The sequence below is a fragment of the Urocitellus parryii genome, chromosome 8 (genome assembly GCF_045843805.1).
Source record: "Urocitellus parryii isolate mUroPar1 chromosome 8, mUroPar1.hap1, whole genome shotgun sequence".
NCBI lineage: Eukaryota > Metazoa > Chordata > Mammalia > Rodentia > Sciuridae > Urocitellus > Urocitellus parryii.
The window spans coordinates 139100533-139172621 of NC_135538.1; the positions used below are offsets into that span (position 1 = coordinate 139100533).

At 35.9% G+C, this 72089-nt stretch overlaps 1 protein-coding gene across 1 annotated transcript; it reads right to left on the bottom strand.

Annotated features, from left to right (window-relative positions):
* Positions 1–18983: 18983 nt before the first annotated feature.
* Slc35b3 (solute carrier family 35 member B3) lies at positions 18984–41468 on the bottom strand. The gene is made up of 10 exons (XM_026384641.2): positions 41384–41468; positions 35674–35964; positions 33614–33735; positions 30251–30405; positions 28671–28778; positions 26345–26442; positions 24098–24190; positions 23607–23718; positions 21540–21609; positions 18984–19538 (listed from the first exon to the last, which is right to left on the bottom strand). Exons 1-10 carry the CDS (start codon positions 41456–41458, stop codon positions 19388–19390), a joined length of 1275 nt encoding a protein of 424 aa, XP_026240426.1. The 5' UTR covers positions 41459–41468; the 3' UTR covers positions 18984–19387.
* Between the last annotated feature and the right edge of the window lie 30621 nt (positions 41469–72089).

Below are 72089 nucleotides of genomic sequence, written 5' to 3' on the forward strand. Positions count from 1 at the left end.
AAGAAGGGGGGAAAGGTCAGAGGGGCAGGGTAGGGTGAACTGTCCCAGGCAGAACAGTCTCTGGTGTCTTCCGCAGATTGGGGCAGAGGAGACTCGGGTCTTGCAATGGGGTCTTCTGACTCAGCTCTGCATTCCTTGGAGCCTCGCTGTTCATGGACGTGGCATGTTCTCTGTCTTTGGATCCACTTGATTGCTGACATGGCATGCAGCAGCAGAGGCTTTGGGCACAGGTAGCGGTCCTCCTCCTCACCTGCTTCCAGGCATTTCTGTGGCCATGGCCTGGGCCTGTGGGTGTATCTTGGGAGGAGTGGCTGCTCTCTTTCTGGCCTACCTAGGGAACATCGTCCAGGGATTGGACATGAGGGACCCAGAGTCAGACTGGGAAGCTCCCCTGGGAGTGGGGCCCTGCAGGCAGGAAGCGGAGAGGAATGGCAGGCAGGCGGTGCATCTGATGCCCTTCTGGCCTGGCTCTTGGGCCTCCTCAGGCAGCTGAGTGTCAGCGGGTAAGGGAAAGCTGCACAGGGCAGGCTCACTGGTGCTCCTCTTGGGGAGAACAGGGCCATCGGAGAGATCCTCAGGGCATGGATGAGGCATGACCCTGGGAGGCACAGGCTTCCCCTGGAACATGCACCCTCTCCCCTGGCCTTTCTGGTGCTTGATGATGAGGTAGGTTGCCATGGCGGAATCAAACTTTCTCTTGGCCAGAGACACCCAGGTTTTGTATGGATCATGTCAAACAGGATGGTCATGTTTACGGGGTCTGGGTGTTTGTGTTTGGGGAGTGCCTCGCTACAGTGATGGGGTACACATGGTTCACCCTGCCTCAAACACAAATGTGAAAACTTCACAGCCCCTTAACAAATGGGGAGTGAGAAGAAGGGACCAGCCTGAGATTGAGTACTTACCAAAATGCACTCACCTCCACCCACAAAAGGCCTTCCCATCACAAGAGATCAAAGGAAGGTAGGGACAGCTAAAGGTGCACTTATTTAACCCAATGGGAGGCAGTAAAACCTAGGCAACATTCAGGAAGACTGTATCCCTCACAGTCCTCAGCCAATGAGGAACCGGGGGAGGGGCCTTGCACACTAGGGAATAAAATTCTGATTGCAACTGCTCTGGGTGGGCCTGCTTACCCAGACACCGGATCTCGGATCTTGCAGACTGTAACTGGAAGCCTCACTGTCTCTGAACCTTCTGTGTCTTGGCCCATTCTTTGGGTTTGGACCAAGGTGTGCTTCTCACATGTACAATCTGGAAACCACCACAATCTCAGAAGTAGCGAAGAAGGAAAACAGTATAAAATCCAAGGAAATGGCCTCGTTTGCACAGCGTCATTATGTGGTTAGCTTGCTTATTTGGAAGTAGTTTAGTTTTAATTACTCCAATACTGTTTCTATAGTGCTCACCTTATTCCGAAGGATAAGCTCTATGTGTTCAGGGTAGAATTTTTCTTTAGTTAATCTAACATTTTATTTAGCACATTGCTACTTTAAGCTTATTAGACAATTCAAAATACTTGCACTTACATGGGACACACCCTGTTGGCATTTCAGAATCACAGTATAGAAACACTTCGTGTCACTGCACAACCATCATTCATACTTCAGAGGGGAGATTCCATAAATGGCATCCCTATAAGATGGATATTGACCAAATCACATGCTTTACTCAGACTCTTTCCCCAAGGATCCTTTGCTTTCCCAGAGGACCTTTGCCATAACCCCCATCAGAATTATTAAAGGGCACTCACTTAAGGCAAGTTAGGCCCGTCTCCTAATCTGACAGGAGACCTACTTGTTTGGTTGGAATTTATGTGACTTCTGGTGCCTGTGGACTTTAGAGGTGAGGGTTTCACTGAAGGCTATTCTTGATTGAGAAGGAGTAGAGATAGCTGCTCTGCAGGAAGGCAACGAGGGAAGCAGGAAGTAGTCCTGTGGACAGAAGGAACACAAAAAGCTGTCTGGGATCCTGATGGCTATTTTGCCCATCTTCTGGTCCCCTTGGAGGCCATGTGAAATTCCTGCTCTTGGGTTCTTCTAAAGATACCATAAAGCCCTGGTAATAAATCTACTCTTCCTCTTTCTCAAAACCACTTAAATATGACTTTGACTCAGCAATCACTTTATCACAGTATTTTATCTTGGCATAGCATTCTAAAATTTAATCAAATTTTTATTAGCTTTGTTTTCCAATCAGTGTCACCTTATTTGCCGCTACTCAAAGCAATTTCATATAACTTGTTTACATAGTTAGCAAATTTTGAGCTACTCTGGCCAAGTATGGCCATAGTCTAAAGTTTAATGAACATCTAACCTACTAATTAATCTATCTCAATTTCCAAGAAATATGTACTGTTGTTTAATCATGAATGCCAGATTAGAATTCAGGGCACATATTTCACCATAAATTGATCACCATAAATCCAACTGAAAATGCCCCATGAAGATAGGTTAATAGTAAGGGAAAGGAGTTATTTGCCATAGCTATTGGAGCTCTAGGCTAGAAGGGGGCCTGATTTGGGGGGTTCAACAGATCAGTTCTGGGTACTTGCCCCCAAAATCAAACAGAAAAACGAGTGATGAAGTGGGAAAGGAATTTATTCAGGATAGCTATACTGGGAAGGAGCAGGGGGACGAATTGTCCTCAGCCTTGTGTTGGGGGGCTAACAGGAGTTGTGCAGTTATAAAGGGAAGGAACACAAGAGGGGCAGGAAGCAGGCTGAGTTAATCAGTCTTGTTCAAACTGTGGTCTCCTTGATCATTCTCTCAGGGTTGGCTAGTGATATGAAAGCTGCTATTGCCCAGGGGTAGTCTTTAATTCTTATCAGGAGATGTTTATTGATCAGACCTATTGTTCTTGGAATCAAAGGTGACAGCAGGAGGGAATGACTTAGAGAAAAGAGCTAGTCAGAGAGGAAAGGAGGCATTTGTTCCTTCAGGTTTAGGGCAGTGACTGGAGACTTCTAGGAATCATTCTAGTGGTCTTGAACAGGATGTTGTAAAAGCTGGCAGTTGACAAACTTGGTATTACATCCCTTGCAAATCTCAAAAATATTTTAGTTACTTTGATTTTGGTGTCTTCAGCTTTGAAGGCAAGAGTTACCAGCTTTAGATGAACATTTCTTAAATGATTAACATGTATTAATATGTGCAGAGTTGAACAGGACTCTGACCCAAACTTGAAGGTAGAGAGCAGACAGATACAAAATGAAGGCAGGGATGCCAAGTTTTCAGTCCTGTTTCTAGTTAGTTACCTATTGGACATTTGCAGACTCAAGTGCAGAGCGAGTGCAAAACCAGCCACTAAGTCCCTATTACACTATCTGTCTTATCTATTAAATAATTTATTCCCGCAAATGCTTAACAATGACCCCAAAACCTCACCGAGGACAGAATTGCTCAGGAAAATTTTTTAACATAAATTCTTAGGCCCATCTCGGAACTGTGGAATAAGAAGCTGTAGAAGATGAGGGCTGGGAATCTATATTTGCAATTATTTAATTCTGCAGGGAATTCTGAAAATCAACCAGGTGTGACTACCATTACTTTAGAATGCATATACTATTCAGGGTGAATTTATACTTGAGAATAAGACTCTAGTAAGTGTAGAAAAATTGATTGTATTTCTATATGCCAGCAATGAACATTGGAAATTGAAGTTTTTAAAAAGTACAATTTATAACAGCACCCCAAATATGATCTATTTAGGTATAAATCTAACAACATGTTCAAAGTTATATATGCTGAAAACTACAAATTATTCATAAATCACAGAAGGCCTAAAGAATTAGAGATATATGAAATATTCACGGACTAGAAAATTTAATATTGTTAAGATATCAATTCTCCCAAATTGATTCATAGTTTCAATTCAATCCAATTGAAAATTCTAGCAACATTTTTTTAAAAGTTGAAAAAATGATTCTAAACTATACATGAAAAAGAAACTAAAATAGCCTAAATAATTTTTGAAAAACCAGAAAAGTATAAAGCTACAGTATAGTATTGGCAAAAAGATAGACACAGAGTTGGATGGAACAGAATAGAATCTAGTAGTAGACCTATGGACATATATTTAATTTTTGATAAAAAGTGCAAGGGAAGTTTAGTGGAGGGAATATTGTCTTTCCAAAAAAAATGATATTAGAACAATTGAATATCTATAGGCAAAATAATGAACTTGAGTGAGCAAGATCTCACATTATATGGAATTCTAACTAAGAAGTATAATAGAACTAAATTTAGAAAACCTCAAACATTAAAAAATAAATTCTAGAAGAATGCATAGAAGAATATTTTTGAGATATTGGGTAAGGCAAAGATTTCTTGGAAATCATTCAAAGCATGATCAACAAATGTATACTTGAGAATAACAAATTTATACTTGAGAATAAATTGGACTGACTTAAAACCTTCTTGTCTTTAAAGAACAACTTAAGAAAATGTAAAAGACCAGGTCTAGGGATATAGTGCAGTGGTAGAGCACTTGCTTAGCATGATCCAACACTGCCATCCCCACCCCCAGCCCCCAAAATGCCACATGCTTGGAGAAAATATTTGAAAATATGTATTTGATAAAGAACTTGAATCCAGAATACACATTAAAATATTCCAGAACTCATTAGGAAACAACTTGAAAAATGGGGGCAAAAGATTTAAATAGACATATTGCCAAAGAAGACACACAGATGCAAAATAAGCACATGAAAAGATATTTAACATCATAATTACTAGAGAAATGCATATAGAACTACAATGAGTTACCTTTATGATATTAAGCAAGATTTCAGTTAAGTGTGTCAAGGAATATATATTTTGTTTTCAGTTTGATCACGTCCAGCAACCAAATTATCTTTTTTTCCTCCTTTAAAATGAGTAAGGTAACAGATGGGCATGGAAACTCGGAGGGGACAGTGTGCACCACTCTCTTGGCTGTTGTGATGGGCTTTATGCACCTATTATTATTTATTACAAAGGCTTAGGATATAATGGAGTGGTCACCTTCCAGTTCAATGAGGTATTAAGACCTAGAGGGGATTTAGGGGGAAAGGAAGCCCTTTGTCCTAGTAGTTCCATTCGATATTAGATAATCTGTGGGATGGGATAAACACTCAACAAATTCACAAATGTTTTTTGGAGAAATCTCAATTTTTAAGAAAACCTAGGATCTAATTAAATTGCTAAGTTGCATTGCATTAAAATGGCCATTAGAGGTTCTCAGTCAATTGACCTCTGCATACATTTGCCCCAGGATGTTCACTGAGAAGGGAGGAACTTCTGTGTTCTCAGGGTCACCTGTGTGCTGCCTCTCATCAGACATTATGCTAAAAGTAAATATTAGCTAATGTCTAGCATACCACTGAAAGGAATTGAGGAATACTAATCGAATTATAAAAAATTATATTTAACATGTCTAATTTCCAGAATTAGCTAGGTCACTATTAGACCTCAGAGAAGTTCAATGACTTGCCCCAGCTGGCAAGTGGCAGGAATCATATTTAAACCCAGGTCTCGGGACTCCAAGACTAGTGCACAGTCCATGGCTTTCCTTCTCCTCCCAGTTCATGAATGCATAAGCCATGATGGTGTGGTAAATCACATCAAGAGATGCCGGCAGTATTTCTTCTCCTTAGGCTCTCGTGCTGTGAAGCTGAGCCCAACAGTTTTAAAATTAATTCTTACTTGGCATTCCATTATCATTAGATTGATTTAACTCAGCTACATTTTTAATATTTCAAAGTTAGAAGATATATGGCACACAATTCCATTTTCTTTTATGACTTTTAAAAATACTGTAGAACTGAGGAAGGAAAATACTTGGTGATATTCTTCACCAGAACGTAGCATTTCTTTTCTCTTGCCTTCCAGGGCGCCAGCCTCCCGACTCTCCCTTTTCTCTTCTTTATAGACTCCTCAGAGGAGATCATCTCCCTCTGCTTGCCCTTGAGATGTGGGTGTTTCTTGGAGTCGTGTCCTGGGGTCTCCTTTTTTCTTGGTGGACATAAATGGATCATGTCTGGAGTGGTCTCATTTATTCACTTTCCATGACCACTGGTCTGTTGTGGTCTTCAGCTCTGGGACAAATCACTCTGACCTGTAGAACTGTGGGCTCCATTCTTCCTGTTGGACAGATTGGCCTGGACGACTGACAGAAGCTCAGTCCCAACATGCCCCATACTGAAGGCACCGCCTTCCCTATACCGTGCTCTCTGGACCCTGCAGCTGCTCTTTCCCTCTCCTTAGGGTCCTCAATGGTGCCTGGGAGTCATTCTGAAATCTTTTCCTCCTCTCCTCATATCCAAATATTCATCCATTTCTTTTTAATCTCTCAAAAGTCTTCCCCTCCTCTGGATCCTTTCACTCCAGTCTTCAGCAAGTCTAACCTTTATTTCTGTCTACATTTCCTCATGACTTTCCCATTATGGTTTAGATGTGAGGTGTTCCCCAAAAGCTCATGTGTGAGACAATGTAAGAAAGTGAGAGGTGAAATGATTAGGTTATGGAAGCCTTAACCTAATGAGGGTGTTAATTCCCTGGTACGGATTAACTTAACCACATGCAGGTAGGGTGTGGCTGGAGGAGGTGGATCACTGAGAATATGCCTTTGGAGTACATATTTTGTCTACCGAGAGGCAAGGGGAGTGTCAGTTTCTCTCTTGCTCCAGAGACCTCTGAAACCATGATCCCCAAATAAACTTTTCTTCCTTAAAATTGTTCTTGTCAGGTCTTTTGGTCACAGCAGTGAAAAACTTGACTAAAATATCCAACCTTCAGATCTGTCCTCCTCTCATTCCCAGGACGTGCTGCTAAAATCATGTTATTTCCAGCAGAAAGCCCTACTACGGCTTCTTCCTTCTTCCCCTGATTCCACCTGCAGCCTCACCCTCATTGAAACCCAAGTTCTAGCTGCACTGAAATGCCTGTGGTTACCTGACCCCACTTTGTTCCTGGTCATCTGCCTTTATATGTTGATGCTGCTATCATTCAGTGCTGGCTCATTAGGTCTTTGCCTTAATGTCCTTGTCATTATGGATTTGTATATCTTTTAAAATTTACAATGATTTTCTTTTATTTTCACCTTTTTTCTCCTCAATGTCTTAGTAAGCAAGCGAATCTTTTTAAATGAGAATAGATAATCTCTATTAAAACATTAAATGAATACATTCTGCCCTTTTCCTGCTTTTCTGATATGGCTAGGATGAATATAGAAATTGTAAAACTTCAAAATAAATCATGATTGTTTTAGGTCTTTTCAAATTGGCAAGATTTTCAATTTTATGTGTAACTCACATGATTTGGGGGCAAGCCCATGGGCTCTGGATTTATATCCAGATGTCTACTAAGAGAAAAGGGTGTAACTTGCTTTTAGTGGTAGGTCAGCTTCTTCATCCCCTTATTCTTCTTTCTAAAAATAACGAATACCCTTTTTGAGTATAATTTTAGATTTACAAAATAATTAAACTCTTAGCATACAGAGTCCATATATCACCTGATTCCACCTGGACTTAGTCTCTTTGTTATTAACATCTTTTACTAGTGTGGTATGTTTGTTACAATTGATACACTGATATCAATGCATCATTATTAAATTTAGCCCATACTTTACATTAAGGTTCATTCTTGGCGCTGCCTGTTCTAAGGGCTTTGACAAATATGTTCTGACCCAGCTAGAGTATCACGTGGACCAGCACCAACTGTGCTTTGCCTGTGCATCCTTCCATCTCCACCCTCTCCTCCAAACTTTGGCAACCACCGATTTTTCTACTGTCTTCAGAGTTTTGACTCAATATTATATTTTAAGCCAAAGTTTTGATTATCTTTTTAGGCAGATTTCTTGTTATTTTCTTCAGATGAAGAAAGAATACCTTCATGAAATTTAAGTTACCAATCAGGAAATGTTCATAGATTGATTTTTTTTTTTAAGGTTGAGTTGGCATTTCCTATTCCCATGAACCTGGAGTGCACTCATCTTTGGTCCAGTAAATCCATAGGAGGAAGAAAGACGCTTTAGGGAATAAGGAGGGTTTTATAGATCCAGAAATGCCTACAAGGGAAACTGATTTCTCTTGTCTATTACCAAATTGTGAACAGCAATAGTGTTGGCATCAAGGTGAGGTTACCTGTTTTCTACATAGGACACTGATAAAATGACATGGTATAATCTTGGCAGGTGACATGGTCAGCACCATAATTTTCTGTATTTTGCATCAGAAGAACCCCAGTGCTTCAAATTGCAGACCCCAGCAGGATTCACTTCCAGATGGATAGCTAAACTCATTTCTTGACGCCATTCCCATTTAAATTTGACAGCACTGACACCAAAGAATGGAGAGCATGTGTGTCACTATTTGTTTTGGAGGTAACTAACACACTATCAGTTTAATAACTAGGCTAAAACCACAACTCTATTACTGTGGTGACACCTCACAGGCATGAAGCAGTGGCATGTCATGATCATTTGATGGAAAAAAAAATTTAAGGAGATGTAGAAAGAAGGATTGGAAGTCCATATGAAACATGATCCAAGTTAAAAGAGAAGTTCCATTTAAATAGCACCATATTTTGGTCATGCTTCACTTTGATACAGAAAACACCAAGCATTAGAAGCAGAGTGGATGGTAGGACTGGTGGTAGGGAAGGGGAGGGTCAGAAGAAATTTTCACGAAGATTAATACTTTTCTAGTGCTTGAGGTTTTCTAAGTGCCTTTCTTCACATCTACTTTGATACAAATTGTCCTTATCATATGGCTTATTAATATAGTAATGTTTTAAGATACTGAAAATCTGCTGCTGGAAGTGAGAGACTACAGTGACCAGAAATGATCCCATGGTAAAAGTTCAATGGTTTTCCTCTCCAGCTTTGTTGCAGTGAAATGCTCCAAAGCCTCCTCTTTTTTGCAAACTGAAAGTATGATTTGCAATTCCGAAACTATTTTAGTCTCAGCAGAGAGGGAGTTTGCACATGCATTTTCTATAACTAAGGCTGATTCCCATTAGGGCTGAAAACAAAGTATATGATTCATAATAAGAGATTGCTGCCTTTGAAATCACTTCCTACCATAATACTGGCCACTTCATTACAGTGGTAATTAGAAAGAAAAAAAACCAGAAATGGCCATTTGAGGGGAAATTAGTGCTTAATTTCCAAGACTGTTTTATTTTAATGGATGCAACTCTGGCAAGATTTTATACTTAAATTGCAAACCTAAGAATGATAAGGCTGGTGTTTTAGATTGGTCTTCTAAATGGGAAACACTTAATGCAGCATGTGATGAAAAAATACCTAATGACTAAATATATCCCTTAAAGTCAAATAAACTCTTTGAAGGAGGGTCTCAAAGATACATTCGTAAAGGTAGATAAATACATGTAGGTACAAATTACAGCCATTTAACCAGTTGCTGATTAATCAGTTAATCAGTCATTAACCAAAGAGCAACTGTTGCAGTGCATACCTTGACCCTGGTAAAAGATACTTACTAAGATTAAGAAAAAGCACAGCTAAAAGCAGAAGTGTCTGATGCAATCGAAAAGGAAGAAATGGATCTTGCCTTGGAAGAGGAAAACAAGACCCAAGACAAAGAAATAACCACAGGTTAGTCTAAAATTCCCCATTTTTGAAGACAGTTGGTGAGTTATCTTTTAAAAAGTGTTTTATCGCTTACCCCCTTCCACACTGTTTCCTCTTTTTTTTTTAAAAAAAATCTTTCATTGTGGAATGTAATATACATACAGAAATCTGAATGCAATGAAAGTACACAGCTCAACAATTTACCTCAACAGGCACCCAGGGTAGCTAGCATACAGGGCGACAGAACACTGTTCATACCACACAAGCTCCTGCAGCCTCCCTCCCCATCACTACCCTCTCCCTTGCCCCTAAAATTCAACTTTCTTTTATGTTATCATTTGTTTTTCTTGATTATTTAGTAAAATAATAGTATTGAAATATGCATCCCTAAATATTACAGCTTTTCTGTGCCTGATGATTTTTTTTATTTTTATAGAAACAGAATCATGTAGTTTATATTCTTTTGAATCTCTGCTCTTTCCAGTGATGCATTATTATGTCAAATTTATTTTTTGGTATGAGTAGTGGCAAATCCTCCATATAGATCTAGATGTTTCTATCTATCTAGGTAGGTAGATAGATCTCACATTGTTTTCTTGTTCTTCCACTGAGGGTGGCTACTACATCTAGGTGGCTTTCAGTTTTTGCTTTATGAATGCTGCTGCTATGAATGTTCCTTTTGTGTCTTTTGAATCCATGTGTATACATTTCTGTTGGATTGTGCTGGGTTATTGGGTTTCAATTTGGATTTGATAGATACTGACAAAGTTTTGTTCTTCTATCAGCAGAATGTAAATTTCTTCCTTCTCCAGATGGCTGTTGGCAATTAGTAGCTGCAATCTTAATTTTAACTCTTCTGGTAAGGGTATAGTAGAGTTTCACTTGGGGCTTAATTCGTTTTGTTGGTGACCAGTGAGATTGAGAATATTTTAGTATACTGACAACTATTTGGCTATCTTTTGCTGCAAAATGCCTCAAGTCTCTTCTCAACTTTTGCATCACGTTGTCCTTTTCCTTATTGATTTGTAGAGGTTCTTTATATATTCTAGAAATGAGCTTATTTTGATTATATGCATGGGGCATTTCTTCTTTTAATTGTGGCTTGCTTTTTTTTTTAAAACTGTCTTAGTGATATCTTTTGCTGAATATAGTTTTTTTAAATTTTTTTAGGATTTTTTGCACTAATTTACAGAAGCATAGAAAAGAGTAGAGTGTTCCCATGTACCCTCAATATAGCTTCCTCTGATATTAACATATTATATAACCACTTATCAAACATATCTAACACCAGGACCAGAAATTCACATTGATATGAAATTATTAGATAAACTAGCAGTGTATTCAAATTTTTCACTATTGTCCCCTTTCTACTTCAGCATCCAATCCAGAATACCACAGTACATTTAACTGTCATGTTTCAGTATCCCTCAAACTGTGGCAATTTATTGGTCCATGTTTTTCATGACCTTGATACTGAAAAAACAGATATTTCATAGAAAGAACCTTAATTGAGACTTCTCTGATGTTTTCTCATGATTAAATGGATTGATTGAATGAATAAATATTTTTAATCTAGTTTAGTTTGTTGATCTTTTCCTAGTTAATGCTCTTTATGTTCTCTTAAAAAAAAATCTTTTCCTCTAGTTGGGCATGGTGGCACAAGCTTGCAATCCCAGTGGCTCAGGAGGCTGAGGAAGGAGGATCACAGGTTCAAAGCCATCTTATCCTCAGTAACTTAGCAAGACCCTGTCTCAAAGTAAAAATAAATACATAAATAAGTAGGGCTGGAGACGTGGTGCAGTGGTTAAGCACCCCTGGGTTTGATCACCACTACCAAAACCAAAATAAAACAAAAACAAAGCCTCTGTTTTTCCTTTCCTATCTCCGGAAAGCCACTGTTTAACTTCATGTTTAAGCTTAGGGTGAGGTCCGTAGTTTCCATCTATAATGATCTAGCATCATTTATTGGGGGAAAATAAGTTTGTCACTGGTTGTAGTTCCTTCTTTAAGGTAAATACAACAATGGTGTTTCTGAGTTTTCTAGGCTATTCCAATCGCCTGTCTCTTCTTGCACAATAGCTACATTAATCACCATGACATTATAACCAGTCTTGGTAGTGCGTGGAGCACATCTACAGGCCCTTTGCTATTCACATAGATCATTAGCTAGTTTAGCCCTTTTGCATTTCCTTACACATTTTAATCTGCTTGTTGATTCTCTCTTGCTTGCTCTGTCTCTCTCTCATACACATGAACTGAATTGAATCCATAAATCATTTGGAAAATGACAATTTACAATGTTGCACTTGCGGATACCTGAATGTTAATCCCTTCATTAATGTAGGTATTCTTTTTCAATAATTTATAGTTTTTTGGTAGAGATCTTAGATATCTTTTCTCACGTTTATTCCAAATAATTTTATGGTACTTCATGTTGATTCTGGTATATACAAATATAATTGGTATGTGTGTGTGCCCCTTGTACCCAGAGACTTCACTAAATCCTCTTTTAAAAGTTATGATTTATCTGTAGATTCTCTTAGATTTTGTGTGTACAGAATAGTGTCATTTGTGAATAAAGTTTTTTTTTTTCCCTTGCTGGGTGTGGTGTTACACACCTGTAATCCCAGTGGCTCAGGAGGCTGAGGCAGGAAGATCACAAGTTCAAAGCTAGCCTTACCAACTCAGCAAAGCCCTAAGCAACTTAGTGAGACCCTGTGTTTAAATAAAATATAAAAAATGGCTGGGGATGTGGCTCAGTGGTTAAGCCTCCCTGAGTTCAATCTCCAGCACCATAAAAAAAAAATATATCTTTTTAGTTTTCACTTTCCTTTTTTCATACTGGTGAGGACCTCCAGGACAATGCTGAATAAATGTGCTAATGATAGGAAGCACATACATTCCTGAAATGAAAGAGAATAAATATTTCCAGCAATTTAACCATTAAGTATCATTCTTGAGATGGACTTTTTATAAGCACTTTACCCATTATTAATTTGCTAAGAATGTTGTATCAAGAATCAATATTGAATTTTATCAAGTAGTTTTAATGCATCTATTCAGATTTTTTAATCTATTAATGTAATATATTACATTGGTTTAGAATGTTAAGCCACTTTGGATTCTTGAAAGGATCTCAACGTGATGAAGATATATTATCTTTTTAATGTATCACTAAACTTGCTTAATATTTTGTCAGGAAGCTCATGTTTATATATGTGAGAGCACTGCCCAGTAACTTTCTTTTCTCATCATGTTCTGGTTAGGGTGTTTTCAAGATCATGCTAGCCACACAGAAGAATTCATAAGGTCTGTCCCTGTTGTATTCTCTGGGGAAAAAAAGTTATAAGATTGGTGCTATTTCTTTACTTAAATAAATGTTTGGCAGAGTTTTCTTTGTTGAAGGTTTTTAATTACAAATAAATTTGTCCTCTTTAGACAACAACAACAACAACAAACACAAATGGAACTATGAGGATTTTATATCTTCTATGTCAGTTTTAGTAGACTGCGTTTTTGTAGGAATTTGTTGCTTTTGTCTAAATTTTCAAATTTTTTTGTCATAAAGTATTTCAAAATAATCTCTTAAAATACCCATAGAGCATACAATAGCTTTCTTTTTTATATTAAAGATTTGTATTTTTCATTTTTTGATCAGTTAGAAATTTATTAATTTTAATAGTCTCTTCAGAACCAATTTTTCTGTTATTTTTCTATAATATATTTTCTTTACTACTTAAGTAATTTCTGCTTTTATTATATGATATGCTTATTTTTACTTCCTTTGGGCTTCATTTGAATATTTTCTTAACTTAAAATAGGTGCTTAAGACAATAACCATTTACACAAATGGGCTGTTCTTTTTTTTTGTTTGATCTTCAAAATCACCTATTAAAGAAGGTATGCTAACTCCATTTTTCTTGATAAATAAGAAGGTAAAGAATCTGCTCATGTTTAATTATGATGCTGAAATTCAAATTAGGTCTATTTGTATGGAAATGTAAACTCTTAAGTCCCTTGAATTAAAAATGATTAACATAAAGGCAGTTTTTATACTTTTAAAAAATTATATTTGTAATGGAAAAAATTTAGAATATGGTAAATTTCAATATACAGAATCTGGGATCAATGAAAGAATTTAATTTTTTAAACCCATTTTAATGGTGATCAGCAAATTTTTCAATTGTCTTGAAAACTGTTTTTGGCATTATTTCTCCTTTTGGCTTCCTTAATCTTCCACTCTCTTCCTATGATCACCTGTCTCTGCGGGTTCCTCTTGCCTTGTACACCATTAAATTACAGTGTTTACCAGTTCTTTACAAGCATTCTCTTCACGTATAAAAGTGCACTGGTCCTTTTACTCAGGCTCATTATTTCAACTGTTACCATCAAACTCTCAGGTTCTCTTCTGAAATTGTCCATCTAGAGGTTCCAAAGTTAAGACTTTACTCAACCATGTCCAAAGCTATCCTTTTAATATTCCCATAAACTGTTTATTCAGAATTGCTTATGTCAGCAAAAACCATCCATCCAGTGTTCTGAGACAGGACCACAAGTCATCCTATGATTTCCTTCTAGATATTTATGTTAGTTCCATCCTCTTCATCCCTAATACCCCAGTCCTTACTTAGGTCCTCATAATTTCTTGTCACAATTTGCTTAAATGCTATGTTCTAGAGAAAGCCTTTTTGAGTAATACTATTATATTTCATACATATTCACAGTATAGAAATTATTATACCATAATTTCCTGCCTGTTTCTTTCCCCTCACTAAACTGAGAGATAACTGAGTATAGGAGCAATGGCACTTGTATGTATCTCTTAAGAGCCCTACAAATTATCTAATACATATTTGGCCAATGGATGTCGCTAGGTAAAAGAAAAAAAGCTTACTATTTTTCTCAGTGTTGTCACAGTTGCTGATAATCCATATTTCTGTGGTGGGCCATGTGGTTCCATGCTATTATTCACCTCTCTGAAAAGACAGTTGAGATGGCACTATTAATTTGGGTACATTTGTGTCAATGTCTTTTAGAAAATCAGAGATGAACCACTTATGATAATGCTCTGCTGGCCAGGAAAAGTTCCTGTTCATGTGGCTAAAGCAAAGCCTAGATATTATAACCACTTCATTTCAATAGTCACGCCTATTTGGAAGATAATAGACAAATCATACCATTGAAGTTGTATGCTTGAGTTCTAAATAGAATAATTTCAAATTACGTACCACTTACAACAGAGCTATCCTAAGTAAGAGCATCCAGTAATGGAGAGGTAGTTTTCATCACCTCTTTTTCAATGTGGTGGAAGAAGCATAGGAAAATTAAGCAATTTATGCCAGCTCTCATTACCGACAATCATTCAGAAGTGCTGATTTGTAATGCTAGATTCTCTCCTTACTTGTTGTGGTAACAATGATTCCAGCTAACAGTAGAGTTGTATAAAATTATTAAGCAAAACTCCTTATCTGGTTCCTATATTCCATCTCTTAAAAATTTCCATTGCTAATGACCTTCAATCCCTGCCCCCTTGTTGTTAGGTTTAGTCCCATCTTGATCTCTTACAGGGAGGACAAGAGGTCATTGGAGTTCAAAGCTCTAGGAGTCAGATTCCCTTCGTTTTCCTCATGACTTTGCATCCCACCTTCTCTACCTTTTCTCATGACTAAGCTTCTGCCTGATATTTTGTTTCCAGCTTGTCTTGACTACATTTGTCTGGCTTCTTGCTCAGGACCCACTTCAACTGAAACTTGGATTTGGGTTGGTCCTTTCATTCTATCCCCCTCTCCAAGTTGACCCTAAGCACCTCTCTGTGGTTGAGCCCATCCGTTGCAGGTAGGACTACTTGAGGGGTCTACCTCTAACACAGCCACCTCCCTCATGCACAGGTGCATCTGGCTGATCAAGAATAACAGGCAGAGAATATTTTTTCACTATACTACTGTATGTCCATCCTCCCAAAGCCTGGTTGGAGAAGAGTCCCCTTTGGTGGGTTGTTAGGTACACCAGCAGGATGGTCTACAAAAGTCCTTGGAAAGTCTTGTCCAGTTTAAGTGTGACAGAGACGGCAAGTAATCAATGTTATGTCCTTTCAGAGGGCAAACAGTTGCAGGATGTCAATTCTAACCTTCTGGTGTGGTGGGCTGGAAAGGGAATGGGTTCTGGAATAGTGGGTCATCAGAGAGGCATTAGGGTCCAGGTTCAAAGACACTGACTCAGGCCCATTCTGCCACTTGCTACATGTCAATCTTAGGTACATCATTGATCTTCCTGAAGCCTATTTTTATGTCTGTGAGACACAAATTATTTCTTTCCTGCCTACCTTGTATTATTTATTTTTATTAATGATATATACCAGGTGACAGAACTAGGAACTCCTACAAGCCATATGAACTGGTGTCATCTCAAATAATCAAAGTTTTAAAGTAAAGTTTTGTAATCTTAAATGATTATACGTATGGATTAAAAATGACCTCACCTAATTAGACATAATATGAAGCAAGTTTATTGCTAGAACTGAATATTTTATATTTCCATCATTTCATTTTTGTCAGATTTGAAATCCGTATTTAAATTGTAAACCATTACAAATCTTACTGTTTAAGTTTGAATTCTACCAATTTAAATTGTTAAATGAAAAAAATTCTGAAATAAAATTGAATCAGAATGTTGCAGCCTACAAGCAACATTTATTTATATGTAACTGACTGGTAAATCTGTGAATCAGTAGTATAAACCATTATGACAAAGAGTTGGAAGAAGTTTCCTTTCCAAAACCTACCTTGCTAAAGTGGGAGGTGGGGTTGATTGATTTAGATGAACAGACAGACAGGTGGATTCTAGGAAAAAAACAAAACAATACCAAAAATCGAGGTCTTGGGGAGACTGAGGCTGTCCTAACTTTGGACTGAAAGCAGAGGAGAGCAAAAATGCAGAAGGCAGTTGGAGAGAAACTACCAATAGTTATGCTGGGGTGTCTGATAACTGCAAAACACAACTGAAAAAGTATCTGCCATCAGAAGCAGAATGATTAGGACAGGGGCCCCATGATTTACAAGAACCATGGTAAAGACAAGGAAAAATACTGGCATCCTTAAATAAAACCAAGAAGTAAAAAAAAAAAAAAAAATTCAAGTGGAAATACTAGGTATAAATATATAATTGAAATATCAAAAATACCACCACAATGAATGGAATGAGGCAGGGTGAACAGATGCAGAACAGAGCAGTGCAACTAAAGACAGGAATGAGAGACTTCCCAGAAGTAGCAAGACAGCAGAAATGGAAACCATGACAGGGCAGCTCAGAAAAATGGAGATAAAAGTAGAATCAGCAACATGTAGAGGAATGGGGAAAGAAAGGGAATAGTCAATTAAATGTTCTTGAAACTTTGTAAAGCTACAAGTCCTCAGAATTACAAACAGGCACACAAAATACTACCTGTGTTTCACTTCTGTAAGAGTTTGCACACTGCTGAGAAATAAGTTAACAAAATAATTTAACGTAAGGAAGAGTAATGTGTAGAATTTCAGTGTATGTCTGTGACTTAGTATTCTCACTAGTCCCCTGACCACAGACCTAGTTAGACCTTGTGTCAACGATGCCACTGCAAATTTTTGATTCTACTATTTTTCTAAATCCAGCAATAATTCCTTGTAGCTTTTAGACAGTAAAGGTTACTTGCTTTTATAAATATTTTCTGGCTACAGATTCAAAAATATTTTTTATACCTTTATTTTATTTCTTCATTTTTATGTGGTGCTGAGGATCAAACCCAGCACCTTGCATGTGCTAGGCAAGCGCTCTACCACTGAGCCACAACCCCAGCCCCTCAAAAAATATTCTTTGCAATTAAGATATACATTAACAACCTTTTTCAGAACATATGCAAAAAAATCAGTTCCCAGATGTTCAAATCAATTCCTAAATGCTTACCTCCTTTCCTTAGAGGCTGGGCTGATAGCATGTGGCTCAAAGATCCAATTCTATGGTCTTTCTAGCATGGCCAGCTTCAACCCTGAAACTCCCTAAGGGATGATCATGAATACTAACACCTTCATCACTTGAGGAATTCCAAGGATTTAGAGGTTGTCTCCCAGGAACAAGGGATAATTTGCCCAGTCAAATCCCTCATTGTACAACATGGTCTTAATGAGAATTATGTCTAGGCCAGTTTATCTCTAGGTCAAATCTGAACCCACAGGAGTTGACTGGTTCCATTTAAGATATGAAAACTTAAAAATGATTCCCACAATAATTAACAAATGGGACACATAAAAACCAAAGCAGAATTCCTTGTGCTAGATACTTCCATCACCACAGACTATATTGAAAATGAAGGTAAATATAATTTTGGGGGATGAGGGGTACCAGGGATTAAATTCATGGGCACTCAACCACTGGGCCATATCCCCAATCCTATTTTGCATTTTATTTAGAGACAGGGTCTTACTGAGTTGCTTAGCACCTTGCTTTTACTGAGGCTGGCTTTGAACTCATGTTCCTCCTGCTTCAGCCTCCCCAGCTTCGGGGGTTACAGGTGTACATCACCATGCCTGGCTAGAATTTTTAATTGTGGAAGCAATTCCAAAAATAAATGTGTAAAAGGGTCAAAATCTTTAGTTTAAAAACTATGTGAACAACATCACTATCATAAGAAAGTTTATGTCACCCCAAATCATGTGTTAAAATCCTACCTTGTAATGTGATAGGATGAGGAGGTGGACTCTGGGAGGTGATTTAGTCATGAGGGCAGAAAGCACTGGTGAAGGGATTAGCACCTACTATATGAGGACACAGCAAGAAGGCACCATTGAAGGATCAGGAAGCAGCCCTCATCATACACCAAATCTGCTAGTATCTTGCTCTTAGGCTGCCCAGAATCTAGAATTGTGAGAAATTCTGGGTGTTTATAAGTTATCTGGTGTATGGTATTTTATGGTATCTTTTTAGTAGCCTGAATGGACTGAGAGAAAATATTGCCCAAGTTTGCTAAATCTACTTGTATTTCTTAAATTTATCCTACTTCATCTTTGAATTTCCAAATTACATCTTACTTTTACAAGATAAACTAGAAAATTTCATTATTTTATAATAACTTGACATTTCTTTCCTTTCAATTAATCATTTATTCTCTACTTCTTTTGTAAAGAGTAGCAAATTATTTGTGTGATGCAAACTTACATGACACAGGATGATGACTGCTTTTACTATCTTGCCTATATCCTACATAAAACTTAAGGCATGTTTTCTCAGAAGAATATTCTCATAAGAGACCGACCAAGGTTTTAAAGCTCATGTTAAATCTTATTACTTTCACTTCTGTCTTTATAACAAAATTCTATTAACATATTCTTTTAAAAAATCATAAGATTATTTTATTTATAATGAATGTTATTCTCTCCAAACTTTAAATCATAAGTTACTCTTATAACAGAGAATCAATTTAAATACCACCAAAATGGAATGAAGACAAAACAATGTGCTATTACATATCAGTGTTTGGTATTCATAATGATATCCAAAAAGTCTTGTGTCATGGTCCATTTCCAGTGAACTTCTCAAGAAACTGCTAGGGAGTAGTCAGTCCTTCATGTAGACATTTTATTGCAAGGTGTGCTAGATGTGGTTCTTGATTGCATCAGAAGTCAGTCAAACAGGTGCTCTGAAGAACAGCTGATACCACAACACTATTCATATGCAATCATCCAGAAATGCAAAACATGCCTTCAGATCCTTTGGTTGTTTTTATCACAGTCCTTTTGGAAAGTTGATTGATTGTTCCCTTAAAATTCTAAACAGGACAAATCAGTACCTATACAGTTTGTGCCAACGTCCTTGACTTTCTTACAATCACTGACTTGTTTATCAGATCATACGGCGAGGGTAGTCTTATTTTATCCATATTTTTGCTGTAAACATTGAGAAATATGCCAAGGACAACTAATAAACCAGACCATACATACCTAAATGAAAGAAATAAGGAAAAAAGAATATTAAACTTCACAAGGTAATAATTTTTGCTAACAAAAGAATTTGATAATCAGTCTACAATATTTCTTCAATGAAATAAATTTTTTGGTATTAGACGCCTGTGATAACAGCATGAAAATACATAGTATTCTTATATCTGATTAGCTTGAATTCCATCTTTTATGATATAAAAAATACCAGGTATCATATGCAATGAGGTTCATCTGAACTTTGTGGATAATAGCATAGAGTACTACTGTCACCAAAGTATTAAGACTATGCTTAAAATACTGAGTATACAAATCTACTAAAGGCCATCTTGGGAATTCAACTCCACAGTACAACCAGCTATTCCAGTTGTACAGAATACAAAAGGATAAAAAGGGACATGTAAGCATAATTTAATTACTATAATGTACACCTAGCCCATGCAGAAAGGAAAATCAATTTATTATCAATTTAATAATCTGTTAAACACTGATGGAAACTTATTTTAGGTTACCTTTAAAGTTCTGTATCAAGTATTCATGATGCTATTTTCAAACAAATACCACTCAAAAAAGAGAACAGTAAGCAATTTCACAAAAAGCCACAAACTAAGTCAATAGGACACAACTTACAGAGTACTTCTCTACTTTAAATCCTTTGTGAAAAAGGCCATAAATATACAAGTAGTTTTTAAAAACACATACTGTAAATATGTATTTACTAATTTGTACCAGGGCATTAGGTAATCCCTTAATGTCAACAGTGTACACATTCATATAGGAAATAGGGTCACATTTGCACTGGGTTCTGTTTTGGCAATTTAAATGTACGAAATGACAAATTTGAAATAACAAATTATAAACATTTCTAAAACAGAAAAAGACACATCAATAAGAGGTCAAAATGAAAACAATTCCTTATAGAGCATAACAGGAAAAAAATCCCACATTAATTTACTGTAAAAACCACTACCAAAAAAAAAAAAAAAATCCAACCCATTCAATAAATGGGCTAAGAAGCTGACCAGACACTTCTTATAAGAAGATATACATTTAATTAACAAACATATGAAAAAAAAATGTTCAACATCTCTAGTAGTTAAAAAATGCAAATCAAAACTACCGTAAGATTTCATCTTACACCAGTCAGAATGGCAGTTATCAAGAATACAGACAATAAGTGTTAGAGAGGATGTGGGGGAAAGGGGATACTCATAAATTATTGGTGGGACTGCAAACTGGTGCTACCAATATGGAAAGCAGTATGGGGATTCCTTAGAAAACTTGGAATGGAACTACCATTTGACCCTGCTATCTCACTCCTCGGTCAATACTCAAAGGACTTAAAATCAGCATATTATAGTAACATAGCCATATCAATGTTTACAGCAGTCTCAATTCACAATAGCTAAACTGTGGAACCAAACTAGATGCCCTTCAATAGATGAATGATAAAGAAACTGTTCTACACAATAGAATATTACTCAATATTAAAAGAGAATAAAATTATTCTCTTTTAATTTGCAGTTAAATGGATGGAGTTGGAGAATATCATGCTTAGTGAAGTAAGCCAATCCCAAAAAACCAAAGGCCTAATGTTCTCTCTGATAAGTGGATGCCGATCCACAATGGTGAGAGGGGCATGGGAAAAATAGAGGAACTTTGGGCAAAGGGGAGGAAGAAATGGGGAGGAGGTATAGGGGCAGGAAACATGGTGGAATTACCGTAAGTGTATGACTGCACATATGGTGTGTTGCTACATCGTATACAACCAGAGAAATGAAAAGTTGTGCCACAATTGTGTACAATGAATCAAAACGCATTCTGCTGTCATATATACCTAATTAAAATAAATAAATTAAAAAATAAAATAAAACCTTTAGAGCGAAACAAAATTAATACATTTTCTGCAAAAAAGGTAAAAAAGTTGAAAATAAGGATATTTAAGAAGAAATGTGAAATGATATCTAAAAATAGAGAAATTTATTGCAATTAAAAAGTACTTACTGAAATGTGAATGGTTTAGCAAAGAATATAAAGGAAAGTACAATGGTCATTGCTTTTCTTCCTGTTGTCACTGTAGGAGTAAAAAATTGATTAGAAAGTGCCTCTTAGCATGGTAACATTTTGGAAGTCATCTGTATTCAACAAATATTTATAGCCAGCTACATGCCAGGATCTATGTGAGATGCCAAGAACAATGCAAAGCAAAAACCAAACAACCAGGCCCTATTCCTGCTATTGTGTTTATGGCTTTGTGGGGAAGCATGAATATTTAATACGGTGAAATGCTAAAGGACAGCTGTAGGAAGTGTGCAGTGGACGCTATGGTACTGTGCAGCCACACCATCCCTTAAAGACAGTTCAGTAGAATAGAACGGCTTTCTCTCCTAAGGAGGATGTGATTAGGTAGAGTGGGCTTCTTTGTTAAAAATAGAAAAGGACATAAAACTATTTTAAAAATGGTGATCTCTGGATAAGACTGAATAATTTTTACAATCCTCTTTACATGTCTGTATTAACTTTTCCCTGTCCTTCTAGGGGTTACAGCTGGAAGTGTGCCATAAGGCTGAAACCTTTCTCCCTTGTCCCAGGCAGAGGTAGGCACTGCACACATCTGCATTGCAGCCTTTCCTCCATGTTGCAGAGCCAGCTGCTGTCAGCCCATGTGCTGTAGTTTCTCCCCTTCCTCATCCTTGGATCCTCACACTCCACAGTCTGTTGGCACTCAATATTCAAGGCATGACTGAATGAACACCAAATGAAGAAACTTACGGCAACATGTGCCAGTGCTTTATTTCCAGGATCTATTTTTGGTAAAAGAACCTGTTTTTAGCTCATATAATTCTAGTCTCTCCTTCATGTAAGTGTGGTCATGTGATTAGGCTGTGGCTAGTTACACTTGAACTGAAGTAATGTTTCTAGAAATACAATTTTTAAAAGGATTTCCATAAAGAGATAGGTGTAGCTTTCATCTTCCCTTACTCCATCCCACTGCCTGGAGGGAGAATGAAGACGGCCCAGGAGATAGATGGAGACTGGATTATGGATAACCATGGAGTTACTACATGTGCTTGGGAGGCAGTACAGAATATGGTCAAGAGCACTGGCATGGAGCCAGATGGCCTTGGTTGGAACCTTGTCTCTAGATGAGTATCAGACAAGTCAACTTTCCTGTGCCTCAGTTTGCCCATTTTATGTTCCATAAAATGGAACAATAATAGAGCCTACTTTTTTAGGACTGTTGCAAAAATTAAAATAATTAATAGACATAAGATATCTAGAATGGTTTCTCAATATAATAAGGCTATGGTGTGTAGTAGGTATTATTTATGACCACCTCTGGATTTTACAGAACAGGAAAAAACAAAACAAAACTGCCTACACTGTTAAGATAAGGGCCACATTTCAGTTCTGGCAAATGACAAGCATATCCAGTTACTGACTCCCCTCACGTGACTAGACATTCCTCTAAAACAAGAAATACAAGCTTCCTTCCTCTAGAGTGCCAAGCAAAGTCCTGGCACTGAGCAGGTGCATAAGTATTATCAATGAAGAAAGAAAGACCTTGTTGTACTAGAAAAGATACAAATGAAAGGTTTAAAAGCTTGGTTTAAATTGAACCTATCATATTTGAAAGGCAAGGAAACTGGAATTTCAGTAATAAGTTAAAAGTGTATAAAGGTAATATTTTCTTTGAAGGTATTTGTCCCATTATATTTTTACAGCAAATTCTTTTAATGCATTTAAAAGTTACTATTTGGATAAGTGCATACATTTCTCTTTAAAATTTAGCCTTTAGGGCCTGGGGTGTAGCTTAATGGTAAGAGTGCTTGCCCTGCAGGTAAGACCATGGGTTTGATCCCCAGCACCACAAAAAAGAAAAAAAAATGTTTTAAATTTGAAAACAAGAAATTAAATTGAAATATCAATTGCTTTAGAATAATAATTTTAAGAAATTATTAAGTCAAATAATAAACTGGTGTAACAGAACAACTTTTTTGTCTTTTGGAAACATCATCAGAGAAAACATAAATGCTTACTTCATTATCTAAGCAAATAAATCCCTCCTACCTGTTACAGCAACAAGTGCACCAAAAATTTTAATCAAAGCCAGAACAAAAGAAATTCCAAAGTATCCAGTGAGGGAAAAAAGGAATGCATAACCATAGGTCTGAATTGGATTCTGCAACAAATAAAAAAGCCTATTAAAAAAATACAAAACCTGACATATTACAAATGAACTAAAACCACAGATTTTAATTAACTTCTTAAGCAATAATAAGCCACTCACAATGCAGTCAAGCAAACATTATTTAGTTTTCATTTAATGGAAAAATAATAATGAAATTAAAAATTCTCAACTTCTACATAATGAACTGCTTAAAAATTAACTAATAGGGTATAGCAAGGATAAATAAATTCAAATATCTATCATTTTATTTCTTATCTACAATACTATATTAGAGGAGTTATCAAATTATACCAACAATAGCCTTTTTAAATTAGGAGAATTAAGATTATAGAAAAAAATTTTTATTTAAAAAAATGAAATTAGTATTTACCTTTGAACAAAATGTTACTGCAGGGCTTAATCCACTAGTGCATGTCAATCCCAATAATATGTACACAAAACCAATTGAATATGAATATAAAACCTAGAATAGATAAAGTGGGAAAGAGCACTATCAAATCAAAATAGAAAATTGAGGGTTTTAAGTAGAGTTCAGTTAATTTATTTAAGTTTGCAAAACAACACCTTTGTAGCAGTATCATTCCCATTTGGCCCAACTCTCTGGAAATGATGGTTGATCCTAATGGATTATAAGTACACTACAAGTTATCTTATGTACCAAATAACAGCACTACAAATCCTTTCTTACACATGTACATAATTATTTCTTTTTTTTTTGCCTAGTTTAATTACTGAATACAAACCAGATTTAATATTAGCATTGTAAAAATATATACAATCAAAATGAAACCCTTAAAGTTACTTATAGAACATGAAAAGAACCCCAAACATTAAGTTTACAAGAGATATTAATATATATTGAAAATAAGCAGAACAAGGCATAATGTATTGCTTAATTTCCCTACTAACCATTTTATCTCTGTTTATTGCAGTCCTCATAAATAGTCTCAGGTACTGCTCCAAATGAATTCCTCCATAGATTTCTCACAACCAACATATGTTATAAGTGTTTTTTTTGTTTTTTTTTGTACTGGGGATTGAACCTAGGGATGCTTAACCACTGAACCACATCCTCAGGCCTTTTTTATATTTTATTAAACACATAGTCTTGCTAAGTTGCGGAGGCTGGCTTTGAACTCACAATCCTTCTGTCTCAGCCTCCCAAGCCACTGGGATTACAGGTGTGTCCATCATGCCTGGTTGCAACAGGTGTTTTTAGTCTATTGTTCCTCACTAATTTGCAAATGAAGTTATTAAAACTTAGAGATGTATTTTCCCAAATATGAGGTAGTAAAGTTAGGATATGAACTAAGGCTATCAGAGTTTAACATCTTAACCACTACATTTTATTAACTTTCTAACCACCTACAGTTCCATAATTCCCTCTTAGGACATCTTTTTCTTACTTAGAAAAAGTAGTTATAATGATCAAGAAAATTATTGATTAAGAATAAAGTTACTATATTACTAGGATGTACTTAAAGATGCACCAGTCTGTGCTGAGAAAGTAACAGCAAAGAATACTCCTCTATATCCTTAAGGATATATTCTGTCTATGAAGGTTGTTGGTTATAAGATTAATGTGCTCTCGCTCTCACTCTCTCTCTCTCTCTCTCCCTAGATATAAAACCATTTAGAAGATACATTGAAAGAAAAGAAAGTATTTACAATAACAGCAAAAGAAACACCTAACAATAACTTTAATAAGAACTGTGTTGAATTTATATGATGGAAATGTTAAGTTCTAATAGACATTAAAAAAAAAAACACTTGAATAAAAGAAAGTCATACCTTATTCTTGGACTGAAAGAATCAAGTGTACAGATGCCATTCTCCCTAAATTAATTTATAATTCAATGCCATACCAATCACAATACCAATGGGATTTCTAGTTTTTTTTGGGGGGGAGTATGGACACCCAAGAATTACTATTGGTAGTAATGTTCTGAAAAAGAAAAGGAACAATGCTGGCTAGTCCTAACAGATGGCAAATGTATGTATGGTAAAGCTGTTGTTATATGTACTGATGCAAAAATAAATTCAAGTGAAATCTATTGTACATTAGAATATGACATTATAAAGAAGGCATTTAAAATAAGCTGGAAAGTGGCCTTATTTGATAAATGTAACTGGAACAAAAGAGTAGTCATGAAAGAAAAATATTTTTAGAGTCTTGGACTGAATTAGGATTTAACAAAAAAAAGGAAATCATAATGCCAGACAACATGGTAAAATATTTAAAATCTTAAAGTTAGGAAAATTCCCAGCCAGAAGTCAAAGATAAATTGGACCATATAAAAATTATAAACTTTTACATGGAAAATAACACTAAATACAAAGCAGGGAATAAAATAAAATATAAAGGGTTCTATAAATGGATAAAAAAACTATAAATCAATGAGAAAAACATGATTAAATATACAGGCAGCTGTTAGTAGTGGTAGTGGTAGTTTTTCTTTTTACCTTCCTATAATGCCTGACTGATTACTTTAGGAAAACAGTGATAAATTAGTTTAAAAATGCAAGGCAAGTCCTTGATATTCTATTTCATAAAAATAAGCACATTACCATTTTTTAAATCTGTCTGACATGAAGGAAAAAGCACTTGAGTATTTACCATTTCAGAATTAGAAGCATTGTGCAGTTTCATAGCTTTCTCTTGAACATTTCCAATGACAGCATCTGCACACAGTGCCAGGGAAATAAGCATGACACCTTCAAGAAGGTAAAAGAAACAGTCTCCTTACTTAATCAAGTTCTAGCAGACGTTAAATAGACTAAAAAGCAAAGGCAGGTTTTCAATCACACCTGCTCTGTAAAGCTAAATATTGTTATCCACAATCAGATGCAATAAGCACACAGGTTGAAAATATTAAAACAAACAAAAGTCACACTAATGCTGTTATTATTGCATTTCAACATTAAATAAGAGTTTCACTCTCACTGTAGATTATATGTTTGAAAAAACTTACTGTATTAAGAAGTTCTAGCTTTATTATTTACTGCCTAATCATACATTTTTATATACTAAACTTGATGCTGAATGCTCTTTTACTGGTTTCAAATATTGAAAGACATGGGTTTTTGAGGATCTTCAAAGGAATTTCCTACCTCCTGAAAGGCTATTCAAAGATAATCCCCAAAATATTCCAAATAATGGCAATAACATGAAAACACTTCAATTGTATTCTAAGGGGAATATTTTAAAGAAAATTTTTATTTTAGCAAGTCTGGATGTTTATACTATTCCTTTCAAAGTTTTGTCTTTAATAGCCACTTTATCACATCTTCTTTAGGTAATACACTCTACAAAGATCAGAGAAGGGATAAACGCTCATCAATTATTCTTCATGAAATATGGCTGGGTTCTAATTCTCTTCAAAAATATGCAGCTGAAACTTAGGAGGGGCTAGCACCAGAGGTACAATGAGAAGTTATGGTGCCACAGGAGCCCCACCTCCCACTCCTTTACTGCATGTGGCTTCACACCCATTACTCCCTTATCTTAATACCCCTTCCCACTAGCTCTGTGTGAGGCAACTTATCATTATCTTGTTCTATGGGTGAAGCTTAAAGAGGTGTGGTAATTTACTCATGGTTGTTTATTTTTAAATAATTCAAAGAGAATTTGAATCTACAACTCTCATTGCAAATTATGTACCTTTTTCAACATTGCCTTTTCCTAAATAATAAAAAAAATCAATTCCTGCTGATTTCACAATCTTTAGAGTTTCTGATTTGTGAAAATTAAGCATTCCTTGAAAAATATAGACTATAACAAGGACAGCTGTAATTCACAGCATTCTCTTAAATGAGCAGTGAGTGCTTATAATCAAGTTTAAAGAGCAGACGAAGTAGGTCCTACCAGACTCTTGTGGGTGTTTTGAGAGGCAAAACTGTTTACATTGAAATCCATTCACTCAGCCTGGCCAGCCAGGGTATTGAGGAAAACTTGACAACTGGTAATATGTCTTGATTCTTAGGAAAATACATATTTTTTTCATTATGTGAAAGTTTACTATTTTTTCTCAGAAACAATTACACTTTATACTTGGTGATATTATTACTTTTTTGCTCTTCTCTGAGCTTCTTTGAAGACCTAGACACTTTAAATAGTCTGTCAAGTTAGGAGATGATACTAAATTAGTATTATTAGTAAAATTATTTCAATAATTTTAGTGCAGCACTGTATATACAATAAACCCCAATAATACCACAAAACAATTTATCTGAAAGGTAAACTAGAATAAGAACAGGATGCCCACACTTATTTTTTGTTCATATTTTTGCACATCCTATAAAAATTTTTCTGCTTTTGACAAATCTAACTTTAATTTGTAAAATTTTACACACTAAAGAGAAAACTTTTTGGTAGAAAATTTAAGCACTTTCAGGTAATACTCATATATACATTACATAGTTTAATATTAAAGTACAGCATATCTTTCCCCTTTAGCACAAAGGTTGACAATAAATGCACAAGTTTCAAAGTTTTTGTTTGTTTGTTTGTTTGTTTGATGGTGCTGGAGACTGAACCCAGGACTTCCTGTATGCTAAGTGCTCCACAACCTGAGTTACATCTTCAGTCCTCAGTTTTTTGTTTTTTGTTTTTGTTTTTAAGGAGTAGAAACAATGACTACTGTATTTCCCCTATTACTCATGTGCACAGTTATAATTCAGCAGGTAAAAAATTAATCTTAACCTACATCTGATCATCAAAGATTTTGACTGGGCAGCCTCATTATGTTGAAATAAAGGGTACTACAAAAACTTACATTTCCAGAGCTGTGATATTTTTTACTATAGCCTATAAAAGTCTAAAGGCCTTATGTTAGATATGTGAATCACAGATGTTATACCATCATTTAAAATCCTTGTGAAATTTTAGAAGTTCTTACTCTAAACCAAAATGCCTATAAAATTTAGAATTATAAATTCCTTACCTGTCAGATTGAAGTTAGGTGCAACTGTGCTGTCAGCAAGGGTAAACCAGATGAGGCCTAGGCTCATGCATAAGGCAGCAGAGACATCTGCAACATTATAACGCTTTCCTATACAAAACAAAGGTAAGCCCACCTCATTATGAGAATATTCATCAAGCCTAATGTTAGACCTATGTGCTTAACCCAATAGAACTGGGATCTATTTTTTAATATCCAATGTCCAAAATATGAAGAACACTTAGATCTAGGGATGAGACAGTCACAGAAGGGCTTCTGACGATTAAATGATCAATGGGCACAGCATGTCTTTAAGTTAGAAATGGAATCCTACATCATCTGTTACGATAGTGAATAAAATACACATGGTCATATATTGCTTAATGGCGAGGATATGTTCTGAGAAACCCATCTTTAGGTAATTACATTGCTGTGCAAATATCATAAAGTATACTTACACAGACTACGACAGTTATGATTTCCCTGGGCAATACTATCATATGTGACTACCTTCCTATGTGGCACACTGTTGACTGAAACATCTAATGTAGTACATGACTGTATATTGATGAACACTGACAAGAATAATGTGCATTTGAAAGTATTAAAAATTTTTTGTAGAAATGAGTGTTTTTAATGGATTTATATTAAAAGGCAAGATTTCCTTGTTTATAAATACCACGAGATATTCACATTTAATGAAATGAAACATAGTATAATTTTTTAAGGATTATAAGTAATATTATATGTGCCTCATCAGGTTAAGTGTGATTTGATTTTGTTTTTAAGCATAGAGTTGAATTTATTCAAATTAGAAAAAAAGAGACAGCTCCAGAAGGGTGGGAGGGGACCCAACAGGGACTGCCAAAGTGTGATTTTTTAATATGGATTGAAGTAAATTTTTCCCACATGAACCACTGCCCTATGATGATATGTCAAGTTGCTATAAAACACACTTTCATTGTATAAGGCTTATTGGGAAGGCGTTGAAGGAATAAAATAAAAATGTTGCTACATACGACATTTAGTGATACAGAAACAATTATTGAAACATGAATATTCCTCATGACAGCTAACAGGTAGAACACCTTGATATACTGTTAGTTGCTGTGGATCCTCTTCTCATATTTTCATGTTTTTTAAACTTAGCTGGGGCTCCAAGACATCAGTAAGTTAGCAGGGTTAGTAACCCATTCAGACTAAGCCTTATTTTAATATGACAATTACCCACTGTACAATGGTTGAGTGTGGGCTCTGAAGAGTAGAATAAAAGTATTGAGAAAAGGAACTTTCCAGGTACTTCTGAGCTAAATCTTTAATATGTGAATACAGTATTGCTAGAAATGCCTACATTTCAAAGTAAAATTCTTTTCTCTCAAGTCCAAATTATTGATTCCAGATGAGGTTTATCAGAGAAGTATCTATGTTTTTTATAATACCTTACTTTTATAAGATACCCTTATAACTGTTAGGATACCTAGATACTCACTAAAATATGATAGATGCTTAGTGTTTTCCTAATGCTAGATGCTATAACATGTCCTACTGGTTTCAAATAGTATGAAAATATATCATTACTATACCTTGAATAAAAACTCCTCCTAGCATAACAGGAATCAATTTGCAGCACTTGAAGATGACTTGGGTGGGATAATTCAGGTAGCCCAAGGAAGTGTTTGATAACCCCATAGTACCCACTGTTAGAAAAGCTATTATCATGTAGGTTTTTCCTGGTATTCTGTAAAAGACAATTTTTAAAACCTTCATTTTGGGGACCCAATTCATACTATTTTGTTTTTCGAATTTCTGGTTAATATTTCTGTAAATATGAGTAAAATTATCACTACTCTTAAAGTTGAAATACTTATATAAAAGAACACTGATAAAATAACAATTTGCTTTTATCATAACTAATCATAAATGAGGACTCTCAACTATGTAAAAAGTTAGAGATTCTTACTAAAGGTATAAACATTGATCAAAGGGTTTTAAACAGTATTTCTAGCTACAGTTAAAAACAATATTGACTAAATTTAGAAAAAGAAATTGCTTTAAAAAATATTAGCCTCTATAATGTAAAAGGCACCTAAAATAATTTCAACAAAAATTTAACTTCTAAACTGTTGTTCTGTTGTTTCCTAATGTTTCCATCTAGCATTAGGAAAAAATTATCTATCCATTCTGCTAGCATAAACCTAAGCAGAATTTCTTAGGGAAAAAAGTGCATGAGCTTTAAAATTCTAGACATGATTTTTATTATACTATCTTATAAATCAACTCTCTGTGTTCTATAAAATGTCACAACAATCTGACTCTCTGATCTCAAAATCTTTTAATTTTCGGCTCTATCTAAATTTCCTAAAGGAGATTTCTTATTAGCATCTTTAGAATTTCAAGTCATTATTGTGACCCTATGCTCACATTGACTAGATATTTAATGGTCTAAAATAATAATGTTGTAGACTGGTGTTAGAAACACAATGAGTCACTATTCACATAATTTGATGATGCTACATACTTAAGTGTAATTTCCCTTTTGAAATTTGTGATTATGTTTAAACAAAGGCAACAACAATCCCTCATATCTTTTATATGGTCAGACATAAGGTAAAATAATTAACTAGGAAAACTTAATTACAATTTATCACATCTACATTTCAATTTTGAGACCTTTCCCAGTTAAGTACTAATACAGTAATCAATATTTAAATCCACTAGAAATAACGTGATATGCTCCTATACAATAGAGTACCCCAAAACATTTTCACACTGTCCGTAAACTTCATTGTCCTAATCAGTGAAGATATATAGTGAGTTTCCCTGGTAATGATACAAATCAAATTCCCTCAGACACATCACAAAAACAGTGGTGGTGGCCAGAAAATTAAAGTTCAAGTCAAAAAATTTACAAGATTAGAAAAGCAGTATAGCACAGGTAGAAAGAAAAAGAGCCCCAAACCCAGGAGACGTGAAAATCTCAGCAAGTCTGTAGGTCTTTGTTTTCTCATACATAAAATAAGGAAGTTGGCTTTTTACCAAAAAGTTGGCTTTTTGCCTCTAGAATTCTCATTGCATTTTATTTAATACCTCAATTACTTACTTCTTTAGAAGTAGTGTCAAAACTATAACAAAAACCACAACAAAAACCTCTCAAAACTGATTTGACAGATCTCCTTTGTTAAAAAAAAATCAAAGTAATTAAAAATGGAATTAATCTTTGGTGAAAAATAATAAGTAGCATATATAGGGTGCTACAGTTTATGATTTGTGTTAACACACATTACCACATTTGATTCCCAATAAAAATTGAGAATTTCAGTGACTTCCCTGAGGTTCTGCCAGAGCTAATAAGCAACAGCACCAAAATGATTCCAAACCATGTTTTCTAACTTCAAATCCTGTTCTCTTTCCTATACACAGCTATTTACATAAATATAGGGGGGGGAATACAACCCTAAGCAAACAGTTTAGCTAATTAAAGGTTTAAAAAACAACTACTATAATATTAAGTATATTAAGTAATACATGACTGGGCATATTTTCATTGTATCTTCTTTAATGACAGTTTTTAAAATTTAAAAGGCCTCCGAAGGAAAAAGTTTCAATTCAAAATTACATTTAAGTCTGTAAATTCTTCTCCCAGATTCTTTCACTTACATTTAAATCAAATTATCTTTTAAAAACACATTATGGTCATATGGCTTAAAGGTTGAGATAAACATGGCCCACTCCCATCTCATCTAGGTAGCTAACGGGAGGTGTTTCCTTCTGATATCTGACAGGAGATACATCATCTTTGTGTAACTTTTCACTTAACAAATATGGCATTATTGTCTTTTTTTTACCTTAGAAGCAACTGGAGAACCAAGAGTTTGTAATAGGTAACAAATCTTCAGGTTTCCTTACATATTAGTCTTGATAGATATATTTCATTGCTTTTTATTCTATCATTTATGGCAATATGTTATGATTTCAGAGCATGAAAATAAGGAAGATGATATTCTCAGGCTCAAATATTTTTATTTTACTATAACAGTTTATTGGCAGTAAAGAGTTTCGCAGGCAAAAACTGGATATGTGAAGAAACTCGTGTCACATATTCTTCCAGGAAGAATCTTATGTCACAGAATTAAATACTTAAAATTGTACAGTTACCATCACACAAACTTCAAAATCATTTTTTTGTTAAAAAAAAGCTATGAAAAAATTTTCAATTAAAAAAAATTTTCACTTTACTGAAGGATTAAACATTTACATGAAAGAAGACAGAATGCCCATATTATAGTCTTTATTGTATTTGAACTGCACAACAGATATGTGAAATCAATATTAGGGTGTGATAATAAAGGAATGACCACTCTTCTTACATTTATCAAAATTTCACAAATTCCTAACTACCTTCTATTCATAATCAGAGACTGTTTCCATGCATGTTGTTAAATATGCCATAAATTTTTCATTTCTAGATGTTTGTTAATTTAAAAAATATTATCAAACCAGCCACTTAGATTTTAACAAAAAGTAATGAAGTATGTTTTTCTAATGTTTAAGAGTGAAAATCTTAGCTACTGGATGTTCCATGGCCATTTTAGTTGGATATATCCCACAAAACATTAACTTCACATTTTAAAAATCACTACAAAAACAGATATTTCACTCCATTACTTCCATGTCAGCTGCACCCTAAACCTTCCTGTAATTATACTTATTTTAGTGAACTTTATAAAAATATACATATTTCTGTTCAAAAAGATATATTTTACCATAAGTTGAGCATCCGTGTATAAAGAAAACATTATATTAAGCTGATTATACTGATAACAATTCATGATTAGATAACATTAATAGGAAATATACATTTCATGCATATTTAACAAGCTAAATTTTTTCTAAAAGAAGTCAACTAATACTAGTGAACTTAACTAACAAAAAACCAAGCTACATACCTTCTCCTTTTATCCTGAATAAGCTGAAGTTCTATTAGGCCAAATATGGAGTAAAATGCAAATTGCACTAAAGTAAGGTACCAGCCATAGGACTTAAAACCCTCCACTGAAAATATTAATTCCTGTCAAAAGACATATGGATACTGTTAAGTTCAAGTGGATAGACCAACTTACTCTTGTTAAATTCTCATAAAAACAACATTTTAAAAGAAATCAAGCCATAGTCTCCCACCCCATAGTAACTCAGAGAAGTGAGAAATTAGTTTTCCCCAAGAATTGACCCTACATACCCAAGTATGAAAATCATCAGAAAATACAAAGCAACATGATGTGCTGCTTTATTTAAGCAAATACACACCACAATTAAAAGTTGCCCAAAACAATGAAAGAGGTGACTGACTCAAGAACGTATAAAGAACAGATTTCACTAGAAGTCTATCATCTTAGGGCTATTCTACAGAAACATAGTTCAAATCAATAATATAATTTTTCAAAATTTTTGTGCCCCAGATTATGTACAACTTTTCCCTAAACACAGTATTATATCATAAAATCACATTTACATCATTTATTAGAAAGTCATTTTAACAAGTCATTAAGAGTTATTTTACTGAAATTATCTGGCTTAATTTTAAATGAATAAATCAAACTGCCTACCTTATGTGCAGGTGTGCATGTATATATATGTCACATTAGCAAACCTCAACCATTTTCCTTGAACTATTTCAATGCCTGATTAGACACAAGAGCTAAGAACAATGTCAATTTCACAAAGTAATGGAATTTGCAGTGGTTTTTCCAATTTAAAACTCTGCACTCACTGGTTATTAATGAAAATATTTAATCATTAATCAAATATGAAAAATGCATCTAATGAAATTGTAAGGTGAATTTTTAATTCATTTTCATTTGCTATAGGTACCTTTGGTGCCAAGCTATTTGTTAACAGTGGAATACTGAAGGATAAAAAAATTTCAACAAGAAATTCCAATCTCTGTTTTTAACTCTTATTCATAATGATATCTTAAGTTATACGATCTTCTAATATGAAATCAATTGTAAATATTTTTAGTTCATGTTTTGGTTTACATTAATATTCTTCATGGCAGTCTCTTAGCTAGCTAAATAAGTCAAAATTCTACCTTCTTTATTTACATTTATCTTTATAATTTATCTATATAAAACAATGAAAAAGTAATATTTTTGAAATCACTATTTATTAGTATTAATGTATGCCAGAAATACTGTTTTCAGAAAACATCATTCCTTTTCTTGAATTACAAAGCTTCTCTCACTTTATGGAGTTGTATTAAAAATCTAAATTGCTAAAGGATAAAAACATTCATTAATTAAATGGCCATTAATAACACTGATTCCCACTATAACATTTTTACTAGCTAGGATCCTCACTCATCCAGCCCATGTTTTTGAAAGTTAGAGATTTGCTGCTGACCAAATGTATAGAACTATCCTAAAATACAATGCAAATACAAAACAAACTATTAGTTAGAAGTGTTCTGTATAAACAAAAAATCACAGATAAGATTCTGGCAAAGTGGAATTAGAGAAAATACAAGTTAAAATGAGAAGTATTTGACTATTAAAAGATTAAAAGGACTTGTCTATTATAGAATTAAAATATCATGATCTATTTTTGTAAAAAGGACTTTTATCATTGAGCTCAAAGAATTGAGAATTGTGCTACAATTTTATTGGAAAATTATGTTCCCAGGTATCACATATATTTGAAATTTTCTTCTTTTTAAAAACTAACACACGGCTGCAAATATCTACATTTTGTTGAATATTTAAAAACATATTTTCATAATTTAAATTTTTCAAGATTATCATCTTCCCTCCTCCACTTAAAATAATTTACTCTGAAACTCTGTTTTCACTAACCCTTTCAAGAAGTCCATTTGTATTTATGAAAAATTCAAATTCATAAATCAACTGGTAAACTCTTAGTAAAAATATCACAGACAAAATTTTTAGTAAGTGCTAATACTGAAATTAACTGCTATAAATGATTAACATATTACAAACAAATAACTATTTACCTGCAAATATCCATAAATTAGGTAAAATACAAAAACTCCAGCAACACATATGAAAAACTGGGTAAGTTTGTTAAATTTGCTGAGATTTATGCCAAGTACTATAATGTCATCAATTGACTTAATGTGTGGTGACATTGTTTGGGTTTTGGATGGCACGGTGATAGAGATGTATTTTCTGGAGTTGTTAAACTTGAGGTCCATTGTTCTTATTTTGCTGCATTCAGGGCTTCCAGAGTTATCTCTGTGGGTTTGCTGTATTTCGTTTAATTCTTCTGTTTGCTGTGCCGAGTCCTAGAGAAGGAAATATGCAATTAAAGTAAAACATTTATATCATAAAGTATTGCTCCAAATACTAATCTAAACTATAAAACTGTGTAGATGAGGCTAATTCTGTAGATGTACTATCTTAACTTCTCAATTACAGCCTCTTAACAACCAAAACCACCACACCTAACTGCCAATTTATCGAGTATAAACTTGAGAGAGCAACTGCATCACTAAATTGGATATAGACCACACTCATTCCATAGCAACAAACCAAAAGCTAATCTGTTTTGTTAAAGAATTAAGCAGGAGGTTGGTTACGGTTTCATATCTAGTAAGTAGATAACTTTTAGAATCTACAATAGTGTAAGCATAACATTCAACATTAAAGTTAATCTTTACTTGGAGAACAGTAAAGAATAAGTGGTGTTCCTTTAAATACTAGAACAACTGTAAAATCTATTTGCCAGTAACATTTTAAAAGTCGCCCAACTGTAAGTTGCTTAAAAAGCTAATTTACCAGAGACTGTAGAATGAATAATATGTTTTAGTAATAACATTTCTTAGGCTAAAATATATATTTTTTCTTTTGGAGATCATTTTAATTTTAAAAATCTCCGGGGTGTAAAAGGCTGGAAAATATGTCATCTTTTGTCAGTCTTTGGGGAAAAAAAGTATGAGGCATCATGGAAGACTGTCAAATTTCTCTTTGGATTTCAATAAACTGAAACTTAAAATCCATGTAAAGGTTGAAGAGACTCAAGATTTAATGACAATTAAAGATTAGAGCACATTTATGAGGAAAAACCTTTTTTCTAGAAAAGACTATTATGATTCCAGTGAGAATGAACATTTATACACCAAAGGCTGAAGAGATAAGTATAATTTTGACAGTGAGCTTCACTTGGAAATCTTTTAATAGAAACTGTTGGTTTAAAATAGTAAGAATTAGTGTTGCCTGTATGATCATTCCCAATTTACTGATTCACAAAGATGAACTAGGCCCTAATTCAAATGAGGGCTGAGGCTCTGAATATAACTTGTAGCTAAGAACACTTCAGTCACCAAAACACTTTATTTTATACCGTCTGTGCTATGTTTTTAAACAGAGAATGTGCAGTTTTACAAAGTTTTGCTTTGTTTCTTTTTCTTTATTTTTTTCTTCCTTGTACTCTGTTCTTTTTTTCAATTATGTTTCAATCATTGTTCTCTCTCAATTAAGACTTTTTACACTGTCTTGTAGGATAACCTTGAAATGTGATTGTCTTTATAAACTGCTTTAAATTATTTTCTCTAATGAATCCTGCTTTTATATGTAATTATAATGCACCAAGTAAAAAAGTAAACAGATAAAAGAAAGACCAGTAAAATAAAGAAAGGGATTGGGGAAGGAAGGGAAATGAAATGGGAAGTACTGGGAAATGAAATGCAGCAAGATTTTTTAATGTGCAAATATAAATATATCACAATGAACCCCATTGTTATGTATAATTAAAATGTACTAATAAAAACATAATACAAATAAGTTATCTTCATTAAACATTTCATCAAACCTGTGCTTGAATAAAGAACAAAAAATTTTAACAACTATTTGCTATGTATTAAGCATGGGCAAAGAGCACCAGTTAAAAATATCTGGCAGAAGATAAGCTTCTAAGCTCCCTTTCTCTCACGTCTTTCAATAAAGCCTAAACCAATATTTCATTCTTAAAACATCATGGACTTTCAAATAATCTTGCCCTCTGGTCATGATGTCCTTTTACCTGGTCTCCTTTCTCTGGTCAGGTTTTGAAGTTCAACTTTAATGTCTCCTTCGTGATACCCTCCCTAACTCCCCCAGTTGGGAAGAGACAGATGAAAGAGAAGATTCATATTCTTGTAGTCTCTGCATCCAATAATTGGATAAAGCAAATAAACTGGTCCTTCCTCTTGATACTCTCAAACTTCAGTTTGTAATCGTCACCCTCTGTTTGAAACGGGCTATGGTGTTGGCAAGCTTTATTCTGTAAGCAAAAATCTTATAGAATTTGGAGAAACACATGTATAGAATAAAGCTTATATAAAATCTCATTCCTGCTTTTGTTCATATCAAAATACTTCTCCAGAAGGTAAACTTCTCTCAAAGTCACCTTCTTCTGTGATGAATGTAATTTAGCAAAATGCCAAGCATATGAATACAATTCTAACTAATACTTCAAGAAAGCAGTATAGCATTGTGCTTTAATTTAGACAGATCTGAATTCAAGATTGGGTTTTGCTATGTATTAGCTAGGGAGTCTTGGGCAAATTATTTAACCTTTCTGAGCTTTAAGTTCTTACCTCTAAGAAGGGAATAGGGCGGGAAAAGTGTTAAAAATATGGTTACCATAGGATTTTTGCCGTGACCATATGAAATAAATGTAAAAGTCTTCAGTACATGGTATGACAGTACATGTATGTTAGTGATTGTTGTGGTTTAGATGTGGTATCCCCCAATAGTTCATGAGACAATGTGAAGTTTGGAGGAGAAATGATCGAATCATCTTAATCTAATCAGATGATTAATCCATGATGGGATTAACTGGACATTAACTGGAGGCAGGTGGGGTGTGGCTGGACCAAGTGGTTTCTTGGGGGCAAAGCTATGGAGTATATATTTTGTTCTTGAGAGTGGAATCTCAGCTTCCTGATGTTAACTGTTTCCCTCTGCCACACACTTCCACCATGATGTTCTCCTCACCTTGAGCCAAGGAATGGAGCCAGCCAGAATACTATGGATGAAGAGCTCTGAAACCAGGATCCCTAAACAAACCTTTTCTCCCCTACAATTGTTCTGGTTGGATGCTTTTAGTCACAGCAGCAAAAAGGCCGACTAAAACAGTGATAATTATTCAACTACTTAGAAATACCATTGGTGTGGTCTCTTGTGCTGAAGCTGATTCACTCTTTGATGTGCAACTGGAAATATGGATCTGTATTTCTTACCCAGACCTCTCTCCAAATGCTTCTTTGATATCTCAGTGAAATTCTACTGTCACCATATATTAAATATGGCCTAATATGAACTTATTTTCCCCTGAAAACAAATCTTTTCTTCTTCCTATATTCCCAATATCATGTAATGTTACTTAGCATGAAACATAAACTCAAAAGTCCAGGAGTTACCTTAAGATTCTTTCCTATTCCTCACATTTACACCCTGCAAAGATTCCTATTGACTCTACAACCACAAGTATATCTAAAATATTTGACGTTATCATCAAATAGCCATTTTCTCCAGATTAGATTGTGTATAATCTCCTCATCTTTCACACTGATGAACACAAAATTTGGCCATGCTGCAACTTTGATTAAGACCTTGTACATTAAAAACTAATTGCTGTTCTAGATCTTTACAGCATGGTTTATGTACATGTAATATGTAAACATAATTTACAAATGTCTAAATTATAATGGCATGACTTTTGTGTGTGCTTTTCCTTCAAAAATATGAGTTCCTTAAGAGATGATGTTGCTTTCACAGGCTGTTCAAGCATATAATAAAAATATCAGATATTAAATGAAGGACTCTCTTGCACTTTAGTAACCATCACTGAATCAACAGTATTCTGCTGCATTCCATCATTTTAGCTCTCCCAACATATTTCTTTACAACCTCAGAACTGCAGATCTTGGCCACATATGCAGTTAAATTCCGCCAGCACTATCCTTTCTAAGCATGAACAAAAATACAAAGCACCTGAAATGAACATGAAAATAAGTTTCTTTCCCTTTCTTGCTTGATGCATCAGTACCACCAAACCTACCCTTTAAATGCTTTGCCTTTAGAATGTAGTTTTGTGTTATTAATCTGCACACTGCTGAGCAGAATGCATGACCAATGAAGGCCTCTTTCAGCATGATTTATATACATGTAATGATGCCCAAGGTTTGCCATTTCCCTTCCATTTAAAACATTAAGGACTGATATAAACTAACCTCTAAAGAAATTGAGCCTGTCTTTGTGAAACAGGAATTAAAAATAGTTTTCAAATTAAACAAACAATATTTGGCTTTGCCTTAGAACTTCACAATAACCCATGAAACTAAAATAGAAAACCACAAGTGTGAATCACTGCCTGAGTTCTCTTCCTAAACTCAAAATAGATATCTACCTTTAGTTCCTTGAAGGTACAAATAACAGCTAAAAGGGAATTAAAAGGTAGCATCTCTAGTACATATTGGATATTTCAAAATTATAAAGTGATAGTGTTGACTTATAATGACCTAAGGAAATCAAAGTCAGTTATTTCTTAATCTCTCTTTTCTAATCTGAAAGACTCCCCCACTACAAAAAAAAAAAAGAAAGAAAGAAAATTTTTAAAAAAGGAGGTGGGGTGGGATAGCACGTAAGGAAAAATCTGTCATTACTATGCAAGTAACCTGAGAAACATGACTCCGTATTTTGCCACACTTAATGTTAGAAATAAAAGTGTAATTTTCCCTTGATTAACTGCACTGTATATCAACCACGGCCTATGGAGTACCAAAAAACAAAATAAGATTCTGTCTCATTTCTTTTTACACACTTCATTATACAATCTGTTACTCCCCCCCCCAAGGGAAAATGCTAAAATTAGGATTTTATGTATTAAGTACAAATAATACTACCTAAATTATATTCAAATGGTAATTGCATCCTCTTCCAAGTTTCAAACTGTCACAACCATTGTTTTTCAAAATCCGTTGGATTTTCTAGATACAGGGAAACCTACTACTGCATAAGAAATGCAGATGCCCGATATCTTAAAAAATTCTGTGAGTGCACCAAATGATTCCCCCTTCTGCTTTCAACATTCCTTTGAAAGAAAAACAGACGAGGTAGCAAATCAGTTGCAAAGACTGGAGGAACTTGCAGAACTCCTAGTGACATAAACTCAATAGCAAGGCAAGAACAGTCAGTCACCTTCCAGGGAAAGGGAAATGGGCATCAGAGAACCGTGGAGTCCCCTCAAAACATGGAACCCGGAAGTGATTCTTAAGTGCAAATGGTCCTGGGGAAAAGCAGGAGCCTCACAGTCCTGCAGAGGCCCAAAGGTGCACAGCCTGGAGAGCCCTGGGGCTGGCCTCCTCCCAGGGAGTCCACGGTGGCCTGAAGGCGTTCTCGCCGGCCCCTAGTGAGTAACGGGTGTGGGAGAAACAGGTGCTCCTCCCTGGAAACCGTGCCCGGAGGTGTCGGCTCCTTTTTAAAGAGGAAGTCGCCCGCTCCTGCCATCCCGACCTCACCCGCTCCTAGAAAGCTCCTTCAGCGAGGGGGACACCCGCAATGTCTAAGGTCTTTGAGGGATAGAGATTCTGGGTCCCTAACACCAGAAGGGCGCCGGGGGCACGCCCACCCCCAAACCGGCTCGTCACCTGGGTGACCTTAGCCCGGACGGCGCCTCGGCCAGACGAAACGTCGCCCCCTCCCCAAGTTGGTCGCCATCACCTCCTCTTCCTCCGCTTCCTCTCCTACTTCTGGACTTTCCACAGCCGCTGCCGCCTCCCCGGAAGGCGCTCTCATCACCGGCACCCACGCGCCACTTCCGCTTACGTGTCTCTGCGCGCGTGCGCAGGAGCGCGACCCCGCCCCCTCCAGGCCTGGGGCCGACGTCGACGCGCGCGCCGTCGCCTCCAGCGCTGGCTCTGAGTGTTTCGGAGCGTGGGAGTCGCTCAGCCGTGGAGGGCCGGCCCGTGAGAGGACGGCGCTGTAGCAGGTCCACTGAGAACACTATCAGTGTCCCGCGTGTTTCTGGCCTCCGGGCCCGGGTATCGCCGGTGTGCTCAGGCCTCTGGGTGCCCTCTGGGGAGGCCACTTCCGCGTAGGCGGCCCTGGACTGAAATTTGAGAAGGCGGCCACGTGGAGGATGTTGGACCCGGATTTAAAGATCCCTGGGTTCTCCTCCCCGCACCGGGCTCAGGGAGGTGATGCGGCGATGCGGCGGTGCAGCGCCTGGGACGCACCTGCCTTTTCGATGGGGTGGGTGGAGGGAAACTTGATTTCTGATCTTGTGATTCAGCTTGTAGCTACAGCCACGGAGTTTCTCTGGGACCAGTCAAACTCGCTACTGTTTTGATTGCTTCTTAACCCTGGAAACTTAAGGCCACGTCTATACTCCCCGAGGTGCACTGAAGGTGATGAGCGGTTTTTATATTAACAGTGATGTAAAAAGAAAAAAAAAATGACCCTAACGAAGAGGGTCCGTGTTTAAGAGCTTGTGTCAGGTGCCAAGAAAGGGGTGGACTGGATGAATATAAATGTCAGAATCCAATCAGTTGTGTGAACTTTTAAAATTTCTCAGGAAGTTTGCAGTACCAGCGGAGTTTGTGTTTTGTGATGAAAGTGAAGGTTCGTATTACAGCAAGGCAGATAATTGTTACTCTCAGCTATGGTGAGAAAGAAAAGGTCTAATTAGGCATTTTCAGGTTAATACTTACTGATCTTAGTAGGCCAGGGTTATCAGCATTTTACAAATGTTGAAACAAATACTCTAGAAAACTTACATTTTCTAAAGAGATTGTAAAAGACAAAGACTTTCAGTGATATACTGTAATTAAATAATGTAGATTTAATATTACTGTCAGTTACTTATTCGATAATTATTTCTCGATGGACATTCATCTAGGTTGTATACATAAACCGTAAATTGTAACTGTGAGCTCTCTGCCCCAAAGGAGTTATGAGATACATGTGAGAACATAAATGGTACTCTAAAACTTACAGTATAAGAGGTAACATCACAGTAGCCATCAAACAGAGTCTCTGTGTCCCCTTTATTTCTTTACAGCTTAGTTCCACTCAACAGCTGGAGTGATCTTTTTAGAATCTGATATAGGATATACTACTCTACTCAGAACTCTTTGATGACTAACAATTTTACTCCAAGTTCACAGCCCCTTGGCTTATCACTTGTTTTTGGTGGGTCATGTCCAAGCTATTCATCCATCTAACCCTCTCCAAGAGCCCATCTAACCCTCTCCAAGCACACCAAGCATCAGTGCTTTGTTATCTACTGTTCCTTCTGCATGGAACATGGCCCTCTCAGGTACAACCTCAGGGCTTGTTTCAGGGCTTGTTTCCTCAGGGCTTGTTTCCTTCCTTTAGTGCCCCAGTTAACATATTTTCACCATCACCTCTGATTTCTGCCTTATTTGGGTTGGGGGAGACAGCATCCTGCTATCTTCCATGCATTTCTCCCAATAATTTCTCTCAAGTTTACCAGACCAATGTTTTCTGTCCCAAGGTTCTTCTGACTTTGTAGATACCATCAGTAGCTCTCTCAGTGTGTGCTATGCACAGCTTTGAAGTGTTGGTAACTTAACACATCTGGGGTAATTTTTTATATCCTTCAGCAAAACAATTTGGTAGGCTATTCTGTGAATATCTCAGGTAGTTGTAATGAAACTAAGTTCTGGTTGCCCATAACAGCAACTTCAAGAACACAGTCTTTTATCACAGTCTGTACCCTTCTCCCTATTTCATTGTTTCTTACTAGGAATATCTGCAAAATAACCTGTTTTCATTCAAGTAGGTTTTCTTAGGTTAAGCTTCTGGGGAATACTTAGCTAAAAAGTTTATGTAAGATGATACTGATAATACAGACCCTCAGAACTCTGGAACTAGGTTACTTGAACTCTGTTGGTGGCAAATAAGGTGGTGATACCTCCTGGTGTGCTGTGACAGCACTGTTACTAAGGCTCTAACCTGTGGTGGATTGAGGATGAAGATGAAACATAAGGAAATGCTTCCGTGGGCTACCTAATTTTAGGAGGGGCATTACAGGTGATAGGATTATAGAATGGCAGGAACCCAGTAGGAGATTTTAGCCAACAGAAGCAAGAGGATATAATTACTATGGAAAGCAGCAAAGGCAGAGTGGCAACCAGGTTACTTAAAGGGGAAATAGATGGATAGCCTAAGCATGTCACTTACCTTGCCTAATCAGGAAAACAAACAGAACTGGTGAGCAAAAGGCTAATATCAGCTGCTTCAGTAAAAATAGTCTTACACCTAGGCTCATCAATTGATGGAGAAACAGATCCTTTGAAGGAAGAACCCTGAATGCCACCACAGTTATCTTAAGTAGGGGTTCCCCAATACATCTCCCAATCTGGACTATTGTAACTTAGCCACGTGACAGCCCAGTAGCAGTTACTGTGCAAGCTGTGGGATTTTTACTAGAATAAAAGCAAGGTCTTTGTTATCTAGATAATGTTCTTGTCAGTAAAGTGTGAAAACACTGTTGGCTTCTTTATAAAATAGCAGCAGTACTCAATCACTGGCTTTTTCTAGGGTTGGGATAACTCCTATTCTCTATTATGATTTAGTTTTGCAAGAACCTTGATTGTCATGAAATGTTGCAGATTACCTTATTGGTCCTGTATGGTCTTGACATATATGTTGGATCTAGAGAACAAGAGGTAAGTACTACACCATAGGAAGATACATGTGTGACAGAGTGGGAGATAAAACCTGCAATGAATCAGAGTCTGCCAAATTTGAGGGCATCTAATTTTCAGAGAGTCTACAATATTCCTTAGTTTATTTTCATCTAACAAGAATTTGAGGCAAGAACCTGTGTGCAGATGGTGTTCGGAAAATTATCTCAGAAAACATGGTAGATAAAAAGGAGAGGGAGACAAAGAAGAAAGGCAATACTAGAGTTTATTATGGAGATTGTTGTTTTGGTTAGGGGCCACAATTTCATCAGGATTGAAGGCAGAAAAATAGTATATCATTACAGAGTTGACATCTCTTGTGAAAAGAGTTTTCCTTGATCACAGTGCCTTTGTCAGCACTATTCTCTCGTGGACACGGGATTTTCTGACATTGACACTGACGAAAGAAGGCACTGATGGTAAGGCAGTTGGAACGCTGGGCACTTTGGGCCATCTATAGGTAGATGCCTAATGGAACATTGGCATGGTCTAGTGAACATCAGCAAGACTCCTTGCTTAGATCAAGTACCCTAAAAAGGTTGTGGTACCATTTTCCAATATACTTATATTCATATAACTAACTCCTGATAGATATGGTCTTATCCCTCCCCCCTCCCTTCAATAGTTGGAATACACGAGCCTGGAAGCCAAGAAGTAGAAATAATATTGGCCTTTCTCACAATGCTTCCCAGTAACTCAGAGGTAGAATTTGTGCTTCCCATTTCTCTACTAGGTTAGAGGTTCTGGTCTCCATGGAATAATTCTTCTACCAGGAAGTAGGAACCATCAAAACAGACTATCATCTGTGGCTTCTGGATAAATGTTGGCAGCAGGATCTCTAGCTGATCCTACCAATCTTTGTGTCTTAACTCCTCTGTGGAGGTTGTGTCCTTTCAATCTCATTGCTTACAGTGTCTCTCCTGAACCCTGCATTCTGATTTTTTTTCTTTCTGTTTTTCTGATTCTACAGAGACCTAAAGGGTCTCATTGACCCTACTTCCCAATGCACACATACACATACAACCTGCCCTTTAAAAGGTTTAGGGGAATTAATGCCTTCAGGCATTGATCTTTTGGTGAGATGGATGTCTGTGGACAACTGCTCCTGCCCTGTATCCCCTGGGTGAGGATGTTGGGAAGTATTTACACTTTCTAGAATGTTTGGGACAATCATGTGCTATGAACCAGTCTGATGTCAAAGCCACCTTAGTTTGGCTTTTTGTTTTCCTTTTCCTCATTCTCCTGTGGACATGTAGATGAAGCAGACAGACATAGATCTGTGCCCTCACAAACCTCATAGTTGTATGGTGGAGATAATTATGCAAGGTACTACAATGTGGTTAATTTTAGTGATAAGGGAATTAACTAAAGGCTGCCTTCAGTGCTACTGGCTATGCTGAGGAGGCCACAATATAGGTTCAAGTTCCATGTAGGATAGTTAACTTCCAGGGCTACAATTTTTTTTTCAACTTCTCCCAAGGAGGAAATTGCCCGAAACAAACCAGGATACTTTGTTCCTGGGCCACTAGAACAAAGCCCCAGCTGGCCTTCTGCTGTAGTCCGGCTGCAGCAAAATAGCCAGGGGTGACGAGGAACTTGTGTAGGTTGATACAGCAGGAGTGGGAGCGGTTTATTGTAGGACAGGAGGGGTATATATATACATTAACATAAACTAGATACAGCAGTCAACCAATAAGGAATCTCCACACTTAATGGCTCGCTGGCGTTACCTCACAAACCACTCCCTCTGGCAAAATGCCAGGCGCCATCGTCACTTGTTTACAGACCCTAACATTTCCCCCTTTTGTTTAATTTAAATAACGACCATAGTGGTTTTTACACAAACATCATAAGCAATCTGCTACAAGCAGAGGGGAGGATACAAAATGCCACAATACCAAGCCAATTGATGGCTCCATGCAAGAAGCCCTTGGAAAAATTATACCAGCAATGACACCATTAGCAAAGATACCGAGTTACAATTTGTTGTAGATTACAGTTTGTTGTCTCAGTCCAGGTAAAGCAGTGTCTCAATAGATTAACTCACAGTCCAGGTAAATCACAGTCCAGGTAAGTTCTGTAGGCAGCTAGCTTAAATCACAGTCCAGGTAAGTTCTGTAGGCAGCTAGCTTAAATCACAGTCCAGGTAAGTTCTGCAGGCAGCTAGCCTAAGCTGTAGCAGCAGAAACAGCAACAGCTCCGAAGTCTCGTCCGTTTCGTCTCTGGTTATCGGCAACACTGGAAATTCTTCCACCCTGGTCCTCACCGACACTGGGACAAAGGCAGGAACTCCGGCAATGCTGGCTAAAGAAAATCCTGTAGCATTCCACTAAGAAAACAACCTTCTGAACAATTTAGTACATTATCTCAAGATTTTTTACATTTGAAATAAGCCTTAATAGTGTTCATTACGCATTAGCTTCCAGGTGTGGGTGAACCATTGTAGTTACTGGCCTTGGAAATGATCAAACTTCAGGGATGCTGGCCGTCTTCTGCCTGCAGCGTCCCGGGCAGCCCCAGATGGCCCCTGGGAGAGTCCGGGGAGTGTTCCGGACTCAAACTGCCACTGGGCACAGGGAGCAAGAGCCTGCGAGACTGTGCCTCCAGGTCAGGTCTGGATTTGGGCTCTCGAAGTGGCGTCCCGCTTCTGGGCAGGGGGCGGGGAAGAGCCAGCTGCTGCCGTGTGGAAAGTCCTTGCTGTGCCATGACCAGCTCGCGCACATGGCAGCCACCGCGCTGATTCATGCACCTCCGGTAACGAAAAGTATTTACTAATGGCCTTTTGCTGCAACTTTTTTCCTGATAATCCTTCTTCTGAACTTTCTTTTTCTTTCTGACAAGAGTTCCTGGGTTTCTGTCAACACATGCCCTAACTATTCTTGGTTCCACCAGGGTGCTTCCTTCCCTTAGTAATTTACTTCTCACCCCTTCCATATTTTCATCATAAAGACAATACAACATTTCAAGACAAAACAAGACACAAACATACTGTATCAGTCTTCTCCTTTTTCTCAAAATGGCCGTTTTTCCTCTCGCCCTATCTGCCTAGGGATGAGCAGATTTGCTCCCGTCCTATCTAGGGATGGGCAGCTTTTCCTCGTCAATCAACTTACCCCCGAGTGTCCTGGGGCTCCCGGTATGGGCCACCATCTGCTGCAGTCCGACTGCAGCAAAATAACCGGGGGATGACGAGCAACTTGTGTACATTGATACAGCAGGAGTGGGAGCCATTTATTGTAGGACAGGAGGGGTATATATACATTCCACACAGTTTATCTTAATTAGCATAAACTAGATACAGCAGTCAACCAATAAGGAATCTCCACACTTAATGGCTTGGTGGCGTTACTTCACAAACCACTCCCTCTGCCAAAATGCCAGGCCCCATCTTGACTTGTTTACAGACCCTAACAGCCTTCTTTCTCAGCATTGATAATTTGTGTGGTATAAAATTCTACATAAGGAAGTAGCATGTGTGAGATCCACCCCACCAGCCTGCACGGGACCCAGGGTCACAGTAGGTTCACCCACCACCGGCAGACACCTGCCAGAGCCCAGCCTCTTGCACAAGACTGTCCCTTCCTACCAGCAGACTACTGCAGGAGGTCAGGCCAGGACCAGATCTGCCCTCACCAATGTGGGCGGGACCCAGATCCAGGGTAGGTCTGAGTTCGTCCCCCCCCCAACACCTGGGAGCCCAATCCTAACCCACTTCCATCTTGGGACACTGCAGTCATCACCATAGCCTTCCCCACACAGTAGCCCCTATCTTTTTGATGACAAGGCCTAGAAGCAGCTGCATCTCAGAGCAGGCATTGCAAAGAGTGTAAGGCCCACCCATTCAGCTACATCTGTGTAAGACATTGCATCCATCATGGAGGAACCTTCAGTATTATCTCGAGTTACCTTGGCTATTAGCACCACCATCTTTAGTTGAAGTAGCATACATTGAGGGACACCAGCAGGGTCTGGAAGTCCAATATCGGGGTGAGGTATAGACATTCTGCACAGGTGCTACAAGAATATAGGGTAGAAACTGTAATATCTCAGATACACATTGCAAGAAAGGAGGACACATAGACAACATGAAAAAACAAGGGGGAAAGTGCTCCAAATAAAACAGGATACTACAATAACAGAACCCATGGACAGTGAAGTTGATGAAATGTCAGAGAAAGAGTTTACAAGGTTCATAATTAAAATGATTGTGAATTAAAGAATGATCTAAATGAGCAAATAATAGGCAAAAATTGATCACTCCAACAAAGAGATAAGAGAGCAAATACAGGTAGCAAAATATTACTTCAAGGAAGATATAATGGAAACTCTGGGGAAAAAAAAAACCAGAAATCCTTGAAATGAAGGATACAATAAACCAAATAAAAAACTTAATAGAAAGCATAACCAACAGACCAGATCACTTGGAAGAAAGAGCATCAGATAATGAAGACAAAGTTTACAATCTGGAAAATAAAGTTGGTCACATAGTGAAGATAGAGACCATGAACAGAACATCCAAGAATTATGGAACAGTATCCAAAGACCAAAACTGAGAGTTATTGGGATAGAGGAAGGCACGGAGTTTCAAACCAAAGAATGCACAATCTCTTCAATGAATTAATATCAGAAAATTTCCCAAGCTTGACGAATGAATTGGAAAACCAAATTCAAGAGGCTTACAGGACACCAAATGTACAAAATTACAATAGATCTATACCAAGACACATTATAATGAAAATTCCTAGCATGCAGAATAAGCATAGAATCTTAAAAGCTGTAAGAGAGAGGAATCAGATCACATATAGGGGGAGACCAGTTCGTATCTCAGCAGATTTTTCAACCCAGACCCTCAAAGCCAGGAGATCACAGAAAAACATACCAAGCTCTGAAAGAAAATAGATGCCAACCAAGAATCTTATATCTAGCAAAACTAAGTTTTAGATTTGATAATGAAATTAAAACCTTCCATGATAAACAAAAGTTAAAAGAATTTACAACTAGAAAGTCTGCCAATCCTCAGTAAAATATTCCACAAAGAGGAAATGAAAAACAATGATGAAAATCAGTAAAGGGAGGTATTACACTGAAGGAAAATCAGTTGAGAAACCAAGTCACATTAAATACCAAAAATAAACTAAAATGGCTGGGAATACAAATCATGTCTCAATAATAACCCTGAATGATAATGGCCTAAACTCACCAATCAAAAGACAGACTAGCAGATTGGATTAAAAAAAGAACCCAACAATATGCTGTTTCCAAGAGACTCATAGGAAAAGACACCCACAGACTAAAGGTGAAGGGTTGGGAAAAATCATACCGCTCACATGGACTGCATAAGCAAACGGGGTTCCATCTTCATATCAAATACAGTAGGCTTCAAGCTAAAGTTAATCAAAAGGAATAAAAAAGGACACTACATACTGTTCAAGGGAAACATATACCAACAAGACTTAACAATTATAAATATATGTGCCCCAAACAATGGAGCATCTATGTTCATCAAACAAACTCTTCTCAAGTTCAAGAGTCAAATAGACCACAACACAGTAATTTTGGGTGACTTTAACACACCTCTTTTACACTGGATAGATTTTCCAAACAAAAGCTAAACAAAGAAACCGTAGAATAACAATCAATAATTTAGACTTAACTGACATATATAGAATATTTCATCCTTCAACTACTGAATATACTCTCTTCTTAGCAGCACGTGGATCTGGATCTTTCTCTAAACTAGGCTGTATATTATGCCACAAAGCAACTGTTAGCGAAAATATCAGATCATAATGGAATGAAATTAGAAATGAATGATAAAATAAGAAATAAAAGCTACTCCAACACCTCGAGAGTAAATAATATGCAACTGAATGAACAAGTGGTTACAGAAGGCCTCAAGGAGGAGATTAAAACGTTTTTAGAGGTGAGTGAGAGCACAGAACTTATCAGAATCTCTGGGACACTATGAAGGCAGTTCTAAGAGGAAAGTTCATTGCATGGATTTCATTCCTTAAAAGAAGAAAATGTCAACAAATAAATGACTTAACATTACATCTCAAAGCCCTAGAAAAAGAACAACAAATCTATACCCCAAAAAAGTAGAAGACAGGAAATAGTTAAAATCAGAGTTGAAATCAATGAAATTGAAACAAAATAAACAATTGAAAAATTGACAGAACAAAAAGTTGGTTCTTTGAAAAAATAAATAAAATTGGCAAACTCTTATTCATGATAATGAAGAGAAGAAGAGAGAAAACTCAAATTACTAACATATTAGATGAAAAAGGAAATATCACAACAGACACTACAGAAATACAGAAGATAATTAGAAATTGTTTTTGAAAACTTGTACTCCAATAAAATAGAAAATATCGAAGGCATCAACAATTTTCTAGAGTCATGATTTGCCCAAATTGAATTAAGATGATATACACAATTTAAACAGATCAATTTCAAGCAACAAAATACAAGATGCCATCAGAAGTCTACCAACCAAGAAAAGACCAGGACCAGATGAATACATAGCCAAGTTCTACAAGACTTTTAAAGAAAAACTAATACCGATACTCTTCAATTTATTTCAGGAAAAAGGCAGCATTTCCAAACTCATTCTATGAGGTCAATATCCCCCTGATTCCAAAATCAGGCAAAGACACATCAAAGAAAGAAAACTTTAGACCAATAGCTCTAATGAACATAGATGCAAAAATCCTCAATAAAATTCTGGCAAATTGAATACAAAAACATATCAAAAAGATCATGCACCATAATCAAGTGGGATTCATCCCAGTTATGCAAGGTTTGTTCAACATAAAGAAATCAATAAATGTAATTCGTCATATCAATAGACTCAAAGATAAGAACCATATGATCATCTCAGTAGACACAGAAAAAGCATCTGACAAAGCACAGCACCCCTTCATGTTCAAAAAAAACTAGAAAAATTAGGGATAACAGGAACATATCTCAACATCATAAAGACTATCTAAGCTAAGGCTAACATCATTTAAATGGAGAAAAATTGAAGGTATTCCCTCTAAAAACTGGAACAAGACAGGAATGCCCTCTTTCACAACTTCTATATAACATAGTTTTTGAGACACTGGTCAGAATAATTAGATTAAAGAAATTAAAGGGATACACATAGGAAAAGAAGAACTCAAATTAGCACTATTTGCTGATGATTAGCACTATTTGCTGATGATCTGATTCTATGCATAGAAGACCCATAAAGTTCCACCAGAAAACTTCTAGAATTAGTTAATGAATTCAGCAATGTAGCAGGATATAAAATCAACACCCATAAGTCAAATGCATTTCTGTATATTAGTGACAAATCCTCAAGAAGGGAAACAAGGCAAACTACCCCATTTACAATAGCCTCAAAAAATAAAATAAAATAGCCTAGTATATTGGGGAAAATATAACCTCTTCAACAAATGGTGCTGGGATAACTGGAAATCCATATGCAACAAAATGAAATTAACCCCTATCTCTCTATATGCACAAAACTCAACTCAAAGTGAATCAAGGACCTAGAAATTAAACCAGAGACACTGTACTTCTTAGAAGAAAAAGTAGGCCTGAATCTCCATCATGTCAGATTAGGCCCTGACTTCCTTAGTAAGACTCCTATAGCACAAGGATTAAAATCAAGAGTCAATAAATGGGATGTATTAAAACTAAAAAGCTTCTCAGCAAAATAAACAATCTTTGAGGTGAATAGAGAGCCTACATCTTGGGAGCACATTTTTACCCCTCACACATCAGATATAGCGCTAATCTCTAAGGTATATAAAGAACTCAAAAAGTTAAACACCAAAAAAATAAATAACCCAATTAGTAAATGGGCCAAGGATGTGAACAGACACTTCTCAGAAGATGATATAAAATGAATCTCCAAATATATGAAAAAATGTCCATCATCGATAACAATTAGAGAAATGCAAATCAAGAGATTTCATCTCACTCCAGTCAAAATGGCAGCTATTATGAATACAAACAACAATAAATGTTGGCAAGGATGTGGGGGAAAAGGCACACTCATACTCTGCTGGTCGGACTGCAAATTGGTGTAGCCAATATGGAAAGCAGTATGGAGATTCCTTGGAAAATTGGGAATGGAACCACCATTTGACCCAGCTATCCCTCTCCTTGGACTATACCCAAAGGACTTAAAAACAGTATACTACAGGGACACAGCCACATGAATATTTGTAGCAGCACAATCCACAATAGCTACATTGTGGAACCAAATTAGATGCCCTTCAGTAGATGAATGGATTAAAAAATGTGGCATATATATACAATGGAATATTACTAAGCACTAAAAGAGAATAAAATCATAGTATTTACAGGTAAATGGATGGAGCTAGAGAAGATAATGCTAAATGAAGTTAGCCAATCCCCAAAAAACATATGCTAAATATTTTCTCTAATATAAAAAGGATGATTCAGAGTGGGGTAGGGAGGGGGAGCATGGGAAGAATAGATGAACTCTAGATAGGGCAGAGGGGGCAGGGGATTAGAAATGATGGTGGAATGTGATGGACATCATTATGCAAAGTACATGTATGCAGACACAAATTGGTGTGAATACACTGTGTATACAACCAGAGATATGAAAATGTGTCTCTATGTAATATAAACTGTAGTGCATTCCCCTGTCATATATAAATAAAAGAAATTAATAAAAAAGAATGTTAGAACAAAGAAAAAAGCAGTAGCATGTGTAATGAGGTAAAGAAATATTTTACTCATTTAACAACTGATTTAGGTGTTACCCTTTGGGACAATTTTTTTTTAAAGAAGTAATTTGATTAACTTCTTAGGAGAGTTTTTTGAGCTGCCTTCCATGGAGGGTTTCTCTTGTTTACATGAAGTTCTCTTCATTTCTTAGTACTATCCAATAGAAACATAATGCATGTCACATGACCTATTTTAAAAATTCTGATAGCTGTATTAAAAAGGTAGAACAAAACAATTTTAATAGTATATTTTTGTGAACTCAGTACAGGAGAAATATTATTTCAACATGTAATCAATATAAAAATTATTAATATCTTACTTTTTTATACAAAGTCTTAGAAATTCAAGTGCATTTCAGAATCTGGGCATCTTTGAGGAGCTAGTCTTCTGCCTACAACAGTAACTTCACAGTTTCCCCCAATGATATCTGGATACCAACCTCAACCACTGTATTAGGTTATATTTCCCCAGAAGCTTATTGTTGTGAAGGGTGGTTGTTTGGAAAGTGATTCCTGAAAACACTAGTAAAGAGATAGGGAAGTGAGTCAGTAAAAGGAAGGAAATTTAATAAAGGGTGTGCTGTTGAGGAGGGTGCCATTGTGGGCAACTGGGACTCCATCCTGCTGGAACCTCTGAGAGAAAGTATAGAATATGAGTTACTTCCCTTGAAGGAAAGGAGGCTTGGATATTTATCCTTTAACTCCCTTCCCAGGGATAAGGGCATTTCCTATTGTTGTTAACTTCCCCAGAGGTTCACTTCCAGCCTTCCTCATGCCAGCAAGCAAAGCCTGAGGAAGTGTTTTTAATTTTTTTATTTACATATGATGGTGGAATGCATTACAATTCTTATTACACATATAGAGCACAATTTTTCACATCTCTGGTTGTAGACATAGTATAGTCACACCAATTCGTGTCTTCATACATGTACTTTGGATAATGATGATCATCACATTCCACCATCATTAATAACCCCATGCCCCCTCCCTTCCCCTCCAACCCTTCTTCCCTATCTAGAGTTCATCATGAATGGATTAAAAATGTGGCATATATACACAATGGAATATTACTCATCAATAAAAGAATAAAATCATGGACTTTGCAGGTAAATGGATGGAGTTAGAGAAGATAATGCTAAGTGAAGTTAGCCAATTTCAAAAAACTAAATGCCTAATGTTTTCTTTGATGTAAGGAGGCTGATTCATAGTAGGATAGGGAGCAGGAGCATGGGAGGAATAGAACTGGGGACACTGCCTGTGTTTGAGGAATGAATGCTCTTTAATTAACTCATTGCAGTGAGAGAGAGAAAGCGCCCTGTGGGGGAATTGTGATGCACGTTATTAAGAGCATTAAGAAGGACAGGATTAGGGCTCTTGTTTAGTGACTTGGAGGAAAGTTTTGGAAGTGGGGTTTACTCTGGGATTGTATTGTTAGGAATATAGATAATCCTAAATTTGGGTCTCTTCAGAATTCTTAACCTCTAAGGATAGAAGAACAAAGGAAAGTTAAAGTTACAAGTAGTCAAGAAGTAGCTGTCACATGTATTAGCCCAGATAGGGAGATGTTTGTGGACAGTGGAGTTTTGTGGTTTACACAATGTTTTTATTTGTGTCTGCATTCAGACAAAATTAGTGGATAGTCTTGTGTTTTTGTCCTGGTCCACTGTGGTCACAGAGTGGGCTTGCCTGACATTGGAGTACAACATAAGAGAGACCAGAAAGAGCTGCTACTCCTGACTTTCCCCAATCCTGCAAATTATTTCCTGGTAAATATTGATATTTCTATAATACTTCCCTCCTCACAGATTTGACGTATATATTAGTTTTCTATTGCTACTAAACATATTCTTGAAAACCATCAGTTGATCACCTTTTAATTTTGAGGTCAGAAACCTAGTTATGCACTGAATGGGTTCTCTGCTGAGGGTGTCACCAAGCTGAAATCAAGGTTTGGCAAGGATTGTCATTTTATCTAGAGCTCAGTGTCTGTCTTCAACTTCATACAGGTTGTTAGCAGAATCCAGTTCCTTACAGTTATTGGACTGAGGCCCCTGCTTCCTTGCTGACTGCCAGCTGGTGGGCTGCCATCTGCTTCTGGAGAAGACAGAGCCCTGACTTGCTCTATCTCTGACCTTCAGACTCATATCAAGGGTCATGTGATTAATTCAGACCTATAAGGATAATTTTAATTCACTTATTATCAACTGATTAGTAACCTTAATGATATGAAAATTCTTTTGCCATGTAACATTTTTTTATTCAGATTATTTTAAAAGTCATCTATGTTGTTGTGTTTATCAAAATGAATTCATTTTTATTGTTGAATAATATTCCTTTGCATTTGTTACACACTTTGTTTATCCGTTTCACTTGCTAATGTACATTTGGGTTGTTTCAAGGTTTTAGCTGTTCTGCCCTAAGCCACTTTTGAGCATTCATTCATATATCTTTGGGAGGACCTGGGTTCTTTTTCTCTTAGGTAAATACATGGAAGTGGAATTATTTCATCATACATTTTACTTTTTAAAGATAATGCTGAAATATTTTGCAAAGTAGTTGTATTATTGCACAGCAGCATTGTATTTTTTCCACCAGCAGTGGATGAGAATTCTACTTACTCCCAAAGTACATCCTTACTAAGAAGACAGTAATGGTCATTCATTGTTATTTTAGCCATTTTAATAGTAATAGAATCCCACTAGGGTTTCATTTTGTAGTTCTGTAATGATTAATCATATTAATCATTTCTTTCTTATGCTTATTAAGTTAATGAGTATCTTTTACCTGCTTTATTGACCTGTGTTGATTTTCTATCATGACTTATTTGTTCAAATCTTTTTGATAATTTTTTTTGAGAGAGAGAGAGAGAATTTTTAATATTAATTGTTTAGTTTTCGGCAGACACAACATCTTTATTTTATTTGTATGTGGTGCTGAGGATGGAACCCAGCGCCGCGTGCATGCCAGGGAAGCGCGCTACCGCTTGAGCCACATCCCCAGCCCCTTTTGACAATTTTTCTAATTGGATTTTTTGTTTTCTTTAATTTTTTTTCTTATTTTCAAATATTTTTTCTTTTTTATTGTCTGTGTTTAAGGTGTAAAACATACATGGAGTATGCATATACATAGTTGAAATGATTACTACAGTCAAACAAATGAGCATCTCCATTACTTCACATGGAGAGAGAAATTTTTTGTTTTCTTATATTTTGAGAGTAAAGATAATGCTGAAATTATATATTCTAGATGCCAGTCTTTTTATCAGAAATACATCTTGCAAATGTTTTCTTCCATGATGAAACTCATTTTATCATTCTTATAGTATTTTGTAGAGAAGTTCTTAATTTTGGTGTGTCTTAATTATAAATTAATAAATTTATAAAATTAATAAACAAATTCATTTTTGATGGATTGTAGTTTTTGTGTCATACCTAATTTTGCTTAATTCTGTGTCACAATGATTTTTTTCTCATTTTCCTTTAGAAATTTTCTAATTTTAGGTTCAACATTTAGGTCTATGATCCATTTTTAGTTAACTTTTGCATATGTTGTGAGGTCTTTAGTTTGCCTTCCCACTGAAAGTTATTTTCAGTGGATTTTTTAATTGCTGGATGACAGATGTTTCTTTCAGTACTTTATAAAGATACACCGTCCTGGAGATTGTATTATGCATCTTTGGACACATGAACGATGAAAATTGTTCCTGTAGAGAGATGTTTTTGATCGTACATTTCCTGAACACAAATTTTGACTGTTCACCAAACGAAAGGACATATATTTTTGTAAAGTAAAATTTACATTCCTTAAAGTGATTTTAAAAATATCTTCAAATGAATTAATATAAATGATCCTCCCGTGGTAGGAAAGACTTTTGATCTTTAAAATAGTAGCACAGCCAGGACAATAATTGTACACTTCTAATGGCTCCATGTTGATAAATTCAGAGACTACTGCAGCAGAGATTAAATGGCCATTCTGCATCTTTGAAATAAAAACAGTTGCATCTTACCAAACCCAGAGTTCAATAAATCACTCTTGTACTTGTTTTAAGAGGAGAAGTATTAAAGTGTCCGTCAACAAATTTTACCTAAGATACTTTTATGGAAATGACAAGTTTCAATTCATTTACATATTTGAATAAATATTTAGAGTTAGTATCAAAGCTTTCATTTGGCTATAAAATGTATTATGGTTTCCAATTTTAGATCTTTTTAAACTGACTTGTGTAATTAACAAAATGAAAGTTTTTATTATAATTTTAGTCTGTGGAAGTCATACTAATTTTTGTTTAATTATAATTATAGTTAAAGATAATTTTTCTATATTTAACACTAGAAAGTATGTAAAAATCTCAAATCAATGTGTGGAATATATTCTGAAGCTCTGCAAAGAAATTAGGATTGGGAGGCTGAGTCAGGAGAATCACAAGTTCAAAGCCAGCCTCAGCAACTTAGTGAGGGCCTGTCTCTATATAAAATATGAAGAGCTGGGGATGTGGTTCAGTGGGTAAGTGCCTCAGGGTTTAATCCCTTGTACCAATTAAAAAGATTAATGGCATAATATATAGATTCATTAGACATACAAAATATAAGATATAGATAAATACAACATATATATATATATAATGTACTACACATTATATATATAGTTAACATAAAAACAACTTTCAGAATACATTATGTTTTTGAATTTCAAAGAAAAAGAAACAATGAAGAAAGGAAAAACTTAGTTCTATTTGATTTGTTTTTAACTAATATTGGACTGATTTGTGATAGAAAGATAGGGATCCTATTTTTATTGTGTCTATACCCTAGAGGAAATATTTCTACGCTTGAATAAATACAATTAAATAAATTCTGAAGAAGTATATGGTGTGACTGTTTCCTTTAATCTTTTCAGATATTTGGATATAAGGCTTAGGGAAATAACTACTTCTTAAAAGCTAAAGTCAAACTGAAATATTATAAGCAAAGCCTGAAAAGCAATGCAAAACTACAATGATAAATTTTAACTATAAAAACATTAGCTCACATTTTCATATGAGTCATTTGTGTTACTAATGATTGAGTACCCTAGTTTCCTTTATTTTATTAAAAGTCTTACAATGCATTTCTACATATATACCTGCCTAAAATATCTATGCACAACCTTTTTATTCTTATAGAATGGATGAAAAAATTGCAAGAATGAAGTTAAATGTGATAAAGTTTTCTCAGCTTTTTGAAATTTTTAATAAAACCAAATTTTTTCTTTTTCTTTTTCATAAAAAAAAGGGCTTAGTGGTTTACTGTGAATTGTTTCTTCTTTGAATCTATGTCTATATTATATGTCTGGTTGCCAGTCTGATTATCCATATCATAAAAATTTAGTGTCTTTCTACTGGAGTTCTTACTGGGTAATGGCTCATTTTGAAGAGCATAATCAGGCCCATAAATTGCTAACATGACAGGATTTTAGGCAAATAGCTTAAGTCTCTTTTCCAATAACCTTTAACAGATCTCTTCTCCACCTCTGAAGTTCTTTACATTGGTTTTAATCATAAGTAAGTACTGTGTAACCATGGTTCAGCTACCTTTAGTCTGATGGTCTTTCACAAAATAAGCTTGTGTATGTTTTGTGTGTGTGTGTGCATGCACACAACACACACACACATTCTGTTTTTCTGTTTATAGTATATAGTTATTTTGATGTGATTTAGCAATAATGTAAAACATTTTTTTCTTTTAGAAATAAAATGACTAGCTTTCACACATTAGGCACTTAGAATCTGTGATAGGGCTAATATAGAAAGGGAAATATTCAAGTGTCTTCTTGCACTAACAGTCTATTGGATTCATCATCTATAAAAGAAAGCTCTCAGGACCAGCATGGCTTAGAGAAAAGTAGTAGCATTTTGGTTAATTTCATTTTTGCATTCCATGATGTAGAAAATGGTGTTCTTCTTTATTCACCCTAGATTTTTTTTGAGAATATCAGGAGTTGTGCACAAGCTTCATTTTCTCATTGTTTAGAGGTCACTATCCACTGAACATTATTTTGCATTATTGTCATTGGCTCTGAGACATGAGTACAGTGTTTTTCTTTCTTCAGAGCCAGTGGACTACCACAGTATGTTCAGTCATCTGAAAGAGTAAGAGTTATCTATACAGTACCAAACATTTGGTGTGCTCTTGTACTTCTTACCTATCAAACATAGCATCAAAGGTTTTAATTTCTTTGTATACATTTGAGGAAGATAGTATATTTTGACAGCCCAAGTAGCCATCCTGGTCTTGTATTAAATCACCGGCATTAAGCAAGGTAAGCTCTCTGAAACATATTCTTTTATTTTTAAGATTTGTTCTTTTTAGTTAAACATGACAGTAGAATGTATTCTGATATATAATATATACATGGAGTATAAATTCCCATTTTTGTGATTGTACATGATATGAAATACATTTTTAAATGAGAAAGACAACTATAATGACAAGATTTATCCTTGGTTTCATTTTACATCATTCAGAGATAATAGTTTTACAGCAGCACAGTCTAATTGCTTTATTAATAAACTTTTGGCATCAGTGTTTGAAAATAAGCTGAAATGGACTTTTGTTTTTGAAATAATACTTTTTACTAGATACAGATATCTAGTAACTTTGTGTGAAACTATGTGTAAATATATACACGTATGTATATCATACTATGCATGTGTAGAAGTGTTAAGTGCTTTGGGTACAATGTTACAGGTTAACAATTATTTCTTTATTCTGTAGAGTAGGTAATTGTTAGATGCTCCTTAAATATACTACTAAATCTCACAAGCATGTGTAGTTTAGTTATAGTATAAATGATCTTTGATTAAGTTATTATGGAACAGTATAACAAAATGAATACTACATTGAAATCAAGAGATTTGAATTCAAATGAAAAGTCTTACACTTCCAAACTATTAGCTGAAAAGTTGGCATTCTCTAAAGATTATCCTCCTTATTTCCCACTTTTCCAAGTAGATTAACTTTTCCCTCCCTAGGACCATGATGATTCTTATGTCCAGGTTCTTCTTTTTTTATTTCTCCTTTCCTAGAAGCAATCATGGCATTTTGCAGTGTTTATGTAGTTCTATCTTCTTCAGGAGGCTAAGAGCTCCTTGAGGCAGCAACCATGTTTTGTTTTTCCTCATGGTCTGTTGTGGTTCAGATCATAACAATTTCTCAGAGACCCATGTGTTAAGGGTTTGGTCCCCAGTCTGTGGTGCGATGGAGGTGGTGAAACCTTTAAGAGATGGGGCCTACTTGCCAGGAATTAGGTCCCTGGGGATATGCCCTTGAAGGGAATATTAGGACGCGGGTCTTCCTCTCTCTATTTGCTTCCTGGCCATCCTGAGGTGAGCATTCTAGTCCAGCACATGCTCCTGCCATGATGTGCTGCCTTCCCAGAGGCCCAAAGCATCAGAGCCCAGTGACCATGGACTGAAACCTATGAAACTGTGAGCCAAATAAATGTTTCCTTCTTATAAGTTAACTATAAGAAGGTAATTATAAGAGGTAATTTCTCAGGTAATTTGTCATGGGTGATGGAAAGCTGAGTAACATAATGTCTAATGTAGTATTTGCCATATAGGGGCATGCACTGCCTATATGCTAAATGACTTATATGTGACTTAAATGACTTATATCTTTAACAACTCTTGATGGTTTCTGCTTATAACTTGACATTTAGTAGGTGTTAGATATAATTGGCGTGTAATATATTTGGTTGAAAGATTGATTTATAAATGTATCATTGGGTTTTACCAGAAAACAAATTCTTGGCATAAATGGCTTCTCATGGACACCTGGGCTATGTTATTTCATTGGTTTGTGACTTACTGGATCATTTTGTAGTTATTTAGTCACATTCTGAACCTTAACAATGGAATAAAATGACTTTTAAAAATAATTATTCATGAAGCAAACTCTATAATCTGAAGGTTAACTTGCCATACCTTTAAAAAAGTATTTCTGATTATTAGTCTCAGCATAACATTGAACATCTTAGTTAATGGCATTGCTCAAATGAGCAATGATATCATAGTTTAAGATTATTTTGAAACCCCTAACTACAACTTCCATATATATAATTTAATTCTGGATGAAATGTGTATAGGCTTGAAAAATTAAAGATAATAATATTTAATATAGAAAAGTGACTTCCACATTTGAACTTCCTCCATTATTCTGCTTTCTCCATGAATCTGCATATATAAAGATTAATCTTTGTCTGGATCTGAACCTTGGAAGACAGTCAGCAATTTGAGAACTGAATCCAACTCTTGGATTATCTCATTTTCCCTTGTGCTTAATTAACAATCTTAATTACTTTTAAAATATAAAAGTAATTAAAGAATTCTAAAAATTCTTTAGACATGTTTTCTGGCATTTTTAGACATGTTTTCTGGCATTTTTAGAATTCTTTAATTACTTTTATATTTTTATTTTCTCCTTATATTTTAATGTTATTTATAACTATAAAATGTATTCACACAGTTAAAAATACAAAAGTTGCAAAGCACATCTGGTAAAAGGTTGATTACAGGGCTGGGGTTGTGGCTCAGTGGTGGCACAGTCATCTGACATGTGTGAGGCCCTGGGTTTGGTCTTCATCACCACATAAAAAATAAATAAATAAAATAAAGGTATTGTGTCCATCTACAATTAAAAATATTTTTATAAAAAAGGTTGATTACATACTTCTGGCTTTATTCACCTTGTTTCCCTCCTAAGGCAACCAGTATCACTGGAAGCTTAATGTATTTTCAGCAATATTACTTCTTTCAGCATAAGAAATATACATGTGTATCAATTTTTCCTTTTTCAAAACTTAAAATAGTAGCATAATGCATATGTTGTTTCTACCTTTTACAGCTCATGTTGTATCTGCAGAGATTTTCTAGGTTTTATAGTTGGGGGAAAAAACTACATTCAGCTGAAATGGACTCAGGCTGTATAAAATGTACAGCTTCTATTTAGTTTATCTCTGTATGTATATATTTTACTTAACAGCTGTTATTCTTACATTTTTATTTTATTCACATGTATTTATATTATGTATAGTTTTTGGTCTATTTGGTCATCATACATGTAATCATGGCATGTTCAGCCTGATCAAATGTTCCTTTGAAATTGATTATTTTAAATGAAAAGGGCTTTTTAGCCACTGCACAAGTATAAATGTAGGCTTCCAAACAATTTTTTATGCTGAACAGAATTATGCTATTCTAGGATTTGGAAACCTAATGAAGAATAATTTTATAAAATGTATGCAATTATTGTCTTCAAATAATTAAATGTCCATTATTTAAATAAGAATTAGACTTATGTGGATCTCGAGGGTAGAACTAGACTAACCTGAGATTAAGAAAAAATTATTCCCCTGACTCCAAAATGAAATGCATTATTCCATGAGCTGAAGGATGAGATTGATGGTTTTGTTAAGATGTGATGGGCCCCTGCACTGTAGATATGAACCAGATACTCCCTTATAATTCCCAACCCCCAGAAGCTCTCTTGCACACAAGTGCCCTTTACAGGGCCTTGCCACTCCTTACCGCTGTTGCATGGCTACAACTGCTCCTTCTTGGTCATCCAGTTCCCCATGAAAGGAACATTGCCATGCCAACAACAGGTCGTGCTGGTAGGCCAAGGAGATGATTAGGATCTCTCATGTACCAGTGGATAATGAGAACAAAAATAAAAATGTATGAAGCACTTCAGATATAAATAGCACTATTTCAGTGCCAAAGAAAACAGACCCAGGGGAAAATGTATTCACCATTAAGAGCACCACCTTGGGCCTGAGGCTGTGGATCAACAGTAGAACACTTGCCTAGCACGTGCAAGGCGCTGGGTTCGATCCTCAGCACCACACAGAAATAACTAAATAAAATAAAGGTATTGTGTCCAACTAAAACTAAAATATATGTATATATAAAGTGCACCATCTTGGTGTATACATATCGAGTAGTTGCACAAGCAAGTCTTTCTGAGGCATGACTAGTTTTTGATCCCATATTTATTTTATAAAATCATGTAATTCCCAGTTTTATGGTTGCAAGGGGGTAATGAAACATACCACTTAGCAAGTTTCCTGAGAGCAGGACTGATGTCTGGAAGCATCTTGAAGTGCCTTCACCCTATCATAGTGTCTTCCTCATGTATTTGTTGAATGCTTCAAAAAATCTTAAGCTTAGTCCAGGCCAATAGCTTCACTATCTGCTATGGTTTGGGTAAGAGTCCCCTCAAAGCCCATGTATTAAAGACTCGGTCCCTAGCCAGTGGTGCTACCTGGAGGAGGTACAACCTTGAGAGGAGGGGCCTCGCTGGAAATCTCATCATGTGGTAATGTGCTCTTGCATCAGATATTGGGACCTGGGCCTCTTCTGTCTCTTTTTTGCTTCCTTGCCACCATGAGGTGGGAAGCTCTTACCATGATGTGCCTTGCTTTAGGCCCAAAAGCAGCAGTATCAACTAAACATGGATCAAAATCCCCTAATGTATGAGCTAGAATAGACTATAACTCTTTTTAAGTTGATTACCTCAGGAATTTTGCTACAGTAACAGAAAGCTGACTAACATACTGTCCTTTGTGAATATTATAATACTTATTATTAGTATGCAGGAGTACATTCAAAAGGAGTTTTCATTTGATTTGCCTCTCTAACCTTATGTCATTTTCTCCAATTTTTTCTACAAATTCTACAGTCCTTCAAATTTGGAACCTATTTTTTAATTTCCTTATTGCCTCTTTGTTTTCAATTTAAATAACTTAATATTTATTTAAAATAATTTAAACAATTTATACATAAGTATCACGATCTTATTTCATACATTGCATATGGAGTTTGTGTGGTTTACACAAAAAAATGAATGGACAGTACAAAGAGTTCCCATACACCATCTGATAAGAGCAATAAGTTACTCTTATCATTAACATTTTGTTTCACCATGCTACATTTGTTATAATTAATGATCCAGTATTGATACATTATTATTATCATTCATGGCATTTGCACATTATGGGTTTGGACAAATGATAATGATATGTGTCCAAAAGTGCAGCATCATACAGAATAATTTCACTGCTTTAAAAATCCTCAGTGCTCCTCTTAGTCATCCTTCCTTTTCCCTAAACACTGGGAAAACACCAATCTTTTTACTGCCTTTATAGTTTATGTTTTCTAAAAGGTTACATAGTTGGAATTGTACAGCATATAGTCTTCCCAGACTGGCATATTTTACTTAGCAGTATGCAAGTAAGTTTCTTCCATTTCTTTTTGTGACTTGATGGTACATTTCTTTTTATTCTTATTTAATATTCCAGAGTATAGATATATCACAGTTTGTTTATTCTCCTATTGAAGGACATTTATGTTACTGTTTAAAGGATAATTTTTTTCTTTATGCAGTTTCAAAAGACCAATTTAATGCACAGGTAGAAACTAAAGCTTATATACTTTATTATTTCCAGAAACCAAAGAAATTAACAAATATGTTTCATAGTGAACCATTCAGTTTCTTTAGTGCCAAGATCAGTGCCTATATTATATCAATATATACTTAAAATATTTAAAATAAGTATGTAACATTTACATGTTAAAACATGTACACTACTTTTATAATCAGAAGAACAAACGTTTTATAAAATCATGATAGTATAGAAAGAAGTAATTTATTATGGCATTTAAGGTCTATATTTAGTCCCATAAAATACTAAATCTGCATTTTGTTAAGGCTTATATAATCTTAGAATGTAAAGTGGGAACCTAGGGTCATGTAGTTTAATTGGTTTCCAATTATCTGAATTTCTACAATATTGCAGACAGGTTGTCTTAAAGCATGTTCGAACATTTCAAATGGTAAGTTTTCTCTTATAAGTTGTCTGGTTTGACTTTTCTAGATAACTCTAATCATTAAGAAGGTCTTTCTTTTATTCAGCTAAACTCTGTTTTCCCATGATTTTTATCCATTCATTCTAATTCAACTCCATGAATTATAAAGAATAAACTTAATCTTTTCCCCAACGATAGTCCTTTAAATATTTAAAAGATAGCTATAATGTCACTTTCCATATTAAACTTCTTAAGCACCTTATCATCTTAGACATTTTTCTCTGATTGGTTTTACTGAATGGTTTTGCAGCTCTTTGAAAACATTTTGTGGATGAATATGTGTATACTTTTATTCATTTATTTATACATTCATCCAGTAACTATTTTTGAGTGCCTGTTGTCTATAAGACACTGGGTTAAGAATTTTGGATGTAATGGAAAACCCAGCCACAGCTAGTACTTCCCTCATGAAACATACAAGGGATAATGATGAAGATGAATGGGTCAGAGAAAGCCACTTTAAAAAGGTGTTCAGGAAAGTCAGGGGAAGAATCTTCTAGACAGGCATCTTCACATGTGAAGGAACTTGAAGGTAGATAGGAGATTAGCAAATTCTGGGAACTGAAAGGAAATCATTGAGACTGGGATGCAAAAAGAAAAGGTGCATGTTGTAGTTATATAGTGTCTTCAACTTTTTCCCTTGAGTTGGAGCCTAATTCCTTCCTTCAAAATCTGGATTTGAATTAGTGATTCACTTTTAATCAATAGAAGGTGGCAGAAGCAATTCTTTGTGATTTCTGAGATTGAGTCATAACAAAGAAGAGCTTACCCTTGGCTTACTCAGTCTCAGATGACTTACTCTGGGAGAAGTTAGCTGCCATCTTGTTTTTTGGGACTATTAGAAGCCTGGGGAAAATCTTATGGAAAGGAACTGAGGCCTTCACCAAAGCAAATACCAAGTTCTAAATGCAAATGAACAATATAAGTGAATTATTTGGGGAGGAAAACCACCTGTCCAATTAAGTCTTCAACTCTGGTTGACATTATATTCATAACCTCATGAAAGACCCCAAACAAGGCTATACAGATAAGCCACTCCTAAATTCTTGATCCTCAGGAACAGTGAAAGATACCAAATTTATTGTTATTGGAAGCCACTAAGTTTTGAGGTGACTTGTTATACAGAGAGCTGATGAAAAAGAAATATGTCATTTAAATGGCTTTTGGTCTCCCAAACACAAGACCCAACTAAAAGTATTTTGAAACAGTGAGGTGTTACCACCTCACATCATAAATGCAGAGGCAGTGCAAATTCAGTGCAGGTCAAGACTGTGCCCCAAACACCATCTTTCTGCTTGGCCATTCTTATCATGATGGTGATGTCTTCTTACAGAACCACATAATTCTCAGCAATTTCACTCATCTCCTGAACAAAAGAGGCTTCTTGTGTGCCTTTTTACATATAAATAAAATCTCTCCCTCATTTTTTTTTTTTGAGACAGTGTCTTGCCAAGTTACTGAGGTTGACCTCCAATCTGCAATTTCCTGCTTCAGTCTCCCAAGTCACTAGGATTATGGGTGTGTGCTACTGAGCTTGGTTTCCCCTAATTCTTTGTGGCCAGAACTGGTAAAATATCTGTTTTTCAAGCAACATTTGGCAAGTGAGATGGAGTCAGCAGGGACTTGAAGACATGCTGATAGACTAGACGCAGAGCATGAGAAGAAATGGAGAATCAAGGATAACTTAGATTTCTGACTTCAGCAACTGGAGGGCAGGTAGCTGGACAGAAGTGTTTTTTCCCCTCCCTAAATTGTGCACATATATGGGTGTATGTACAGAGAAAGACTAGGATTTTGGGGTGAAATCAAGAGTTCTGTTTTGTATCTAAGAAATCCATAAGACATCTAGGTAGAATGTCAGACAGCAGATGGATATTTATATGGGGAATGAAAAGATGAGGTCAAACTGTACACATAATCAGCAAGAAGATGGTATGTGAATCCATGTAGTAGATGACTTGGTCATGGGGGAGTGGATGAGAAATGGCAGAGAGAGGACCACAGCCAGGCTCTGCAGAGCTTCAACACCTAAACTCTGGGTTAGGAGGAGGAGCTGTCAAAGGGAAACCCAGTAAGGTTAGAGGCAGGGGAAAGGCAGAAAGTCTCATAGGCAGGGAAGACACTCAGGGAGTGATTTCCAAGAAGGAGGGAGTGGCTGTCTTCTGTTTGCCAAAGGTTGAACAAAATGAGGACATGGAAGTGACCTTTGGATTTAGCGTAGCATTTTTCTGTGGGGTGGTGTGAAAAAGGCTGATGACCAGGTAGGAAGTGGGATGAATGAGGAGCTGGGCAGCCCTTGAGTACAACTCCTCAGGGAAGCTTTCCAAGGACAGGGGAGAGAGCAGCTGTAAGGGGACATAGGATCAAAGGAATGGAGGTTAAGGGAGAAAACTCTGAGCACAACAGTGAGCTGATGGCAACGTTGTCAGAAGGAAGAAGACAGTGAGTGATAATGCAGGAGGCAGGAGGGAAATCCCTGGGAGCAACCCATATACATTTATGCCTATTGGTGCCTAATTTTAAGATCAATTAATTTTTAGAGTATAAATATAATCCTTATCTGTGGGAATGATGATTAAGGATTTATGTTGGATGCATTAATAACCTTTTGCTAAGGTGATTTTGCAAAGTAGGTAAGCACCCAGGTTCCTAGAGATAAATTACTGGGATTTGAAAATAGCTCTGTGGCCTTGGGTAATTTACTTACTGTCTCAATGCCCCAGCTCCCAATCAATAATAGCATCTGCATCCTGGGGTTGTCATCCAAGTGACTTAAGTTAATCTATGTGAAGCATTCAGAGCAGTGTCTGGTTTATGGTGGATGTTGTGTGTGCCAAGCACCTCCTTGCTAGTAATTATGGGGTTTGATTCTCTTGAATAACTTAAGAATGCTGTCTTTAGAAAAATTATTAATTTAAATCTTATTGTTATTTCTAAATTTTTTTGGATTGTTATGTGTAAAACTTTATAAAAAGGTATCATATATTGATGTATAACTTTGATAGAAAATGAAATTTACATTTCAATTTATAGTTATTCAAGTATTAAGAATAAAGGTGAGCTCCTAGTAATTGATATTTGTTATTTTCTGCTTGTTGGAACACTTTTTTTTGAAAATAATAAAAACAAAAAAATGTGATAGCTAGACATTCATCAGAAAGCATCTGGAGAATATTTGGGTGGAGCCACTAAGGTACTGAATTAAACAACATAGTATGAAATGGAAAATCGATAGCAATCTTGTACTATTCATGCGGCACTTTCTTTCCCTCTCAGTGAATGTTAATTCCCACCCAAGACTGACTAGCAGTTTTCAGGTGTCTGCAAAGGTAGAGCATTTATAGGAATTAATACTCTGTGGGTATACAATGTGGAGACCCTGAAGAACTAAAAAAGCATGAATAAATGTATTCCAATTATAGGCTAATGCAGGTAATGGGTTTATGGTACTTAGAGGTCCGGATCTGTTCTCTGACAGCCTGCAGACATTAGGGGCCCCTCATGGCTTGCCTGCAATGTAGGCATTATGGAGTGATTTTTACTTTACTGCCTTTTCCATCAGATCATCCCCTTTCTTTCACACACAAGGTTAATTCACTTCTTGATCACATTATTTCCTCGCTGCTCTTTGACAATATAAAAATTCTGAGTGGACAGCTCAATCCCTCTTCCATCTCAGATTTGATTGTTATGGTATTGCCTGGCGTCCCTCAGAGGCCTCCAGCAGCCTTTTCTGCACTTTATGACACTTAAATGGCTCGGCTACAATTTCTCCATCTATTCACGAAATGCTGTTAATAACTCATTTCCAAAGAGGCCCTTCTTTATGTCTTGGCATTAAAGGAATTTTTATTAGGTGCCAGGATAGGTGACACACAGCCCCAGTAACCAAAGAGTTAATTAATCTGTTGAAATTTATTGCCTTTTATACTGCACTCAGTGTGACAGTCCCTAAGAGAAACAGATACTATATTTACAGCCTGGGTTGAAATATTCAGTAATATAGTCTGCATACTGACCTCCTCCATCAGTGTATGCCTTCTGCTGGAACATCCATTAATCACAGAAGATGAATTTGTGTAATCTATCTTCTTTCTTATTCTGAGATTCCAATAAATATTGAAATAATAATTTATTGATTACCTTGCAATATAAATGTATAGTAAAGGCACCCAAGACATTTGCATGGTAATGCATTTTGGATGTTCTTGGCATTCTCTGGGAATTAGGGGAAAACATAGGGAGGGATACTGACATGGGATACTCAGTGAGTGCAACACCAAATTATTTTTTTTTTTATGTGTAGAAAGAAAGGAGAAGGTTGTTTTAAACCACCAGAAAAAATATAACCTTATTACATTCTCCAATAAATGTGAATATTTATTGATTAGCATATTAGCACTTTCTTTGTTCATTATCTCCAGAATATTTTCAATCACAAATAATTTTCTTGTGTCATGATTTCATTTGTAAAGCCACCTGCTGCCTGGACTTAATTCAGACACAGAATGACGAGGATATAGCATGTTGCATGCTATCTTCAAGTAATACCAGTGAAATCTTCTGTGGTTATTTTATAAATTCTTCAGGCTAAAGTGTGGGTATCCTAGGACTATACTTTGGGGAGTGCTTTGTACTCTTGACTAACTCTAAATTCAGTTGCATAATTGACATGAGTTTTTATTTTTACCTGTAGAGGTGTTAGTTTTGTAACAATTCTAGTGTCATAATAAGTTTGGTATCATTTCTGATTTGATACAGAAGCACTGGAGAAGAATATAAAAAGCTTATATGATATTGAGATGCATGCTTAATTTTAAAATCTCTTAAAGTCTAAATGTATTTCTACCTTGATGTATTTTCAACATGCTTATGTGTGTTGGGTAATGTCGAGCTGAGGGACCAGCATTTTCTAGTCTGTGCTTGTACCACTGTCTCCAGTGTTACACGTCAGAGCTTGTTATGGTCTTTCAGTTGAATCTAATCACGCACAGTTAATGTAGCCCATTTCTGGTCTCCATAATAATTTATCTCAGTTTTAGGCAACTCTATGGTCAGAATAACTGCGCGGAATGGATGAAATTCTAATGTATGGTATTTATTTTCTTGTGCTTTACTGATAAGGTTAACCAGATGGTGAAATGTAATAGCTTGGAAGATCTGGTTTTGATATACTACAGTAGATCGTTTACAGAATGATAATGAAAAAGTAAGGTGAACAGAGCTTTTTAGATTCTCTTCTTGGTCATGGAATTGAAAATATTCTTTTATACGGGATAGAGAAATATCCATCACAATTCTCCTGACATTTAAATCACTTGGCTGTATAGTTTTTTAAAAAGACAAACTGTTTTTGAAAAATTGCCATAAAATTTACATAGATTTATATCACATTCCTAAAAAATGACAAATCAGGGAATTTTTAATGTCACCTGAACCAGTGTTTAGTATGTGGATTTCAAGGTTAGTGAATATTCTTCAGCAATATAGCAGTGATGACACTAGTTAACTCATATATTCCTCCATGACATTTCATTTTGATGAACCTTGAAATCAAATGCCTATCAAACAATATTATAGAACTAAGCAATCCTGAACTTTATTCTGCTTTTAACACTTGCTATTTTGATATAGATCTTATTCTTTGAAGATGGACAATAGTTTTTTAAATTTCTTTTTTTGTTGTTTTTTACTGATTTGGATTATTTAAATTATGGATATAGATATTTAAGTGTCTGACAAAGGAATTATGTGGATGCATTAGACTATAGCTATTTCTTTGGTGATTAGGATTGAATGAGATCATGTATTACCTCATAATTGCAGTACTTTTTTTTGGTTGCTTTTGCTTCTAAGTATTAATGGTTGCTCCTTGTTCTGCTCATATAAAGTTACATTCTGATTTAAGTTCTCCCTGGTGTTTGGCTAATTGGACTATTCACTTAATGTATACTATGTTTTATGACTTTATCTTCCATGGTATTTTACATTTTGAAATGGCTGCTTCTAATTCCTGTTTCACAGTAGCATAATTTCCCAGTAACATAACCTTGGGAATCCATTAAATTTGGCCTTTAAAACATTGCTTTGTTTTTTCCCACACAGTGAGAAGGTCTGTGGCATTTTCTAACCCCCATGTGGACTCTTTCCCTTCGTATAGTAATACTGCTGTCTCTTCCCTTCTTAATTCAAATCAGTGCAACACACTATTCATTAAGCATTCATTACTAGCAAGTTTTGTAGTAGGTACTGAATTTATGAAGTTGAATAAGCATAATTGCTACTCTCAAGCTATTCAAAGTCAAAATTCTGTCACTTGAGGGAAAAGTAGCAAATGATAATTAAAAAAAAAAACAAAGCTTTCCCCCCTGTATCATATTAAGTCCTTAACTTGGGAACCTTGTGGGTAAATAAGTTTAGAAGCTAGCCATATAATGAGAATTCACTCAAGGGTGAGCACTTGGTTAAACATTTGAAATGGATTATGGTCGTCCCTCAGTATCCCCAGTGTATAGGTTCTTAGACACTCCCCAACTCTGCCATTGGAGACAGGAAAATCCACTGATGCTCATCTCATGTTCCTTATCTAGAATGATGTAGCATTTGCATGTAACCTCTGCACATCTCAAAGTGTTCTTTAAATCCTCTCTAGATTACTTATAATGCCTCATACAATGTAAGTGCTATGTGAATAGTTGTTACACTGTATTGTTTAGGTAATAATGACAAGAAAAATCTGTACATGTTTAGTGCAGATGCAATTTTTTCCATCCACAGTTGGTTGAATATGCATATGCGGAAACTTAGATACGGAGGGTTGACTGTACTTTATTAAATCTTACCAAGCCTGCAAGCAAGTACTGTCATTGTATCATCTCCATTTTAGTAATGAATGAAGTGAGTTACAGAAAAGCTAGGTGACCTGCCCAGGAGGCACTGAAAGGCAGCCACCTGAATGCAAGGATGGGGTTCTCTCTGTTCTGTGGAAAGACACATAGGTTATTCAGAGTAAAATTATCCATTCTTATTATGTATTGGTCAGGCATCATTTAGTGAATATT

What these genes read in the sequence shown, in the direction of transcription:
- Slc35b3 (XM_026384641.2), bottom strand. Translation starts at nt 41,458, where the DNA reads ATGAGAGCGCCTTCCGGGGAGGCGGCAGCGGCTGTGGAAAGTCCAGAA. An exon ending in AGGAGGAGTTTTTATTCAAG is followed by an intron (nt 28,779 to 30,250) that starts GTATAGTAATGA and finishes TGTTTTGTATAG; the next exon opens with GAAAGCGTTATAATGTTGCA. An exon ending in ATGCTTCTAATTCTGAAATG is followed by an intron (nt 24,191 to 26,344) that starts GTAAATACTCAA and finishes TATCTATTCTAG; the next exon opens with GTTTTATATTCATATTCAAT.